Source organism: Mus caroli, unplaced genomic scaffold (genome assembly GCF_978045245.1).
Source record: "Mus caroli unplaced genomic scaffold, Mus_caroli_1 scaffold_10, whole genome shotgun sequence".
Lineage (NCBI taxonomy): Eukaryota > Metazoa > Chordata > Mammalia > Rodentia > Muridae > Mus > Mus caroli.
In genome coordinates, this window is record NW_028227265.1 from 4,708,688 (window position 1) to 4,779,221 (window position 70,534).

Genomic DNA, 70,534 nt, shown 5'->3' on the forward strand with positions numbered 1-70,534 from the left:
TGCTCACCAAAGAACCAGAGGCAGGAGCTTGGCTGCTAAGATCTCAGACAGGAAGGAGCCCATAGCTCAGTGGCTTCATCCAGAGCCAGGGCAAGCTTCTGGCCCTCCTGCTGGAGGGCTTGGTGCCTTGGGGGAGATGGCCTCTCACAGAAGTGTGGCCCCCAACCCCCTCTCTCTGTCTCCAGAGATGGCCCAGGACCCTAACAAACATTTCTGGTTCCTACAACTGTTTACGCCTGCTTAGTCCTTGAAGAGATTTTTGGATGCCTACAGGAGAAAGGGCCCATCATGACAGACTGCACTCAGTCAGCCCCTCATGAAAAGAGAAGTAGGCTCTTCTCCCATCTTCAATAGAAAGGGTTACAACTCTTATTTTATCTAGTACTTATCTTGACCTGACAGCATTCACTAGGGGTTAATGTCGCTGCCTGGAGGTGGCAGAGGGTGAGAGGACGCTCTGGTCCCCAGGCTCTGGCTTGGGTGACTTTGGATGAAAGCAGAGGTGTCAAAGGGCACAGTGGGAGGGAGGGTCCCTCAGGTCACCTTTGCTCTTCAAAACAAAACAAAACAAAAACCTAAGAATTTACTTGGTGTGTGTGTGTGTGTGTGTAGCTGCATGTGTATGAGGAAGTGCACACATATTGGAGGGGGAGATGTTGGGGGGCTGCATGTGCACACTAGGGGTCAGAAGTTCAGAAATAAACCATTGCAGTTAAGGAGCCCCAGCAAACAGTTTCCTGGCAGTCCTCCAGTGATGGCCTTTGCCCTCTCCTCCTCCCCCTCCCCTTCCCTTCTCCTCCCCTCCCCCTTCCCTCCTCCTCCTCCTCCTCCTCCTCCTTCTTGTTTACAGAGTTATACTCTGTGGCCCAGGGTGGCCTTGAACTTGAGGTGACTCCCGGCTCTCTCTCCCTAGGACTGAAGTTGCAGCCTGCTCCACCATACCCTGCATCCACTCTGCCTCGCCCCTTCTCTTCCTCAGCTGCAGTAGAAAGACACTACTATTTGTGTTTCCAAATTTCTTTGCTATGTTTTCCATAGAAGGACTGATCATTGAGTAAATATTATTTCTAGAGCACAGCTTTCGCAAGAGACAGCCTGCTAGACCCACAGGACAGCTCTTTGACCATTGCTTGGAGCTCTGCTGGCAAGAGGGTGATGACATTTTTCCATAGGAAGGGCCATGGCTTATCTAAACTCACACTGGGGCAGAAGCACCCTTCCGTAGATTTTCTTAGTACCTGTGCCAAGGCAAACATGGAGCTTGGACCAGCAGCATGTGCTGTGTCTGTGGCTGCGTGAATGCTAATGAGCTAGAGTGGAGAAAGGGTTAGGAAACCAAATTCTGTCTGCTCTGTGGCCTCATTTGGCTCTGATGGAAACAGTACTTTGTGTGCCAGAAGACCCACAAGGCACCCTGAGGACATCCCCAGCATCTGTCACTTTAAATATGGGACTCAGTTTGAATGTTATGTGGCTGTCAAGGGATTTTTATTGACAAATAGTTTCTGGAATAGACTCCATTAAGCTGCCTAAGAGTAGTTCAGTGGGTAGAGCACTTCCTGGCATGGCCGAAGCCCTGTGTTCATTCTCAATAAACCAGGCATGGACGTGCATGTCTGTAACCCCAGCACTTGGAGATCAGGAGTTCGAGTCATCTTCGGCTACGTTGTGAGTCTGAGGTCAGCCTGGGCTACATGAGATGCTGCCTTAAAAATAAGAAAGCCACGAAAGTGATTTTCCTTAACTACTTTATATATTTTAACAATATTTTTTTCTAAATTGACAAAGCATCCTTTGTTTTTATTTCGATCTGGACATCAGGTCTATGGTGGGAGCTGTGAGGCTGGCATAGTCCTATGGTGCCTACCCAAATCCACCCTCAACACCATAAAGAAAAAGCCTAAACACGCAGCAGAAACAAAAGACAATACAGCCCTGACTTCCAAGCCCCTGGTAGCATCTATCCTTGTCATACACAAACATACATATGCATGCATAAACAACACACACATGCAAGACACATGGATATGCATACACACATAAACTAAGCAAGGCATGCAGGTATGCACAGCCACACAGACAAGAGACTATCAGAAGGGCATGCAAGCACCAATCATACATAAATGCTTGTGGGTACAAGCCACATCCATGCACACAAACAGCACACACATACATGCACAGCTTTTCTTTTTAAATATATATATATATTTAAAAATATATATTATATATATATATTTAAAAATATATATTATATATATATTTAAAATATATATTATATATATATATGGTATTTTCCTCATTTACATTTCCAATGCTATCCCAAAAGTCCCCCATATCCTCCCCTCCCACTCCCCTACCCACCCGCTCCCACTTTTGGCCCTGGCGTTCCCCTGTACTGGGGCATATAAAGTTTGCATGTCCAATGGACCTCTCTTTCCAGTGATGGCCGACTAGGCCATCTTTTGATACATATGCAGCTAGAGTCAAGAGCTCTGGGGTACTGGTTAGTTCATAATGTTGTTCCACCTATAGGGTTGCAGATCCCTTTAACTCCGTGCACAGCTTTTCTTAAAGACAAAAAAGATATATGCCCACTTAGTTCCCATCTAGTGCAAGTCTCTCAACTGTACATGCACTGACCTTGGGATTCAGGAAGCTCCAACAGTTGAGCGCAGGAAGGCGTGTGAGCCCATGTGTTCGGAGCATGGGCTTGTGGTTTCATATACATAGTAAACTGCAGTGAGACCCTGGAGCTAGGAAAGCTGTGGTACCTGGCAGGCATGGTGTGGGGCAGGTGGCTGGCAGCTGTGAGGGGGCCACTGGGAACACAAGCCAAGGGATAATCCTACCCATGGATGGATGCAAGGCTTAGAGAAACTCCTGGTCATAAAGAGGTCGGGAAGACACCATGGAGGAATGGGAGAGACTTGGTGTGAGCTAGCACATGCTTGTGTGGCGGGGGAAGCCAGCCATGGAGACCCTTGGATGCAGACGGAGGAAGCTCTGCATCTCTCTCACACTCTTTCCTAGCGAGTGAAGGAGCAGGGGGGCTGTGGGGGACTTCAGGCCAGTCAGCTAACCCCCTCAGAGCAGGCGGAGTCCATACAGCCAGCCTGGCCCAAGAGCCCTGCTGTCTGACTTGCCGCTGCATGGGTACTTGCTCCAGGTGGAGTAAATGAGCCTGTTCTCCGTGTGGACTGGGATGGACTGATGACCAGCTAGTAAAGACTGCCACAGAGGAGGCTTGTGCTCAGACAGCTTTAGTAGCAAGGGTTAACCACGCTCAGTAGCCTTCATCTACTGAACATCTCACAGAGGACAAAAAAGATGTTCAGTGAGCTGAAGAATCCAGTCTCAGAGCCCGAGAGGAAAGATCTTTCTATCACTATATTCATGAGCTCTACTCTTGTGTCCTCAGCACAGGGCTCCCTGCTGAACCCCAAAGCTACTAAGGCATCCACACACTCCTCAGGGAAATCTGTGCACCACTGGCCTTTCCTGAGCTCTTACTCCCTGCATACCCCTTGGACTGCTGGCATCGTCTTCCTTAGTCCCGAGTGCAGACTGTCACGGCCACAGCAGCCCTGCCTTCTACAGCTTGTCTCCCACTGAGATCTCTGGTAGCTATTTTACGTCTGTGCCCAGAGAAGGTTGCTCTTCAGAGCCCATCTCAGACTCCATCAAGTCCTGCATGGTGCATTTGCCTTCTAAGCTAGCGACTGCTCTGCCCACTCTCCCTTTCCGCCTCTACTTTCCCATGCCACTTTTGGGTGAAGGCAGGTTGTGCCTGTGTCCACATGGCCAAGAGATTGCTTGAAGTTCTGGATTCGATGCAAGCTAGTCGCCACCCATGGTAGACTGCAGGTGGGACCGTCTGCCAGGCCTGCTCCTGCTGTCTTCTCAGATCTCACCCTTCCTTGGTGTCCACCAGTCTCATCCCCTAAACTTTCACAACCATTCTCCACCCTCAAGGGAGGCGCTCCAAAACCTCCAACCTCCAAAACTGCTGCTTTCCGTCCACGAGCCCAGAACATTTTGTTTCAATATGGCTCCACCACAGTCAGAATTTCCCAGCCTAATCAGATGTGCTAGAAGTTCCGGAAGGCGCTTCCTACTGGTGATGTGTGTCCTCAGCCTGCTGGAAGCCCCTGTACAGAACAGGCAACTAACGTAATCACAAATGTCCAAGGTTGTCCACCCTGAGAGCAGCTGATGACGTGAGGTTCAGCTCCTGAAGGTGAGCCCCCTTCCTGGCATGCCCAGAGAGGCTTACGAGTGCATCACGAGGGGGCTTTCATCCCCAGGTCTGCATGGCTGGCTTCAGGTTGTCACAACCCACTCAATCCTGTGACTGTGGTCCTGGCTCCAGGGAACTGGGGTAAATGTGTAACCCAACGCCAGCCCATTTTTGCATGAGGCTCATCTGCCAGTAGGGCTTCCTGGAAGGGGCCCAGAGGAACATCACCCTGGCCCTGATCCATCTTGGTGAAGCCTGGATTCCCATGGTCCCCCGACCTGGGTCCTCCCCCAGCCTCTGTACAGAGTAGCCCAGAAATAGATCCATCTCCACCCCTTGAGTATAAATAAGCCTGCTTGGCTCACCAGGGGATAGCTGTGCTTGTCTAGGTTGGCGCTGAAGGTAAGCAGAGCATCTTGTCTTGGTTCTTTCATGGGATCTGGCCAGGCAGGAGCTGAGCTGTGGGTGGGAAGAGGAGGCCGGGACTGGGCAGAGACACTGGGAAGGGCTGGATGGCATTTGTTCTGGAGTGAGAAGTCTGTGGTAGCAGGCGCTTCAGATGTGCGCACTGACTGCTTCTCCTATTCCGAAAGGCTAGATGTCCAGGTAAGCTGTTCCCTGCGGGTCACCAAACTGGGCTCACTGGGAACTGATGGTCTTTCATTAGGGGATGGCCAGGTTCTTTTGCCTACTGTGAGTCCAGATGGGTCCTCAAAAGCAGAGAGACTCTCCCAGGGTCAGCACTAGGGTGGCCAAGTCCACTGGACCTCCTCCAACCTGAAGGGAGAACAAGGCTTCATTGTTCAGACTGCAAGCAGCAAGAAGGGACATGTCACGTGGTCATCTCAAGTAACTTCTCTATCCAGGCTCAATGCTGAGGTCTGTGTCTTGTGGCTCCTCACCATGTCCTGTAGAGCCTCAACTTACCCTTCAGTGAACAGGCTTCCTCATGGTTCTAAGGTTCTCTAGGGCTGGGGATAAGTTAGGAGCACCCAGTAACATGGAAGTACTTTGAAAAGTTAGCTTCTTCTTTGTTCTTAGTGTGTGTGTGTGTGTGTGTGTGTGTGTGTGTGTGTGTGCCGTGTTGTGTATGTGCATATTATTTATTTATTTACTTCTGGTTTTTGAGACACGGTTTCTCTGTTGTAGCCTTTGCTGTCCTAGAACTCACTCTGTAGCTCGAGCAGGCCTCAGATTCAGAGATCTGTCTGCCTCTGCCTCCTGAGTGCTGGGATTAAAGGCCTTTTTTTTAAAAAATTTTTTATTTGGAGACAGGGTCTTACTGTGTAGCTCTGGTTGTCCTAGAACTCATAAAATTCTGTCTGCCTCAACCTCTTGATTGTATCACCATACCCAGCCCAAGGTATGTATGTATTTATGTGAATGTGACATATGTGTGTATGATGTGTGTATGTATGTATGTATGTATGTATGTATGTATGTATGTGTATATATGAAGTGTGGCGGAGGAGCATGGAGACACAGGAGCCATGAACACAGATAGAGACCAGAGGAGGATACCAGGTGTCCTGCCAGCTACTGCCCTCCTTAGTCCCTTGAGACAGGGTCCCTTCCTGAAGCTGGGGCTAGGCTGGCAGCCAGGAAGCCCTGGAGATTATCCTGTCTCCTCGCTCCACATCTCTGGAGTTAGGGGAGTGTGTGGTTATGACTGGTCTTTCCCAAGGGGTCAGGGGACGAGAACCCAGATTTTCATATTTATGCAACAAAGTGTTCTTGCGTGCTGAACCTGCCCTAGGCTTCTCAGTTCCTTATTTCTTTCAAGAGGCAATGTGCGTCATGTCTAGATGCCACTCATGGATTCAAGTGTTAGGGCTGAGTCCCAGCTGTGTGACCTGGTGCAGGTCACAAGACTTGTCTGTTGCTGTACAAATGGCATTGATGATTCTACAGCTGTCCCTGGATGACCTTAGGAAGGTGGGCTAACCTGTGGCACTCAGGTACCTGTGGGAGGCAGACCAGGGGGGCACATAGTAAATACATCGATACAGGATACAGGGTGCTTCTGGTGGCTATGAGGTAGAGAGGAGGTGAGAGAGAGGTGTGGGGAGCCTGAGATAGACTTTGAGTGGTGAAGATGAACTATAGACAGAAGACAGCACTGGAAATGCACCCTGATAATGACAGGACAGGCAACATAGCCCTGAGAAGCCACAAGACAGGGACACAGAGAGGCGGCTGGTGGGGAGGGAATGGAAGGGGGGAGATCTCCTATGTCCTCAAGATCTGCTGCAATCACACTTGGGTGAACTTGACTGACAGACAGCAGCTTACAGCTAAGAACAAACAGTCACTTGTGCCTAAGGACAGTAGTGACGCATTTCCTGGGACAGCAGCCATGGCACAACCTTCTGGACGGAGGCCGTTCATAGGAACAGCAATCTAGGAAGTATTGTGTCCACCCCCACAGCTCACCCGGCCGCCTGGGCACCTGAGGCAGGTCCTGACCCTACTGTGTCTTGGTTTATAAAGCAAGGAAAGGCCAGTGAGTACAGGCAGAGCTCTCTATTCTGCTTTCCCAAACCTCTAAACTTTCTTTAGGAATGATGGGTGGAGCCAGATGTGTGTGTCAAAAGGATGAAGCACTAGACAGTCAGAAGCCAAAGGTTCTCAGACCAGTGGGATGACCAGAGCAGAGCAAAGAGTACCTTGCCTGTCTGTGGAGGATATTCTATGTGCAGCCTAGGCAAGCACGGGAATATGGGAGACCAGGGTGACCTCAGAGCTTCGCAACACCATAGTGACATTCTGAGATCACTAACTTATGAAGAGAAAGGTTTGTCTTGGCTCATGGTACTGGAAATTCAGGTCAAATTCAGGTGGACTTGTTGCTCAGGACTTCTGGGGTGTTGGCTGACAATGGCAATGACATCTGGCTAAACGAACTGTTTCCAATGTAGCTAGGAAGCAAAAGCAACGAAGAAGGAAAGACACAGGTCCTGCGACCCCTCTTAATGGCATGCCCCCAGTGGCCTTGAGCCCCCACTAGAACCTACACCTTAAATGTCTACAGCACCTTCAACAGAACAATACGGACATTAAGATCCTCACCTAGGGACCTTGCGGGTGGTTTGGTGGAGGGTTGTACGTGGAAAGGTGAAGCAGCACAAAGGAAGGGTCAAGGTGACCTCCAGTCAGGGTTGAGGTGCCAAGGCTCAGCAGTGGTGGCCACAGTGAGGTAAGGGGTTGGAAGCTACATGTCAGGTTGGTTCCTTCTATAGAAGCAAGCGCACGTGGTCTACTTGGTCAGAACTGAAGGATGGATAGAACTCACCTTCCCACACTCGGATCAGAGGAGTAAGAGGTAGGTTTTGCAGCGTCAGCTCAGGAGCCTTCCTCTGGGATCCCAGGCTAAGTCTATATACTGTGGGTGGTAGCTGAGGCTGGAGCTAACTCTGTACTGTAGGTGGTAGCTGAGGCTGGAGCTAAGGTTCAAGGGAAAAGGCTATCCAGCTAAATGGACCACCCCATCCCCTGGTCCATGACTGGCCAGAACCCCAAGCCCTTCCTGTGCCTCATAGCCATCTGGGTGAATCAATCCCTCGCCTTACCATAGACCACTGAAACCAATCACCAGTGGGTGAGCAGGCTGGGCAGATGAACCAATTATAGTCTTCTTTAGCTGCTGTGTGGGATCCAGCCTGCCTGGAGCATGTAACAGGTCTGAAGGACCTGGGCTTGGGCAAGGCCTTTGGCTCCCAATTCTGGCTGCAGGCTAGGATCTCATGGACACTAAAATCAACCCTAGGGCACACCCACATGGGTACAGAGGCTCCACAAAACCCAGTGGGCCATCCACATGTCCTCCAGGAATAAACTCTTAGCCTTTGTCACTTTGTCTACCAGGACTGTGCCACAGCCTAGTGTGATAGATAACAAGAGAACCTCCAGAAACCCAAAGCAAGGCATGGTAAGAGCCAAGTTCTTCTGGGGCCTCTCTCTGCCTTTGGCTTGCAAATTCCCTCCTCTCCCTGTGACTCTAATAGATTTCTCTTCCTGTATCCTGATATCCTTGTGTGTGTGTGTGTGTGTGTGTGTGTGTGCGAATGTGTGTGCATATGTGTGTTCTCATGTGTATAGCGACTGGATGACAACCTTTCATGTCGTGTCAAAATGGTGTTCATCTCCTTTGAGACAGGCTAGAGAGAACCCTAGGGAGTCAAGCCCCAGGAATCTATCTGTCTCCAGTGCCTGAGCTCTGAGGCTATATGCATATGCTATCGCACCTAGTATTTTTTTTTAAGATTTATTTATTTATTTATTTATTTATTATATAAGTACACTGCTGCTGTCCTCAGACACACCAGAAGAGAGCATCAGATCTCATTACAGATGGTTGTGAACTACCATGTGATTGCTGGGATTTGAACTCAGGACCTCTGGAAGAGCAGTCAGTGCTCTTAATCACTGAGCCATCTCTCCAGCCCCCACACCTAGTGTTTTTACATGGGTTCTGAGGATCCAGGTCAGGTCCTCAAGCTTGCAATAGATACACTTCACCAACTGATCTGTAGCCCTGTCCCTTGCTGCTCTCTATGTATAAGAATGCCAGCCAATTTGCATCCGAGCCCACTGGGGAGGGCTCGTTTTACCTTGTCTTTAAAGATGCTATCGCCAAATACAGTCACATTCTGATGAATGTGGTGGAGCAGGCCTGGATTCCAGCTATGGCAGAGGCTGAAGCAGGAGGGTTACAAGCTCATAGCTGCCTATAATATAGAGTGATTTCAAGGTTAAGCAGGGCGACTTACTGGACCTGTCTTACAATAAAAAGTCAAAAGAGGACTAGAGATGTAACTCATTGGTAGAATGCCTTCCAAGCATGCACGAGAGCCTGGGTCAATCCCTAGCCCACTTAGAAACTACAAGTGGTGGGGTGCACCTGTAATGGGGGAGGTGGAGGCAGGAGGATTAGAACTCCAAGCCATCCTACTCTATACATGGTGAGTTCAAGACCAGCTGGGGCTGCATGAACCTTGTCTGGAGTGGGCTGTAATGGTACAGCACCTACATAGCAACTCAAGAAGCCTCGGACTCCATCGTCAGACATTCACACCCCAGGGCCCTGGAGGTGGGAATGTTAGCATGGAGATCTGGGAGCAGTTCAGTGGATGAGTGTGCTTTCCACCTGGATCATCCTGGGTTCCCACGGATCTCTGACTGCTCTCCTTCACCTGACTGGCTCCCGCTGTAGACGCCGTCTCCTGGGCTATCTACAGCAGCCGCGCTTTTGGCTTTGAGTGAGTTCTTAAGTACATCGCAAACAAAAGCAGAAACAGACAGCAAGGGATGGATAGAAGCGCCAGACACATGGCAAACATCAGATCAGGCTCTGAAGACACCCAGCAGAGACCGACTGTACAAACACACTTGCACACCCTGGAATGGGATGAAGAAAAGTCAGCCTGACTCCCAAAGCCAGTAGCTCAGAGAGTGGGAACAGCACATGGCTGTTTAACCACAGGATGTACATTATAGCCACTGGGAATACCAGGGTAACTAAAGGTTTGGCTTCAGGGCTCTAAATAATCTCTTGTCACTCTCGAAAAAATGTTTTTCCAGGACACACAGAAGCAAATGCACAGATCAGAGATGACTCCCACGGGGGCAGGCCTGAAGGCCACCATCTTCTGCATCTTGACCTGGGTCAGCCTGACGGCTGGGGACCGCGTATACATCCACCCCTTCCATCTCCTCTACCACAACAAGAGCACCTGCGCCCAGCTGGAGAACCCCAGTGTGGAGACACTCCCAGAGTCAACCTTTGAGCCTGTGCCCATTCAGGCCAAGACCTCCCCTGTGGATGAGAAGACCCTGCGTGATCAGATCGTGCTGGCCGCCGAGAAGCTAGAGGATGAGGACCGGCAGCGGGCTGCCCAGGTCGCAATGATCGCCAACTTCGTGGGCTTCCGCATGTACAAGATGCTGAATGAAGCAGGAAGTGGGGCCGGTGGGGCCATCCTCTCACCACCAGCTCTCTTTGGCACCCTGGTCTCTTTCTACCTTGGATCCTTAGATCCCACGGCCAGCCAGCTGCAGACGCTGCTGGGTGTCCCTGTGAAGGAGGGAGAATGCACCTCCCGACTAGATGGACACAAGGTCCTCACTGCCCTGCGGGCCGTTCAGGGCTTGCTGGTCACCCAGGGTGGGAGCAGCAGCCAGACACCCCTGCTACAGTCCACCGTGGTGGGGCTATTCACTGCCCCAGGCTTGCGTCTAAAGCACTCATTTGTTCAGAGTCTGGCTCTCTTTACCCCTGCCCTCTTCCCACGCTCTCTGGATTTATCCACTGACCCAGTTCTTGCCACTGAGAAAATCAACAGGTTCATAAAGGCTGTGACAGGGTGGAAGATGAACTTGCCACTGGAGGGGGTCAGCACAGACAGCACCCTACTTTTCAACACCTACGTTCACTTCCAAGGTGAGGCAAACACTTGGGTCACTGGTCCTGGCTGGGACCAGAGGCAGCACTGGGTTTCCATGACATCCCCATGGGTCATGTGTGAGATGGACAGAGGTGACTGGTTTCTGCCTCTGTGTTACTGGTGAAGCCCTGGAGGCTTAAAAAAAAAGCAAACTTGGCTCAAGATGGCACAGCCTCTGCCTCCCTACCCAACTGCCTCTCTGGGCTGTGTCATACTCCTGAGACTAGGGTGGTTGACCCCCACAGGAACACCCAGCTCACCCGCTCACAGGGGGAGCTGCCCATATATCCCTGTCCAGGAAGATGCTCATCCATTCGATGCTCATCTCTTACTACTTGTAAGACCAGGCAGGGGTCTTTGAGGGGCAGGAGATCCTGACCCTCCAGGTTTCTTATTAAACATCAGCAAGTATGGAGACCCCCAAGGGCGAATGCCTGAGGCAGCAACTGCAGGGAACAGCACTAACTGTGAGGTGGAAGGGAGTGAGCTGGAACAGGCTGGAGGAGGCCAAGGGCAAACATCCTTGCAAAGCCTTGGGAGGTCAGGGTGGGAGTGAGGGTGGAGGGGCTCGAGGTGGCACACCCTGTGAGGATGCTCTTTCTCCAGTGGGCTGAGCAGGGCAGTTTTATTTCTAGAAGGTCAGACTTTGGCCCCTGACAGCACTGCAGGTGTGTGTGTGTGGGGGGGGGGTCGATATACCACCCAAAGATGTGCAGTGGTCCAGGGACACTGTTCTGGGAACATATGCTAGGGTCCTAGATTTTCAAATTGAGGTTATTGGAGGAGGGGTGCATTGGTGGGGCCAGCAGGAAGACAACCCGGCATGGGGTAGAGGGATCAGGGATGACTGGCCACTGTGTCAATATCTTTGCAGTTTATAAATTCACATGGGGAAAGACCTTGGCCTGCCTTGAGACTGGGAAAGGGGGAGGCCAGAATGTCGAGGGAAAGAGACAGCCCTGAGACTGGTGAAGGGTGGCTACACCTGTGTAAGTTGGCGAGGAGCCTGGAACTGAGCCACAGTCCTCTTGAGAAACCCTGGGAAGACGATCGCTGAGAAAGGAGAACTTCTAAAGGGCAGCAGTGTCGGTGATGGCTTGCGTAGAGGATGCCTGTCTTCACCCAGACTGCAGAACCAGCCGGGAGGGAATAGAGAGAGGTGAAGGGAAGGGATGGAGGAGGAATGGGAGGAGGGAGGTAAGGAGGGAAGAGGAGAAGGGTGGGAGGAGGAATGGGAAGGAGGAGGAAAAAGGGGAGGAATGGTAGAATGGAGGAGGAGGAGGAAGGGGAGGAGGAAGAGAAGGAGAAAAGGGGGAGGAATGGGAAGGAGGAAAAAAAGAGGAGGAATGGGAGGAAGAAAGGAGGAGGAAGGGGAGGAGGAATTGGAGGAGGAATGGGAAGGAGGAGGAAAAGGGGGAGTGGGAGGAGGGAGGAGGAGGAAGGGGTGGTGGAAGATGAGGAGGAATGGGAGAGGAATGGGAAGGAGGAGAAAAAGGAGAGGAAGGGGAGGAATGGGAGGAGGAGGAAGGGGTGGTGGAAGATGAGGAGGAATGGGAGAGGAATGGGAAGGAGGAGAAAAAGGAGAGGAAGGGGAGGAATGGGAGGAGGAGGAAGGAGAGGAGGAAGAATGGGGGAAGGAATGGGAAGGAGGAGAAAAAAGAGGAGGAATGGGAGGAGGAAAGGGGGAGGAAGGGGAGGAGAAAAGAGGAGGAAGAGGAGGAGGAAAGGGAGGAGGAAGGGGAGGAGAAAAGAGGAGGAAGGGGAGGAGGAGGAAAAAGGTCGAGGAAAAGAGGAGGGGGAAATGGAGGAAGAGAGAGAGAGAGAGGGGGAAGAAAAGGAAGGAGATGAGGAGGGGGAAGAGGGGAAGCAAGGAAGAAGGAGAAAAATGGGTTGTGCCAGCGCTCAGAGACCTGGATGCTCACCCATGCTCTGTCCTGACCTCACTGCTGCCTGGCCTTTTCTGCCTATCTCCAACTGCCAGAGGCCTGCCCTCTTCCTCACCCCCATGAGGTTGCACATGTGCCTCAGAAACTCCAGGTCCCCTTAGCAACAGCCTTGGGGACAGTTAAGTATTTGTATCTAGTGAGGCCTCGAGGCCTTGGGCTTGTGGTCTCTCCAGTGTTCTTTGCCCAGTACTTGATGTCCCCAGAGCTTGAATGGCCCTGGCAGGTTCCATGACACTAGGGGACATGACTGGGAGAAGTTTACGCAGCCCAGAGTAGGGCTGGTGAGCAGAGAGGAGTCTGGGGAGCACGGGAGCACGGGAGCTCAGGGAGAACGGGGAACAGACAGCTTCGGGTCGCTCTCGAAGCCATGCCCCATTTCTCATTTCTCTTTTATGCTAGAGACAAAAATTCAGTGTTTTCCCCCTAAACTGCAGATTCCTGGGGTCCCTGAAGTGATTGTCAGCGTCTCTCTCATGTGAGCTGCGTGTGTGACAGGGTCTCACTGAGTACCTTGGACTGGCTTGGACTCTGAAATACTTCTTACCTCAGTGTTCTGAGTGCTGGGATCACAAGTGTGAGCCGCTCTAGTGGCCTTCAGGGAAGGGCTCTTTTTTTTTTTTTTTTTTTTTTTTTTTTCAAGACAGGGTTTCTCTGTCAACCCTGGCTGTCCTGGAACTCACTCTGTAGACCAGGCTGGCCTCGAACTAGGAAATCCACCTGCCTCTGCCTCCCAAGTGCTGGGATTAAAGCAGGTGCACCACCACTGCCTGGCTTAGGGAAGGGCTCTTATCACTCACCAGAGAGGGCTCTGAGGTCAAGACCATTCTACTTCCATGCAGTCGGAGCCCAGCAACCCCTTCTTGCTGGAGTCACACTGGGGACCCCTGACTTCACACAGCAGGACCAATCAGAGCTGGCGCAACGTGAGCCAAGCAAGCCGGCACCTCAGTCTCAGCCCTATCTCCTTGAACTCCTAAATGTCCCTTTCGTGGTAAACGGGAGGGCTGGGGGCATGTGTGAGCCGGAATTCAGCGCTGGGTAGGGCAATCATAAGGAGAATCCAACAGTGTCTGAGTGCAGTGCTGGCTGAGCTGGTGGCATCAGGCTGGGGTGGCTCAGCTTGGAGCGTGCTTCCTTCCTGTCCTGTCCCTAGTTCACTCCTGCCCTCAGCAGCTGGAGTGGGGGTGGTGGGGCTTCATCCCTGCCCCAAGGCCCTGTGTTCACTGCATTGGTCACTGTAGAGTTACACCTGTCTCCAGGGCAAGGGATGCTGGACAGTGGAGTCTTGCTTGGTCCAGGAGCCTGGGCAGCTGCAATCAAATATGCTGTGTGTGAGGCGGGGCCAAAGTCTCTAGCAACCGGTTGTGGGTAGGCAGAGAGAAATGGCTCTGGTGATGCCACCGAGTTGGGACAGGTCATGGCAGGTTTGTCTAATCCTGTTGAGTGTCCAATCAGAGCAGGCCTCATGTGATCCAAGGGCTCTGGGCACAGTTGGGGTGTCTGTGTCAGCCCACTGATGGCCTCAAAGGACTCCATGGTGACACAGAGAGAGCAGGACTCCGGAAGCCGAACCAGGGGCTCAGTGTTGCTGAGAATCGAATGCTGCTCTAAAAATATCTACTTTTTTTTTTTTTTTTGTATATGTGTGTGGTGTACGTGTATGTATGCTGTGTGCATAGAGGAACAGGTTGAGTGTCTTCTACTGTTTTTTTTTCCTTATTTATTTATTTATTTATTTATTTATTTATAGACAGCATTTCTTACCAAGCCTGGGGCTTACCATTTCTTCTAGGCTGTCCAGTGAGCTCCAAGGGTCCTTCTATCTCCTCATCCCCAGTGCTGGCATTATGGACCTGCATAACCATGTCTCACTGATACAAGGGGCTGGGGCTCTAGGCTCAGGTCATCAGGTGCATAGAGCAAGTAGTTATCTATGGAGCCATCTCTCCAGACCATAATGTCTAAGGTTTGAAAAAGTGAGTTTGCAAACCAGAACGGGTCTCCGTTGAGCTTGCTTGGACAGAGAGGAACAGACCGAGTTCTCCAGGTGTCAGATGTGAGATCTCAGACTCCATACCATTATGGGCTGTGTCTCCTGCTGCTCTTGGGGATCGCTGTGGGGGGATCACCCAAGTGGCTGCAATTTGCAAAAGTATCAGAGAACACCTAAGGGTGAAGTCTCCAGGGAAGTGCAGGCAAGGGAGGAAGCTGAGGCAGGAGCCAGGGTGGAGGAGTCCCATCCCTGCTTCCCCACCCCTGTTGAGCTTCTCTTTGGTCTCTGCTGCTTTCAGGAACGATGAGAGGTTTCTCTCAGCTGCCTGGAGTCCATGAATTCTGGGTGGACAACAGCATCTCAGTGTCTGTGCCCATGATCTCCGGCACTGGCAACTTCCAGCACTGGAGTGACGCCCAGAACAACTTCTCCATGACATGCGTGCCCCTAGGTGAGAGTGCTACCCTGCTGCTGATCCAGCCCCACTGCATCTCAGATCTCGACAGGATGGAGGCCCTCATCTTCGGGAACGACCTCCTGACTTGGATAGAGAACCCGCCTCCTCGGTAGGAAGTGTGCGGGGAACCTTGGGGAGTAGAGTTGCACGAATGGCATCTGCTGCATGCTCACGCATCAGTCTGTCCAGGTCTGTCCACGTAAACAGCATGTCCTGTTACCACCCCCTCCCTCCCTCCTGCCATCATGTGCAGTGTGGTTGTGGGTATGGCTGTTATCTGTGAGGCTACGGATACTCCCTTCCTCCACAGGGAGGCAGTGAACCAACTGGGGCTGGTTTAGGGTTTCTACTGCTGCAATGAAGCATCATGACCAAAAAGCAAGATGGGGAGGAAAGGATTATTCAGCTTACATTTCCAGATCATAGTCCATCACTGAAGGAAGACAGGCCAGGAACTCAAACAGGACAGGAACCTGGGGACGGGAGCTGATGCAGAGGCCATGGAGGGATGCTGCTTACTGGCTTGCTTCCCCTGGCTTGCCCAGCCTGCTTTCTTATAGAACCAGGACCACCACCCCAGGGATGGCACCACCCACAATGGGCAGGGCCCTTCTCCATCAATCACTAATTAAGAAAATGCCCTACAGGCTTGCCTGATCTTCTGGAGGCATTCTCTTAGCTGAGACTCTTAGTTTGTGTCAAGTTGACATAAAACTATCCAGCACAGATAGGGGCCATTATCTTATTAGCGTTTTGGTTTTAGAGAGGGTCTAGCACGTGTGGTAATCCCCCTGCCTCCACTTCTCAAGTGCCAGGGTGATAGGGATGAGGTGCTCTGTCTGGCTAATGGCCTGTTAGTCAAAGGCATCTTTGGCTTTTCCAGGGAAGGTGTTCCTTATGCAGCCAGGCTGAGAGCACAGGGCACACAGCTGCCCACCACCAGCAAGCTCTCCACAGTCGATGTTCCTGGTCCTCCTCCTGTTTCAGGAGGTTTTTGTTGTTTGTTTCTGAGAAGTTCCTTGGGGTGACAATGTCCTGTATTGTTGTGTGATCCTTCCTGGGGAGACACAAGCAAATATATATTCACTCCAGATAGGGCACCAACTTCAGACCCAAGAATCAATCTCTTCCAAGTAGAATTCGGTCATTCAGAGCATTCATTGCAGTTACTTCATTGGGCAGCATGGGCGACCACTCACGGAAGCTGCACCCCTGCAGCTCCCTGCACAACCTGGAGGCACCTCTACCATTCCTCTTTCCCCAGCAGTCATTTCCTGATTATACCACGCTGGGAGGAGCCTGTGCAGCTTCCAGAGCATCTTTCTCCAGCTGTGTCTTATGCACCTCCTTCCCGCAGGGACTGTTTCAACTCAGGACACTGACTGAGCATTTAGTCTCTTTTTTTCAGTGGGTGGGAGCTTCCCAGCCCCCTAAAGGCTTTATCTCCACAGGGCCATCCGCCTGACTCTGCCCCAGTTGGAAATTCGAGGATCCTTCAATCTGCAGGACCTGCTGGCCGAGGACAAGCTGTCCACCCTTTTGGGTGCAGAGGCAAATCTGAGCAACATTGGTGACACCAACCCCCGAGTGGGAGAGGTGAGTGCTGCTCTGGCTGTGTAGCAGGGGAGGGAGGGTGGATGGCCACACGGAGGAAGCTGTGCCCAAGGCCAGCAGGGCAGGAAGGAAAGAGCAGCAGGCACTGCCAGGGCTCTCTGGCTCCCAGTGACATGGGGAACAGCGGTCTCCCTTGGCTCTCTTGGTATCTCTAATTCCAGGCCTATCTCTGTTCCTGCTTAGTCCAGCCTTGCGTCCTCCATGAAGCTGTAGTAGATGGGGAATGCCCCATGCCCTGGTCTGCAGTTTCTTTGGGGAGCATCTCAACCATAGACAGAGAGCTATGTAAAACAGAGGATGTGCCTGGATACTGTTGGCATTGCCAAGGATGCTGGGAAACAGGGGAGTCACTGTAGAAAACATGACCCCACTGTGCTGTTTAGTCAAATATGGGAGAGTACCAATATGGCAGGTGAAGAAGAGGACAGGGACATGTTGAGCAGCAGCCTCTATGGGAGCTGGGTGTTGGTGCCCAGCCCCCACTTAGAGGACAGGTGTGTCCACACTTCCTTCTGGCAGGCTGGACAGTGTCCCCCTTTGGGGTGGTTGAGCCAGTCCCTGGCCTATAATCCCTCCTTAAGGAGAGATCTCTCTGCTTTGCAGGTTCTCAACAGCATCCTCCTTGAACTCAAAGCAGGAGAGGAAGAACAGCCGACCAAGTCTGTCCAGCAGCCTGACTCGCCGGAGGCACTGGATGTGACCCTGAGCAGCCCCTTCCTGTTCGCCATCTATGAGCAGGACTCAGGCACGCTGCACTTTCTGGGTAGAGTGAATAACCCCCAGAGTGTGGTGTGAGGCCTTGTGTCTAGCCATGGAGACAAGGCCGGTGTCGGAGAACCATTCTGGGCAAAACTCAGTGCTGTCACCCCTGGCTCTCCATCACTCCTTGTAGCGCGGCAGAGGCCGTCTCCTTGGAGACCGTGCTGACAGAGAATAAATGATGAGCAGCAGAGCCTCCTGGGATGTGGGTTTGTTTGGATACTGGGGTGACAGCCAGAAGCTGGCACTCTGCACAGGACTGCCACTCTGGAAGAAATTTGGACCAAACAACTGTTTGTGACACCAAAAAGCACCCCCCCCTTTTTTTTTATCTGAGAACAGAAATTGGGCTTTAACATTAAAATGCACATTATCCCCTTATTTTGGGTCTGTAATTAGCTCACTGACGTCCAGAGTTCTACAATGTCTTAAGATTTCTTATCACTGGCACCATGATTTGAAAACATATTCCTCACTGTGCTGAGAGTTGTCTTTCAGTGATAAGCTAAACACAGTGTTATGGGCAGAGCAGACATGCTTAGTTTAGCTGACAGGCTGAGCAATGTTCCCGAGGCTCTTGACAAGGAGGCCAATGTGTGCCGGCCAGGTGGGAGAGGAGAGGGCTGGCACCAAGAGACACTGAGAAAGGACCTGGGCGGAGGGGCCTTCCTTTACTGCTACCACCTCTCTGCCTGTCCCCTTGAGATGAAATCTGCAGCTTCCAGGCCGAGGTAGTGGTGTGTGTGTGTGCGTGCGTGTGTGCGTACGTGTGAGCATGTGCGTGTGTGCATGTGCGTGTGTGTGCATGTGAGCATGTGCGTGTGTGTGGCAGGCTGCCTCCTCCCTGTATAGACTGGGAAGCAGGTGAGCAATGTAGTATGCTAGCCTCAGGAGAAGGCCAGAGAGTACAGTAAAGCCCACAGGGCACAAACAGTGGGGAATCCTGTGTTAGAACATGGAGTCGCCTCTCTGGCCTAAGCTGGAGTTTGACTCTGTGTGAGCATAGCCTAACCTCACAGACAGCTTCTCTGGAGCTTGGAGCTGAGACCACAGGGTCCTGTAAGTACAGGTGGGGCATAAAGCGTGTTCCTGTGACCAGGGTCGACTCTGAGGCTCGGCTTCTCTCATCCTCCTCCTGTTGCCTCCTGAAAACTCCTCTCTGGCTTCCTGTACCTCGAAGGCACTTTACCCTGTGAGTGTGGCAATCTAGCTAGTCCATCCCCTGCTTGTGCCAGGTAACATAGTGTGAGACCTGTGTACCGTGGTTAACTAGAGGCCAACTCCTCACTCTCCCTGGCCTATGGGTTTACAGGGATGCTAAGAAAGGCCCTGGTCCAGAGGGAGGTGGTGTGAACTTCTCATGGCTGTGACAAAATAGCAGACAAAGCAATGTAAGGGTTTATTCTGGGTCATGCCTGAGTGGTGGGGAGAGTGTAGGCGGGGCACAAGACAGCTGGCCATTTATAGTGAAGACACACCCATGAACTACACACACACACACACACACACACTATACCACAGCCACACATGGGGAAGGGGAGGGGCCGAGGCTGGTGTTCAGCTCATATTCTTAGCCCATGGGATGCTGCTGTCAAGTCTTACGAGGTGTCTCCCACATCACTTAACCCTACCTAGAAACTGCCTCACAGGCAAACCCAGGGGCTTGTTCCTTGGATGACCCTAAATTCCATCAGGCTGATAAGATGAACCATCCTAGGAGTCCATGGGTGTCTTAGTCAGGGTTTCTATTCCTGCACAAACATCATGACCAAGAAGCAAGTTGGGGAGGAAAGGGTTTATTCGGCTTACACTTCTATACTGCTGTTCATCACCAAGGAAGTCTGGACTGGAACTCAAGCAGGTCAGGAAGCAGGAGCTGATGCAGAGGCCATGGAGGGATGTTCCTTACTGGCTTGCTTCACCTGGCTCACAAAGCCTGCTCTCTTATAGAACCCAAGACTACCAGCCCAGAGATGGTCCCACCCACAAGGGGCCTTTCCCCCTTGATCACTAGTTGAGAAAATGCCTTACAGTTGGATCTCATGGAGCCATTTCCTCAACTGAAGCTCCTTTCTCTGTGATAACTTCAGCTGTGTCAAGTTGACACAAAACTAGCCAGTACAATGGGAGACAATAGTAGTGAACGGATATCCAGGCTCTGAGGTTGGCCCCTTAGGGTTAGTCCTTACTGAAGACCACCGGTCCCTACAGCAGCCAGGCTCGTCATGAGTAGATTTGGTTGTTCCCCACTCTTTATAGGGCTTGAGCCTGCACCATCCTGCTAATCCACCTGGTGTCAGTGTCCTGGTGGGACACAGCCCAGCTGAGGTCTGCCTTGTGACTAAGCTAGAGGCCAGCACAAGTCCTGCTGCTCACAGAGACCTGCAATGCTTAGCATGGATGGCTCTCCCCAGCTTTGCTGGCTTGGCCCCTCAGTGCTCCATGGGTCCTCCCAACAGAGCACAGCTTGAGCCACAGGTGGTAACACGCATGGAGTTTGAACTTCTGCCTCCACAACAGAATCACTTCTTCGCAATCAGCTGCCATATTCGTGGTCAATGAGAGCAGCTTGAGGTTAATAGGAGGGAGCTGGTGGGATGGGGGCCCCTGAATGACAGACTGGCCTCCTCCTTACAGCTCTCTTATACCAGGAAGCAGTGAACTGCATGGGAGACGGGTTTTGAGTGTGTATGTTGAAGCTGGGAAAATGTATAACCAACTTTAAATCTGTCTGAATAAAACTGACTCTCAACAGGGAAACTATGGAAAAGGAGCTGTTTTGGGGAGCGAGACCCAAGTCTGGGACTGCTAGCTTTTGCCTAAACCTCCTGCTCTCAAGGACAGAAACATCCTAGGGAGGCTGGAATGTAATGGTCTGGAGTCAGAGCCAACAGGGTAAGAGATTAGGCCTTTAGGGCTGAGGCCATTGTGTCCATTGAGTACACGGGCTGGCAGTTTGGGTTTGGAGCTATTTTGCTTGGGCTTAAATCCCACCTGCCGGCCACCTACCCATAGATGGGAAATCACAATGCCAGAGTTGGGCTGGGCACTTTCTGGGAGCAAGTGACAAAGCCATTGGACAAGGATAGGCAGGGCTCCTTGGGTATGAAACCGTGTGTGTTCAAGATGCAGCTATGACCTCCCACGACTACCAACAGCACAGCTCCTTGGTAGAGTACCATTCTACCCACCTGAAGCAGCTAGAGGGAGACCTACAGAGACAGCATCCTCCCATCTGTGCCACAGGGAGTGTGTGTCACTGAAGGCAGGCAAGAGGGCCACTGAGACTGGATACATAACTCACACATCTGCAGTAGCTACTTCTTTTATTTAGGAAATGAATCTTTACTGCCGGCTCTGGCTCTGACAGAGGTGCAGACTGGCAAGATTGGAAGTGCTATTCTTCTGTGCCCAGATGGACAGACCACTTTGTAGTCTCTAAGGAGGCATAGGGCTGACAGTATCTCCCAGGTCGGAGGGTTGGGGACAATCAATGTTCTACTCCATTGGTGCATCCTGCCCTGTGCTTGCCCTGCAGGGCCAGGATAGCCCGCCAACCACACTTGTCGATTTACTTTTACCATATTGTAGACATCAGCTGGTCTACACTAAGATTTACAATAAAAATAAAACAATTTGTTCTGTAAACTAGAGCAAAAAGCTTCGAATGTCATAAAAACGATCTTCCATACAATGGAAAGGCTTTTGGTTCTTTCTTGGTGAAAGATGGCCCACATAAGTGGGCGGAGGTACAGGCTGTTGCTGGGTGACCTGGAGGACAAGGGTTGCTTTCTTCCCCACTCCAGGTCCTGCCAGGATGCCTAGGGCTGTTCTGCAGCCGCCTGGTCCCTGGCAGCAAGGACGAGCTCCGTGAGGGCTGGGAAGCTCTTGATGTCGCTGGTCTGCAAGCCCATCCTTTGTATCTGCAAAGGCCATGAGAATGAGTTGTCACTGTGATGAAATCTGACTGGGAAAGGAGGCTGCCATTAAAGCCAGGACAAACTGACCCTGCCCCACTAAGGCACAAAGTGTTCCCAAAGGAAGGAGGGAAAGGCTTTCCATTAGCACAAAGAGCTGGCTCGGTGCAAGCCCACGTAGCACGGGCCGCGCACTTCATATTCTAAGGAGCTAGCCCATCATGCTGGACTCTAGCCAGGGCAGAAGGCTCTTCATATTCTAAGGAGCTAGCCCATCATGCTGGACTCTAGCCAGGGCAGGAGGCTCTTCATATTCTAAGGAGCTAGCCCATCATGCTGGACTCTAGCCAGGGCAGGAGGCTCTTCATATTCTAAGGAGCTAGCCCATCATGCTGGACTCTAGCCAGGGCAGGAGGCTCTTCTGTGGGCTTCAGAAAATGCTGGGAGAGAAAACCCACGTGCAGAGAATAGAAAAGAAAATTCTTCTTTAGTTAGAGTTTCCCACAAAGCACAGTGAGCTCTCCTTTTTCTCCGCGCCGTCTCGAGAGCAAGGGACTAAGACACACAGCATGGCAGCACTCTGTGCTACCGGGTGTCCCGCCTGAGCAGCAGCAGGGACGGCATATCCCTACTTGCTCTGCCCTTGTCTTGCTTGGGAAAGACTTCGGATTCCTTATGGAATAAACATGGTGGCAGGTATCTGCAGGCTGTCTATTTCACTATCGTTTTTTGAGACTGGGTTTTACAATTCCACTTGTGGCAATCCCCCTGCCTAGGTATCCTGAATGCAGGGATAACAGGCTATATAGAGACCTGACTGTCAAGAAAGGCAGTTGCCTACATTTGTAAATGGTGGTATTGTGGATGTCACTGCACCCTCGTGGGAGGTTTACCAGCTGCCATCAGCCATCTACCATGATGTCAAAATCGGTGCTCTATATGGCACAGGGCAGGAAGCTGCAGGCCCTGCCGCTGGCTCAGGATTTCAGGCAGTAAGGGCAGCTCTGCGGACAGCCTGAGCAAGTGCTGAAGCACCCAGGGCACCTGCTGTTGGGAGGGAGGGGACACTCGGGATCCCTCTGCCTTTTCTATTGTCTACTTCCTGGCACACACCCTTCTTCACAGCAAGCAGGGCCTGACTCTTTTCTATCGATGGCCCTAGGGAGGTGACACCTCAGCCTTGCAAGCCTGGTCCTCAGAGCAGGCGCACGCTCCCAGTACCTGTTCTCCCAGGTGCTCCACGTCCAGGGCCAGCTGCAGTCGGATCTTGTCGTCATCACTCATACCGCCACCGCTGGAGCTGACAGGGTTGGTGGCTGGGGATCTCCTGGCTTGTTTGAGGCGCTTCAGGCTTTCCTCCATCTTCTTCACTGAGTTCAGCACGTCCGACACAGTCTCAAAGTACCTTGGACACAAGATGGTAATGGCAGGTTGGTAACAGACACTGGTGACACCATGTAGGAACTTGCTTTGTAAATAAGAGATTCTTTTTTGTTTTGTTTTGTTTTGTTTTGTTTGTTTTTTTTGAGACAGGGTTTCTCTGTGTAGCCCTGGCTGTCCTGGAACTCACTTTGTAGACCAGGCTGTCCTCGAACTCAGAAATCCGCCTGCCTCTACCTCCCAAGTGCTGGGATTAAAGGCATGCACCACCACTGCCCGGCGTAAATAAGAGATTCTTAAGATGACGGTCACATACAAAACAGCTCAACTGGAAAACGGGCTGTCATGTTTCCTAAGTCTCTAGCATGATGCTCCCCGAGAGTGCATGGTGTCTGTTTAAAGCCCTAGTCCTGGGGCTGGGGAGAAGGCTCAATGGGTGAGGAGTTTGCTGTGCACACACGAGGACCTGGGTTCGGATCCCCAGCACCTCTGATGCCTGCCTGTAATCCTAGCACTGGGGTGCAGATAGGACAGTCACTGGGGTTTCTCCAGATGGCCAGCACAGTTGAATTCATGAGTTCGGGGCTCAGTGAGACCCTGTCTCAACTAGGTGGAGAATAATGGAAGAAGCCACCTTCGGCCTTCCACGTACATACAAATAAAAAACGCTAGCTCTAAGTACGGGAACTGAGGGCCAGTGTCCTTTCCAGGTGCAGGACTCTCTACAGCACATCAAGGCCAGTCAAGCATTCTGCCTCTTAAAGTACAAACATATCTCAGGATTTTCAACAAAGCTCACTTATTCCCAAACTTTCACATAACATTACAAATCAGTCACTTTCTTGCCTGGTTGACAAACTGACTGTGTGGCACTGGGAACTTATTTGCCTACAAAACCACGGGATTAGGTACTGTTGTTTCTAAACTGACCCACACAGCAAGGTGGGGGCTCGGGGGTGAACTCAAAGTGAAAACAAACCCTACTGTAAGATGGTGAGTAATAAACCACTAGTAAAACAGAGCCACAGGCCGCTTCCCTCTCTCCTGTGCTGCAGACGGAACCCAGGGCTGTGAGAATGCTAGACAAACTCCACCAGGAGCCAAGAGGCGATTCCACCAGCCAAGAGGTGGCTAGGAAGTCATCCAGTTAACTGCTCCTGCTGGGCCTTCTGCCGATCTCACTTTACACGCACAGTCAGTCCTTCCCGTCCATCATCTAAGGGACCCGCTGGAGGATACTCTGTTACTGTGGTAATTCTACTGCACATCTGAATCTGCTGAGGAGAGGAAGGACCTGGCTGTGCTGAGCGGGGAGGGCAGTAAAGGTGCCCTCGGGGTTCAGGTTGGGGACTCACTGAGCCCAGGTCAGCCTGACTGTACTGCAGGTGGAGGGGGGGGGGGGAGGGAGGGAGGGATTGGATCAAGTGCCTGCCCACACCTTGCCCATTCACAGCTGCAGTTTCTACAGGCAACCCAATGCTCCAGGAGCCCTTGCCCAGGGTGCAGATGGGCAGCTCTCTAGAGGTCACACTAGCTTACCTGTGTGTGCTGTCTGACAGAGCTTCCTGCAGCCAGCTTTGCATCACTGCTGGCTGCACCTTGTCCCCATGTCCACTCTGAAGCTGGTACAGTGGCTTCAGCGCACTGTCCACATATGAAGAGGCTGTGCTGGGGACCTCCTGGAATGCCATTGTAAGCAGGAGTTAGGGACAGAAGGAAATAAATAGTCACCATACCATTAATGTTCAGCAAATAGCTCCATCCCTCCCAGAAAGCAGCCAGGGGGCCACAGAACCACCTAGGGGCAGCAGTGTGCCAAGGAGACACCCCCCTGCCTCTGCTGCAGATTATGCTTGATTCTGAGGCAGGATGCACGGGGCTAAGCCCTGACTCTTCCCACTAGACAGATGCCCAGGGCTGGTTCTACATCTTGTTTAAGTAGCAGGATGGCACAGAGGACTTGGTTCCTTGCCCTGCAGGTGAAGACTGCCCCAGGGCTCAGTGGGGGCTGATGTGCTGTGCATATTAACACAGACACAACAGAAGGAAGGAAGGCAGCTGGGAATGTGCCCAGGCCCCTAAGGGGGCTTCAGGTCCAACAAGAAACAGCAAAGCAGGATACTTTGTTACAAGTTAATGGTATTCTATTAATGGTGTTCTATTGCATATCTAGATCTGCTTGGTTGGCTTATTGGAGTCAGAGCCTGACTTTGTAGCTCTGGACGGCATCAAATTTGTGATTCTCCTCTTAGCCTGCCAAGTGCGGGGACAGCGAGCGGTGTGACTACCACATAGGCTTTGCCAGTCCAAACTTTAACATGAAAGGGGACAGCTGGACATGGTGGCTCACACTTGTAAGCCCAGCACTTAGAAGGCTCAGGCACAGGACTGCCATGAGCTTGAGGGTAACCTTAGCTACACAAACAATTCTAAGCTAGTCTGGGATACAGAGTAAAGCTCTGTTCTCAAGGTGACAGTAACAATGGTGATAGTAATGGTGATGGTGATGATGACGATGACGATAAATGAACAAGAGGAAAGCAACCTCACACAAACTGTGGTCAATGTAAGTCCAGCAGCAAGGAATTCCCTCCTGTACTCCAAAATTCTTGCAACAAATGGGTAATGCTAACGGGAGCTGCTTAGCACCTAAGCAAAGGCAAGGTCATAGATCACTGCTACAGTTCCTGAGTCTCAGGTAAACAAAAGGGCAGTAAACTAAGTCTAGCACTTCACCATGACCGTGAAAGACAAGCAGAGGAAGAACCAATCACGAGAGAGCAGGAACGAGGAGAGAACGCATGGAGATGAGTGGAAAAGACCCCCGGTAGCTCTGCAAAGTCTCTGCAGCGCCAGCGAGCCTGTGCTCTTGGCAACATGCACCCTGCCCACTGGGCTACCTCACTGGCCGCTAACATATTCCTAATGCATGCTTTCTAATGTGCTCACTAAAACAACAAGGAAACCCAGGTATTTCCAATAAAGATTTGCAGGAGTAAGGTTAATTAAAACTTGGGGGGACTATATGGAGACAAAATAAAGTTTAAATGAATAAACCGTTTAACTATTAAACCGTTTCTTGGTGCTGGAAAGAAGACTCAGCAGTTAAGGATACTTGTTGCTCTGGCAGAGGACCCAGATTCCCAGTATTCACATGGTGGCTCACAACCATCTGTAACCCCAGTTTCAGGGGATCCAGCAGGCAGGCACACGGTGCTTATACATGCATGTAGGAGACAGTCATATATATCAAGGAAGCACTTATGGCTGACAAGGCAGTTAACATTCAAACAGAGTCGCTCCCAATAATTACTTCCTTCCTTTATTTATTTTTTAAAAAGAAAGTACTTTTCCAGACAGGTGTGGCCCTGCACATCTTTAATGGCAGCATTCTGAGGCAGAGAGAAAGGCAAGCAATGTCTGTGCAACTGAGGCCACCCTGGCTTACAGAGTGAGTTCCACATCAGTCAGGACTCACACACACACACAAAACGTAGTTTTCCTTACAATCTAAAGCCCACAGGGCCAAGCACACACTGTGAGTTGAACTGGCTCCTGACCCTCCTGAGTCCTGTACCTCAGTCCACCCTGTGATCTGACTGTGGTCCACATCTCCCTGGCCCTGCACACCACAGAGCTTTCTCCACAAGTGACACTGACCTTATTGGTCCTGCGGTAAAGCCTGGGGACCTCTAGGGCACTCTTGAGATAACTGAAGCAAGCCTCGCTCAGGTCCTGGGCAATCCTGCTGCTCAGAGCCGGCACATGGGCAGACAAGGCGCTCTGGGAGTCTTCCAGGGCCGCTGTGACACAGGGCAGTGGAATGAGTCACTGGTCAGCTAGGGTGAGCTTCATTAAAATGTGACCGTGGCGTTTAGAGTGTGCTAGCAAATCAGTTCATTAGTACAAAACAGCATCTCGCTTACAGACGTGAAATCAAAGAGCAAAACACTGAGACAGCTAAGGATTTACACTGGAGTCGAGGTGTTAGTCTAAACGTCCCCGAGTCTACAGCCTCGCACTTTACGTTATTTCTTATTCAGAGTCTGCGTCTAAGTTCACTTCTTACCTGAGATAGATGAAAAATTCTTAAAGCCAATCATTTCGAGTTTCTGCTTGACTGTCTCCAGGAGGTCTGGAAGCTGAAACACATTTTGGACATTAGTTCCTTCTTTGAATCAGAACGAGCAGTCCTGCATCCACAACCTCAGACTTGAGTAACAAGTGTGGAAACCTAGGGCAGCGCCCGTAGGTAAAGTCCCCACCAGGCGGGCCAGGCTCTCACTACAGCAGCCACTGGGCACAGTGTGGGGCTGCTGGCTGCACAGCCACTGAAGGCAGAAAAGCAAAACCTCATTTTACAGCTCTCCATGACACCAGAACTGCTCACAGTAACTAGGCCATGTTCTCTCAGAACACACAATATATTTATTCAATCATACAAAATATAAACCGTGAAAAGCAAAATCTATTTGGAGATGTAAACTTTGTGTGTCCATAAAGTTCTCTAAATGCTGGGAGCAAAACAGGGGCCCAACAGAGAAAGTGGTGGGGACTTTGATTGCATCAGCACTCTCAGACATCTGGGGCCGTGAAGTGAAGATGATTACAGGCCAGCCCACTGTGCCCAAGCAGAGCTGAGCTGAGGAGGAAGAGCGGAGCCTGCTTATGCTGAGGGTCAGCTTTCTCCTGACCCTCAGTGGAGCAGTGGGCACAGCGCATCACAGCAGGGACCAAGACCCAAAGTGTGGCCCACTCAGAGGCCACTGTGGAGGGAAACATCCCATAGGACAGAATGTCCTCGTCGGCTGCATGGGGCCCACCCACAGTTCACAGATCCAGTGTCCAGTGCAGCGAAGCTCACCCATTCCTGTAGCCTGCCCAGGTCTGAGACCACATACACCAGCTGAGTGCTAGAAATGGACGTGGCGCCTGCTTCTGAAGGATGGCTTCCTTGGTCTTCTGAAGGGTCTTTGCTGCCAGTCAAAGGCTTTTTAGTCTCCTTGGCACTCTCATTAGAAATGGGCCTGACAGAAAGCTGAAAAGGGATTTCAACGATCAAACACTCCCTCGGAGACATAGGGCGTTTGTACATGCTCAGCAGCTCTGCACACACATAGGCTGCAGGGTACAGCATGTCTATCTCAGGTGGGTTTGAGCCCTGCTGTTCTTAGAACTGTGTCTTCTGGGACAGCCAGTGGGGTAGGAAAGACTGAGGAAGTCTGTGAGCAGAGGGGGGAGGAGAGACACACCCCACCTTCCACAGAGCTCCCCCTCCTCCTGGCACCTCAGCTCACAGGTATATTTTCATCACAGTCACACGCAGAGGCCATTTTGCCAATTTACAGAGAACCAGAGACTCAAGTCCACAGGGCAAGGGGCGGCAGAGCTACGCCGGACTGCAGCTGCCCTAAGCCTGCACTCTGCTCCGGAAAGTGGATGGGCCTGCACTGCACTGCTCTCCGTGGTGTGCTTCTTTTTAAAGACTGTCTCCCTGTTTCTAGACTTCTGCACTGTGAGGACTGGCTTGTGCGTCTGTCTCTGAGGGTGTCCCTGAGGTGGCTCTGAACACTGATGTCTGCAAGGACCTAAAGCTGTCGCTCAGCTCCTAGAGGCACCAACCTCCTGGGGACAAGAGCCATGGGCTTCATGGTGTGCAGAGAGCTAAGGCACTGGCTGAGAGGGTCAGGAGAGCCTAGCATGCAGGTGACCACTTCTGCTTGGATGATCACCTCACTGTTTAAAACTTAAACCTAATATTTCTCATTAAAACGAACATCTTATTTTCAGGGTGCTTTAGGAATCTGATTTTGAGGAAGTCACTAGGATGGGAATTCTCAGTAATTAACCCTGAGCATGTGGCCAGGTGCCCACCGCTGGATCTGACCCCACAGGACACTCTGGACGCCCTGTGGGTATTTAGCCACAGCCCCTCCTGGTCCTCCCAGTGCTAGCTGGGTAGAGGAGGCTGCATGGTACCCACTCACCTCACTGACAAACACAGAGAATCTGGCCAGAATCTGCAGCGTGAGCCTCCACAGACGGTGTGCCAACAAAGGTAGGAACATCTCATCGGACCAGCATTTGCCCAGGCTGATCCATGTTCTGTGAGAAGCCAAAAGGCAATACGGACTTCCAGCTGGAGAAAAAGTGTGGACTCAGGGCACACTGTCCCGTTACAGCTGCCGTCTAACTCTAGGCATTGGCACACAACTCAAAGTAAAGAACAGGGCATGCTGTGGACCTGCGGCCAACAGAGATGCTAGAACAGCCCCAGACCACGGGTCTTCACTGTGCTGTTTGGTAACTCACCTGACAGGTTCCAGGCATGGGAGTTAGCATCAAACACGATGCTCACCTGTCTTAACGGTGCTGTCTACCACACAGCACACGCAATGGCAATGGTGTGTGACAGCATGCAAGCTTGCATTTCAGTTTTTACTTTTCCCGACCTCAGTTTGGCTCCTACGCACACAGAGGAGGTCAATCCTTACAGATGGACAGAAGAGGCAGCTCCATGACTCAATGAGGGGTTTCAGGATAGACCTGGCTGTGTCAGAGCCGGAGAACCTGGAACCTTTGTGCCTCAGAAATATTATGTATCTCAATGGCTACCAAGAATGGTGTCACGAGTCTCAACACCTGCAGCTGCCATCTGCCCAGAGCCCCAAGAAGCCTGAGCTGTGTTCCAACCGAGTTGTTCTTAGGAGGGGACAGGAGCATGCAGACCATGTGCTGCCTTCCCATAGCTGGGTTGGGGGCAGGAAGGAAGGTGAACTGCAGACGTCTACAGATAGCTGATTGAATGTACAGCCATTCCACACAAACGTGCGCAATCTCGAGAGCTGATCACAGAGTCTGGAGGGCACAGCGGCCGCACGCACCAGGAGGAAAAGGCCTGCTTGGAACTTTATAAAGCATCCTCTGCCACCATCTCTCTGAAGCAAGAAATTCAATGAACCAAGACTGCTTTCTATTGGTTGCATAAAAAAGTAAAATGTCTGAGAACTTAGCTTACTAGCAGAGTGCTTGCCTAGCATGTTATGGGGTCATGGTTTTTTTGTTTCTTTAAGATGTTAAGCCAGTGTCCTTACTGCACAAATCCCTGTGTGGTGGGAAGAGGCAGGAGCCCGCTCAGACCTGGGACACCTGCTGTCTCCTGCCGAGCTTACCTGGGGCGTCCTCGAGCCCGTCTGTGAGGGCTGCTTCCAGGGATCCTGCCACTTCTCGGAACCTGAGGAAGAGGGAAATGGGTCAGTGTCAGGTGGGAGGGGCCTGCAGGATGCTTCTGCCTGCACAGCCTCCTCTCCTGCCCACTGACCCAGTGTTCTCAGGATATCCGGACGCTCTTCTCCCTTTTACTGTATAAGAAATAAACTCCAGATGAAGCCACTGTCCTGCAGGGTTCTCTGCTATCTGCAGCTAGTCTCAAATACATGCCATCCATGCCTCGCTGAGAGGATCCCCTGAGTTCCACTGTGTAGTAGCAGCTCAAGGCTACACAGCGTTATCTCCAAACACCCTCCCCCCCCCATGCCAGCAATACCACAGTGAAGAAACGGCCCAAACTAAGACACAGAAAGCCGGCTTGACACCTGCCTTTGTCACCTGAAGAATACCCCAAGTCCCCAGTCAACCATGGGCTCACTGCACACGCCCTTCATCTCTGCCGACCTTCCTGCTGCAGCCTACACTCTGATGGCAGCCAGTCCCTGCAGCCAGCCACCCATCACACCTGGGTTTCACTAACAGAGGCAACATGTTTGACAACTGCCTGCTTTCGTGGGCACTGTTTCTAAGCTGCAACCTCTGCACACTCTTGCCAGTTGCTAACCCCATTCCACGCAGACACAGGGACCCAGAGGGTCTGCGGCACTAACTCCCTCAGTAATGGGGAATCCTGACTAACGTTCAGGATGAGTTCATCTCAGCGACACCTGAGAGCCATCTGTGGCAATGAGCTGAGCAGGTGCCGGGGAAGCCTACAACAGGCTGGCCTTGGCAACAGCAGAGGGAAGACACAGAAGGAACATGAAGCAGAGAGAGAGAGGTGGTGAGAGCCTGAGGGAGCCGCCCAGGAAGCAGCATCCAAGTGCAAGGACAAGAGGAAGGGCTACGGGTGGTGGAGGTGCACGCCAGCCTCGAGGGCTCTGCTTCAGCCCACAGCATCTTTCAAAATCTACACAAAACACAGGAAAGCAGACTGATGCAGAGGCTGAGGTCCTGGTTGCCCTGTCCACAATGGGAAGGTGGAGCCATGTAAGAAGCCCAAGAGAGGACGTGTCATTGCTGTGGTCTTCAGTGGCCTAGAACATAGAACCCAACAGAAAGCATGAAGCTGGACAGGAAACCAGGTTTAGTTAGCAGACTTGGTAAAGGCACGAGACCCCAAGTTATGTGAATGCTTATGCCAGGTCACAGAAACCATGGGAACAGAGCCCTGACAGCTCGCACTCCACAGAGCAGAGAGACATCTGCTGCTGAGCCAAGGAACACAGCTCAGAGGGAAAGGTCCAGGCATAATGGCCTTATGGAGGCTAAGGTGATCACCATGCAAAGCTGCTGATCACCATGGTGAGCCCCGATCGGCCATGCTGTACCCTTCAGATGCACTGGAGTGTCACCGTCGTCTGTGGTGTCACCGTCTGTGGAGCTCAGGAGAGGAAATGTCCAGCTTTAGCGTTTGGGTTTGGGGAAGGACTCTACTCACATCTTTCCTTAAGCACCATGGTCTAAGGGGAAGCAGAAGCACTCTTACAAAATGGCCCCTGGGGCAGCCCAGCGTGGAGGGTGCTGCTTTCCTCTGCTCTAAGTACCAGACAGCAAGAAGCACATATGTGCTGTGGACGTGGAGCTCTGAGGAGGGACAGGGAGTAAAGATACCTAAGCCTCCACATCACGGAGTCCATGTCGCAGAAGGAACTGCAAACTGTACACTCACACGAATGCTCTAGCATGTTCCAAAAACTTCAGCTCTCCTGTACAACCTGAAGCCGTCTGGGCCATGTGGGCATTTACTTTCCCCACCAGGGACTGAACACCTATTTTCCAACATCTGTGGAGGGGTAGAATTGGGTGAGTGACTGACCTTATCTGAAAGTAAACAGGCAGGTTCCACTTATTGCTGAAGCTGTGATAGGCAGGGTGTGCTCGCAGTCGCTTTACACTGGCCTGGGATCCACACTGCCGCTCAAACCTCTGCACAAAGTCCATGCTCACAGTGTATTTCTAGAACAAGAACAAACGGTGGGATTTTCTCCATCAGCCAGGTAGACAGACAGTCAGGAGCACATGCTCAGACTGCAGCTGAGACTGCAAGGCCACCACAGAACCAGGCAGGAGCGACTGTCCTCAGGGCAGCCTCCTGATAACTCCAACTTCCCCGTCCTTAGAGCTTCAGCCCTGACCACAGCGATGTGTGCTGCTGTGAGGGTGAGGTGTGAGGGAAAAGCCCATCTGAAGCCAGGTGTTCCTCTACAAGTCCAGTGCTTTCTAATAACACACACTGCTTCCGGGGCAGCCATGACCCTCACACGGGATCACAGACAGATGACGTAGGAGGAGTCATCTCTCCTAGCAGAAGTCTTTTAAAAGGAAATGAGGAAAGAAAACCTACCGGAGGAGACACTGTGTGATTCCTGTGGACGAAAGACGACAGGACAGACGGACACACTAAACATATGCACCGTCACCATGATAACCTCCCTTCCCCCCCAGGCACTGCTAGGAAACACAGCAAGCTGCGCTTGGCTTCTGAGGGGTCTCCATTCTCTAAGTCCCAGGCTCCCTGTAAACTCTGCTGGACGTTCTCAGTTAGACAGGGCTCAATCCCATGTCACCAAATTCCTAAACTCTCTTATTCTCTGGGGGTGGTCAAGATGTAAGGAGCGGAGACAAAGGCACCTGAACTGTCTCTGGAGATAGCAAGGCTGAAGGAGTACAGAGGACCACGCTTTCAGAAGAACAGTGGTGTGGACTTCAAGCCAGAGGCATTTCTTCAAGTGATAGAGACCCACAGAAAATGCAGCCACTAGCCCTGGGCCAGAGGCCTGCTAAGAATTTGGAGTTCAGGTTCTCTCAGAAAGGTTCTCTTCTGAGTCCAAACCTCTGCTGAGCCACCATGGTCCTTAAGAGTCTCTGAAGAACACAGCAAGATAGAAAGACCCCTGATCGGCTCACATCCACTGCTCCTTCACCCCACGCACAGTATCCAATCTAAAACACACCATTTCTAAAATCACAAAACCTGCTTACACAACTTACGGAAAACACAAGTCACCATATCATTCAATATTCTAAATGCAGGACAAACAGCACAGTGGACAGACGGGTTTCTCTGGTACAAGCTCCATACTTGTCTAAGCCAAAGTTCCCACTAAGTCTCCTGTGCCTCTCCAGATGGTGGGAAGCGCTAACATTAAACAGCAGATTAGCAAACCAACAGTACTGGAAACGACCATGGAGGTCATTAACAGCGAGCACTCAACACTCAGGAGAGGCCGTTCAGACACTGAAGAGGCAGTCACTGCCCGGAAGGAAGGTGCCAAGCATCATGTGGAGTGAAGCAGCAGCCAAGGGGCCGAGGAGGAAACCAAAGCCTGGGGAGACGACACACGTGACCACCCCAGCATGGATGGAAATACTTGTCTTCACTCAAACTTCAGAGTTTGACCTCTTAGCAAACTTTCTTCCCCAAGGAAAAGCAAGGTCATTATGTGCAGACAGACAGACTGACTTTATTATCAAGACATGGCATGTGCTGTCAGTAAGCCTTACTATGAAGCAGTGCTTCTGAGTCTCCCTAATGCTGTGACCCTTTAATGGGGTCCCTCATGTTGTGGTGACCCCAGCCCTCAAATTATTTTGTTGCTACTTCATAAGTGCAATTTTGCTACTATTATGAACCACAGTGTAAATATCTGAGATGCAGGTTGTCTGATATGTGACCTCTGTGAAAGGGTCACGACTCCCACAAACAGGTTGTGACCCCCAGGTCAAGAACTGCTGCTGTAGAGCTTTCAAAGGACTGCAATCAGGAAGAAGACAAAGAATGTGCCGGTCCCCAGGGAGCAACAGTCAGCAGCAGGAGGGGAGATCTGCAGCGTGAAGACTCCAAACACCAGGAAATGCCTAGTTTTAAACATCACACAGAAGTGGCAGAGCGTGACTTCCCCTGTAAGTTTATTGAGTGAGGAGGGAGGACACACCTGCCTCTGTAGAAGGAAAAATCAGTACACAGGAGAAAATCCTCCAAAGCCTAGATTACTAAAGGGCAGGAAAAGAGGGAGAAAGAAAGGGGAGGGGGAGGTGAAGCTGAGCAGAGAGGAGCAGAGTTTACCCCACCACACCTTTAAAGCCACACAACTAAAATAAATACTGCTTATGGGGAAAGAGCCCGCCAAACCAGGCTCCAGAACAAGTGCTAGGGCAGGGCTCGCAGGCACTGCCATGCCCAGACACCTGTGGTGCAGCAAGACACCTGTGGCTCCTGCGATCTTCACTGCTTGCTCTTTTCCCCCATGGTCCACGCCTCACATGTGGGAGACGCTGGGAATCAGAACTCAGGTTTGCAAGCTTTCCCACACCAGGAGCTCTTACCAGGCCCACAGCTGAATTCTCGTGTAAAACAACGGCACGGATACTGGGCTTTGTGAAGTCTTGGCCTCTAGACTGAATTATGACCACAATCTAAGATGGGAACGTGGCTTGGAAGGACAGCTCAGCAGTTAACTGTGCATACAGCTCTCTTCTTTCTTTTTTAATGGGCATGGGTGTTTTGCCTGTATGTGTTCTGTGCCACTTGCATGTCTACTGCCTGAGGAAGGCAGAAGAGGCTTCAGATGCCCTGGCACTGGAGCTATAAGCGGTTGTGAGCCACTATGTGGGTGCTGGGAACCTAATCCTGGTCTCTGGAAGAGCAGCCAGTGTTCCTAACCACTGAGCCACCTCTCCATTTCCCTGCATATGGTTCCTGTAGAGGGTCTGAGTTTGGTTCCCAGCACACACAACATGAGGCTGGCAATCTACTGTAAACCCCAGCTCCAGGGGACCTGACACTTTCTTCTGTGGACTGCACTCAAGCACATAGACCCATCTCCTCACACATACACATAGATAGAAATACAATCCTAAGATAAAATGAGAGCACTCTCAGTCCTCCAAGTATCATATCCACACTTGAGAGAAGCAGTGTGTGTCCAATAAAAACACTCTGTCAACAATCACAGTTTTGCATTTCTGTAGCCTGAAACTACGTCAATCAAACTGTGACTTTCCTGAGGCACGGGGTATCTTCCAAATCACAAGCCATTACCTGGTGAAAGGTGTCTGGGTCCCCAGGATTGAAGAGCGAGGGTAGCTTTTCCTCTAGGCCTCGAACTATTTCTGGCCACACAGAATTCACCAAGAAATCATAGCCAGGAACGATAGTGCCTTTCTCACTGTGGGACAAGGAGACAGGATTGGTTAGTGCCACCCCACCTCCAGTAGGATCTGTGTGACAAGTTCCACAGACTGAGGCAACTGACCTCATGGAACCGGTTGTGGAACTCTTTGCTGGAGAAAAAATATCGAGCCTTAGTTCTCATGGCAATCTATCTGTTTTGTTTTCTCTTATTCCTTTTCTTATTTACAAGTTCCTGGTAGCCTAGGCCAAGATCTTAAGCGAGAATAATGGGTAAGAAACCATCCCTAGAGAAGGGGCCACTAACATGACCTTATCCCCAGAAAAAACTATGCTTTACTTTCTAAATCATTTACAAAACTATTATGATAAAAACTTTCCCAACAATAAAATTTCATATGGCTACACGTGTGTCATCTGAAGTGGATTTTGGTATATGGTCAAGAAAGCCTTAATTAGAAAGAATTAAAATAGTTTAAATTGATACATTGAAGATTTATAAAAAAATCAGGCACTAGATGTTAAGTAATAATTGACCATGGGGCTGGAAAGTTAGTTCAGTGGTTGAGAGCACTGACCGTTAAAGATTTATTAACCTGCTCCTGGGAATATGCCACTAGCCTTGGATGACTGTCCCCACTGACTACATCCTTTTAGAATTGTTATATTTTGATGATTTACAATGATGTTACCTGTTCTGTTGTGATCCACTGAACACATAGTTTCAGAGTTGTAACGCTTGGATGATTTTTGTGCTTTACTGTGTCAAATGATTTTTATTGGTATTTGTGATTGTCTCACTGGATATAGTTTCTAAGAGATGTAATGTTTGTTTTTTTTTTAGTGTATAAACCCCCTGTTTGAGTGCTGCAGAATACACTCAGATTCAAACTGCCTCTGTTTGTTTCTGTTGTCACTGCCGAATCCTTACCCACCTAGCTTCAAGGACCCTCATTCCAGGGGCCCCCATACTGGACTGGGGTGGTCTGTGGCAGGTTAGTTCACCCAACTTCTACTTTCTGCACTGTTTACTAAAAGAGCCTCAGCCTCATCTTATTTTAACTTTTTTTAAGACCATATTTTCTGTCTGGATTATTTCGATTTCACTCTGGGTCTCAGTGTTACACTGACCCTGACACCCCCACCCACCCTTCCCAACCCTGTCAGATACAACTCTCCTACTCACAGGCCACCACCCAGACTCTTAGCTTGGGAAACAGCAGCTGTAAGCTAATCGTGCCACAGGTCAGCTCTCTCAGCACTCAGGGGACAGAGATAGAAGAGTTACACACTCAAGGCCAGCCTGGGCCACAAAACAAGACTGGGTATTAAAACCAGAAGCCTTAGACTACAGGAAGTAACATCTGCATTCAAGTAGTTTCCTGCAAGGCATAGAGGAAGGGTCACTAACTTATCTGTGCTTGGGAGGACTCAGCTCTGAAATTCTGTTACCTTTCATGTCAAATCTCGGTCCCAACCCTGGTGTGAGAAGACACTAAGCCAGTCTGTGCGCTTTGCTCTGTGGTGTCCTACAGAGCTGCTGGTTTTCTAGTTTGAAAACTCAGAACCAAGTTCAGAGCACACACTCAAGCTCACAAAGAGGGTTCTATAAGATGTAAGTCAGAGGGACCAAACAGCTAAGGCCTCCTCAACTGTGCCAAGGAGGCTGCCCCATCCCCATGAGCACTTTGAAGTCCTGAGAACCAGGAGAAGGCTCAGTATGCTGGTCTGAGAAAGTCTACAGCTGAAACCAAGAGGCCTGGAGCCTAGAGCCTGCTCAAGGTCCTCCTGAGTCAGACCACAGAGCCGTCAGCTGGCAATGGTTAAAGCGAACCAGTATTTATTGAAGAACAGAAACTGACCAAAGGGAGAACTGAGGGCAACCTGAGGTGAACTGTGGCAGCTGGGACAGCTGGATGGTAGCTAGGAGTGATGCCTGCCATGGACATGGCCCTGGGTTTAAGCTCAGCACACAAAACCAGAAAACTGTTCTGTATACAGAATGGGATGTGGGCCATGAAAGAACGCACTCTCAGTTTAAACTGGACTTGGGAGGAAGGCAGCTGAGAAAAGGAATGTGGAGGGGCATGGATGGAGGGGTGTGGAGACTCCATCCAGAGACAGCCGGAGCCCTGGCTTTGTCCTGCACTTGAGCTCAGACCTGCTTTCCAGCCAGCAGGGCAGGAGCAGCAACACACAGGACCTGCTCACTGAGGGTGCAGCTCAGGCTGAGGCCTTTAGCTCACCTTGACACAGCTCCTCCTGTGACTTCCCGGAGAAGGCGGCAGTGGTGAGGGACGAATTCCAGAAGCTTGTTGTACATGAGCTGAAGGCCACTGGGATGAGACTCAACGAACTGCTCGACAATCACCTACAGACAGACAAACAGGAACTGCTCAACATCACCTACAGACAGACAAACAGGAACTGCTCAACATCACCTACAGACAGACAAACAGGAACTGCTCAACATCACCTACAGACAAACGGGAACTGCTCAACATCACCTACAGACAGACAAACGGGAACTGCTCAACATCACCTACAGACAGACAAACGGGAACTGCTCGACATCACCTACAGACAGACAGACAAATGGGAACTGCTCAACAATGGCATTTAAAAGGGAACCAGGAGCCAGGCACTATAGAAGTGAGAAGGACACTCAGGCGCTCTCTGTTTAGATGTTATTGTTTGCTTGTTTTCTATTTATGTATTTATTTATTTTCTTTATGTATGTGAGTACACTGTTGCTCTCTTCAGACACACCAGAAGAGGCATCAGATCCTATTACAGATGGCTGTGAGCCACCATGTGGTTGCTGGGAGTTGAACTCTGGAACTCAGTCAGTGCTCTTAACGGCTGAGCTTTGTGTCTCTCCAGCCCTTGTTTTTGTTTTTTAAGCCTCTCACTGTATAGCTAAACTGAAATCAGGCTGGCCTCAACCTCACAGAGATCTGCCTGCCCAGAGCTGGTAGATTAGAGGTATGGATCCTCACATGCAGGTCAGCTGTATATTTTCTAAACAGAAACACTATACTGGTCACATTCAGAACCAGTTGCTATGTTTACCCATAGCTCTGACTTGAAGTAGCGAAGGAGGAGGCAGAGACTGGCCTGAAGTTGGAAAATCTGCTTCCCCCAGAACAGGCCTAGGTCAGAGCAAGGGCCCATTTCAGTTCCTCACAGGCTGACCCTGGCCTCTCCTGTCAATACTGGGCTTAGGACAGGGTCTGAGGCAGACAAATAAAATATATTTCATGTATTATTTTATTTTTGGTTATAAGATTGAAACTCATAACAAAAATCCATTAAGTTTTAAAAGATAGGTTGTAAGTTACTCAGTGGTATCTGTAAATGAGAAATGTTGCCCACAGTTCATGTCTGAGTGCTCGGTTCTCAGAGGCAGAGCCTTATAGAGAACATACTTCACTGTGGGCATCCTGTGAGGGTTACAGCCTTACACTACCTCCTGATCCTGCTCTTTGCCTCCTGTCTGGATAAAAATTCGAGCAGCCATCTTCCCACTCTTGTCAGCATGCCTTGCCCTCTCTGCCTTTACCAACTCTGTCCTCCCTGGAAATGTACGTTAAAACAGTTCCTTATTCCTAAGTTAATTCTGATCATGGTGTTTTACCATAGCAACAGAAAGCAAACGAGTGTACTCGGTATGCCACACACTCTGAGTGCTGCTTTATGCCAGCACTCAGCTTGTATCTGTAGCTGAGAGGTCCCACTTACTGACAAACACCAGCACAGTTTGTTCTCTTCCCTCCACAGACAGCTACAGAGTGTAACCAGGTAAGAACATGGGAAACTGAAAACTCGTTCTAGCAGTTCTAAGGTTGCCCAGGATTAAAATGAATCTCTGTACTTACTGACAAATGTGTACAGTGTCAGGCTGGAGATGCTGACAGATGCTGACAGTCCCCAGCAGGACACACAATCCCCACCAAAAGCTGGTCCAACAGGCCACGTCCTTTACCTCTGATCAACCCCACCTTCCCAGCCCCACAATTCCTCCCCGTTTCTCAAGCCTTGACCAATGTCTTCTGTTCCCTGAAGAGCGGTGGGCAATTATCCTACTCATCCCTCGTATGCCTCACTTCTCTGGACCCTGCCAGTGCTATATCAGCCGTTAGTAGTTAGTTAGTAGCACTTAGTCTAGTCCACCAATAGGACTGATGGTTAAATTGTTTTCTAGTGACTTAACTGGGTATCTAGCTCACCATGTTAACAGAGCTAACATGTCCTGACCCTGGCCTTCTTTCTGGGTGGAACTAACAGCAGAGCTGAAGGCATCTCCAGGCTGTAGCAGGGACAGCCATCAGAGTGCATTCAGTCCCAGCTGTAACTGGGAGCAGGACCCTCTCCTACACGCATGCAGACACGCGCTCCTTGCATCTCTGGTGTATCCAGCTCTGCCCCTTACACCAGCAACACAGACCTCATTGACATATGGCTTCACCAGGACTTGGCCAACCAGAGCTTCTGCATCCCGTGTCTTATCAATGGTGGCATAGGTACGCAGGCAGTGCCGGATGATGTCCACATCTGAGGTCTGCAAACCTTCCAGCAGGAGGCCTTCCAGAGACTGCTGCAACATGGCTGTGATGCCAGCTATACGCTGTGGGAACATCAGAAAGCTCACACTCATGGCTCCCAAACTCCAAAGGGCTGTACACACCCTGATGCGTAACCTCACAGAAGGCAGCATGTGGACAATTAAGAGGGAACCCTGCCTGGGGTACCAGCCAATCTCCTCCCATGACCTGTTCTCCAAGTAGATCACTCGCTGGAAGAATTTATGGAGAGACTGTCAGAATGAGAAATGTCACTTTTCTCTGAAGTTATGAAAAGAGTTCGGCTCAGTGCCCTCACTGCGTGACTTACACCCACCTCTAACTCTAGTTCCAGGAGTCTTAAAACCTTCTTCTGGCCTCCATGGACATCTGCAGACATGCAAACACACCCACACCCACACCCACACCCAGGCTAAATGGTTAAAAACAAAGCTCAGTCTAGGTCTTTGGGAAAACTCAGCATTAACTGTGCCACATGGTGTCAGATTTAGAGTGCTACCCTGCAACCTGGAGCGTGAGACCTAGAGTTTTCACAAAACCTGTAGGCATTGACCCTTGGAAAACAGAAGTCTCAAAGCCAACCCCAAGCCTGGGGTCACCATCCATAACTCAGAGTCAGTGCCAGGCGCCAGGCGCGCTTCGAGACAAGACCAGGCTGAGATTCTCTGCAACCCACAGCCCAGCCCCCACCCCACCCCACCCGCACTTACGGGTCTCACTTTGTCCAAAAGGGGCATGCCCTTGCTCTGCACAGCATGAAACTGAAGCTGGTTAAACTCTGTGGCAATTCTCTCCAAAACCTGTCCAGTCAGGAGTGGGCTGGGAGAAACAAGCAGAGAATATAGCTGCAAAGGTGTTGACTGCCATGAGTTCAAACCACAGTGCTCAGCTTTGAGACAGTGGTGATCAGCTTTGAGACAGTGGTGATCAGCTCTGAGACAGTGGCCACCTTGCCACAAGGTCAAAATCAATCCTTATGCCATCTCTGTTTCCTCCCAATGGACATGCCCCGACCACTCCAGTTGCAGCGGGCCAGTGCTAGCGTGCACGTGACTGGTGCTGCTGGGGTTTGTGCCTCAGGGCTGCCAGCTAAGTTCACAGGGTGCCATGTCCCATCACCTCTCTCCAGAGCCACCCCCTCCAAGGCCCTCCCATCTGCCCTCATTGCCTCTGTTCTGAATGCATGTCTCTGCTTCTGTGACCCCTCAACCTTCTCTTCTTGTTACCCACATAATTCCCTTCTTCTAAACTCCCTCTGATACTTCTTAAACCCCTAATACTTTTGTCATTTTAGTGAAGGTGGCCTTCTAGTAGCAATAAATAAAGCCTCTGAAATACCTTCCAATGTAAATAACTGCTTAAAGTCATGTGACCACAGCTAAAGGAGCACTCTGCATGCTGTAGGCCCTAGAGAAGGCATTTAGTCTGCGTCTAGCACAACATACATATGAGCACCAGCCCCCTGACACATGCTATAAGCACCAATGCCATCCATCTGAGGAGAGGGAAAGCAGTGAGGGACAGTGTGGTTTATTGGAGGAGCTGAGCTAGGAAAAACGTCCCTAGCATAAGGACATGGGAAACAGCACAGTGAGGCCATTGGACAGCCTGACCCTGGACTGGGCCATGGATGCTAGTTCAGCATGAGGAGAAAGGCTGCCCGAAGATGCTCCTGTCTTTAGTGTCTGAGAAGATGCTCCTGTCCTCAATGTCTCAGAAGATGCTCCTGTCTTCAGTGTCTGCAGCTCTTCTCTCTCTGAGGGAGCCTGGATTGCTCCTGTCTAGTGTCTAAATACTAACTGTTCACTAACATGACCTTGCTTTCCCTCTGTGACAATGATAAGTGATGATCTGAGCTAAGCAAACTTCCAAAGGTGACACAGAGTAAGGCAGGCACAATGTCACAGGTATAGTTACCAGGAAACCTACTCTTCCCTAGGGGCACTGCCTGGCACCTTTATTGGGAACCTGCCAGCAACTGGCACTGGCCATGAGGACCAGACCCTGATGCCAGGGATCTAACAATCTGGCAGGAAAGGACTCAAGTCAACAGCTTCTGTTCCTGCTGGGGGTCTGCAGCAGGAAGGTGGAGCCAGGGGAGGCCTTCTGTGGTGACTTCTGTGTGTCTGTCTGTCTGTACATTCCCATTCAGAACTGCATGAAGCTTTCCAGAGCAGGAGAGACCAACAGGCTCTCAGAGACAGAGGGAATGTCACCAAGCCCCACACTTTAAGCTTTTCCTTCCCCGTGCACAGAGTCACAGCAGCTTGCCTTGCCTTGTGCATCTCCAGTGAACTGGGCAGTCATGGGGAGGTGAGAATGAAAGAGGCCCCAAGGAAGGACGGGCCTGGACACTGGGCTCAAGGCCAGACCTGCTGCTGTCACGGAGCCACAGCAGGGTCCAGGAACTCTGGAGAACTGTGTCATGAAGGGAGGCCTAGGGGGTTTGAATTTACAGACTGACAGGGTGGGAGGCCAGGCCTAAATCTGGCATGGAGGAGAAAGTAAGAGAAGGCAGATGCAGCCGTGACACAGCATCAGCCCGCAGTGCCAGCCTCGTGCACAGTGGGAGTCTGCTCCTCCAAGACTGCAAGCTGGCACCAGGGTGGAGCAGGCAGTTCTAGAGATGAGAGACAGAAGGAAAGGGGAAAGAGCTGTTTCACCCTGGAGAACAGCGCACTCGCTTCCTGGGATGAGGGAGGAAGGCACGGGTGGAGTTCTTCTGCCTTGGGCACATCGAGGAGAAACACAGCGTCCATGTCTCCTCCACGAGTGCACTGTCTGAGAAGCCACTGCAGCCTCTCGGTGGGTCACGCTCATCCCAGTCTGAGGCTGGAAGAGCAGCAGACAGTTCAGTGTCCCTTGAAGGTCACAGAGGCCTCCCAGGGTGTGTGCTTCGGGCAGAGTTCCAAGACTGTGCCGTGGACTCAGCAGGGATGTCAGGAAGGGCAGGAGAACAGGTGTCCAGGAAGGAGGCTGGGGGATGGGGTCAGTGCCGACCAAGGGCAGCCTGGGAAGGCCTGTCCCTGTGCTGCAGTGCAGGCAGAGCAAAGTCAACACCACTGCCCCCTCAGCCTGGCATCCACAAATGCTGGCCTCACAGGCACGTGCCACTACACCTGGCTAAGCCGCTTTTAAACTAGACTCAGATTTTCTCTATTTTCCAGCAACAAGTCCCACTCAAATAAGTTTTAGACTGGATGTGAAGTTCTCAGCAAAGACACTTACCTGCTTGCTTCTTGGGAAGATACATCTTTAGAACTTTGAGAGTTTAAGATTTTCTCAATTTTCTCAACCGATCGAATAACTTGTATAAGTCTCAACACACTCATCTATAAAAGGACGTTAAGCAAAAAACAAACCAAAATGGAACACTTATCAGGCTGCCGAGTCTTAATTAGCTCCTTTCCTCATTTTAACAAGGGAGAGGCAAAGGTCGGTCGATATTATACATTTTAAATATTCTTACCTAATCCTCAATTCCCAAGGATGTAAATTCTGACTTTCCTACAGTGAATTTCAAAATTCTATCATAGTTAAATGGCACAAAATAAGATGGCAAGCTGTCTTGCCAGCTCTTATATTTATTTTCTTAAAATGCATTTCCACATTTTAGTTTCCAATAAACACATCTCTCTTTAACCACATGAGTAACCACATGAGCACAGTAACCTACATCCTCAGGTGTTGGGCCAATAAACACACTACTGACAAAACAACATCCATAGCGGTACAGAGGGGACACAGGGCTCACCATAGCAGGGCAGAGGGGACACAGGGCTCACCATAGCGGGGCAGAGGGGACACAGGGCTCACCATAGCGGTACAGAGGGGACACAGGGTTCACCATAGCGGGGCAGAGGGGACACAGGGCTCACCATAGCGGGACAGAGGGGACACAGGGCTCACCATAGCGGGGCAGAGGGAACACAGGGTTCACCATAGCGGGGCAGAGGGGACACAGGGCTCACCACAGGGGGACAGAGGGGACACAGGGTACACGAGGTGACACCCAGAAGGATGAGCTGCTGGCAGACCTGAGCTCCCACCTCTCACAGTGCACAGGGACCCCCTCCGTGCTGGGGACACACGGCATGCTGAGAGGAGCTTCACTATTACTACCTAACTTACTTAAGCTATGTCTGCGATGCTGTCTTACTTCACTAAGTCCCGACTGATGAGCATGAACAGCCTGGGGTGGGGTGTTTGAAGCATGTAACATACTGCCTTAAAACATTAACATTATCCTCTCTCCTTAGTGAGGCCAGGGATGAGAAGACACGATATCTGCGCAAGCACTGATGTCAGCAGAGTGCCCAGGGAGAGGGAACCGCAGGCCCCACAGTGCTGATAAGCCACGACACTGAACCAAGGTTTAGGATAGACACCATAACGTACCTTTTTCTTCCTAATGTCTTCTTGCTTAGACATTCGTTCATCTACTGCCAGAATTCCTTCACTGACAGAGGACCTAAGACTCTTGAAAATAATAAAAACAATAGTTGGCAAATATTAAATGTAACATTATAAATCTGACACATTCAATTCTATTGCATAAGACTACTACACCCAGGCCAGTACTCAGACATCAACAAAGTCAAAAAGCATGGGGTAAATGAACCCCTGTAAGGCACCTAGGACATGGAGGCACAGTGAAACGCAAACATACACGAGAGACCACAGTCAGCTGCAGTGGAGGAAGGACAATCAAAGCCTGTGTTCGGGAGCATCTGGGATTTAAAGAGGGTGCGATATGGGGAGACCTTGCAAATCTGCACACACGCATGGGGGGATTCTTAGTAGGTCAGAGAGAATGGGGACAGCCCACTCCTGGTGGGAGAGGCACAGTCTGGCATCTGCAGGCTTCTCTTTGAAGAGAAGGAGAACTTGGGGGGCAGGGGGCGGGTGTTGGCTTCTGCAGACTAGAATCTACTCAAGCAATAGGGGAAAAGCACGGTAAGAATGGAGAAGCTCAGGACAAGAGGCCAGAAGACCAGAAACACCAGCATATCCAGGAGCTACTAAGTTAGGCCAACTGGGAGATAGTCATGAATGAAGGCGATGAAAACTAGGGTAAGTGGGGAAATCACAAACATTCTATCGAGAAGTAACTTCTCTAATGTTACAAAGCACTGTAATACTGGCTACTAACCAGGCAAACAACAACTCCCCATCTCAGGATCTCAAAGGCCAGCTTCAGGGTTGAGGATCAAACCAGCCGAGTCTGGCTGATGTGTCTAGGATGCGGTGGCAAGGTGGACAGTGGGACAAAGGGAAGGGCCGAGGAAAGGAAGAACAGAGAATCAGCCAGCATGAGAGCTGGCTGCTGGCAGAGTCTACAGAAAGCAAAGATGGGGCTGTGGAAGCTCCAGGAAGTCACAGGGACGTGGAACCCAGCAGTGGACCACAGAGTCGCTCACTTTGATTCTTTGGAGAGTAACTCAGAAGAGCTTCAGAAAAGCCACGCAGTACCTCAGCAGCCAGAGCTCCTCTTGAGCTCAAAGCCAAGCTCAGGTGGCCCTGCAGGCCACCTTCCTTTCTCCCCTCTCGATGACGCCTGACATGGGCACTATTTCCCCCAAACCAGATGCATGTCACATGTTCAGACATGGTCTAAGGCTTTTCACAATCAAGGTGACATGCACAGGTCTCCTTGGGACAGAACACCAAGCATGTGAAAACCTCACAGTACCAAAGGGCCTGGCAGTCAGGGGACCTGAGACTGTGGGATGAACCAGCAGACAAAGGACAGGGTGACACCAACCTACACTGTAATGCTCACCTAGAAGTCCACCCCTTGGTGGTTTTCTTGTGCCGTACAATACATCAGAGAAACATTTAAATTCTTGTGCGTTGGGTATTCTGTTAAATTGGTGTTTTCCTTCAGTTGCTTGGGGTTTAAAGAACTTTGTGGGTTAGGACTCTAACTACACACCATTTGTCACCTGGGAAAATACCTATAAAATAACAAATACTTAGGATATAAGCCAGTCCCAGCCAGGTGGCTGGTCACTAACAGGCTGAGGCTTTAGCCTTCCTTCCTCCAGCCACTTTAAAGCCATGGACTTGAAGACTGTCCTCAGTCATGCTGCCAACGGCAGTATCACATGCTAAACAGAGAATCAGTTATCTGCAATGTCTGAGATGAAAACTCTAACTACTGACCACTAAAACCAACAGACAGACTAGAACCCTGGATCCCTAAGCAGACAGGAGCATTGTGCTTTATAACAGATCACTTAGTAACAGCTGGGGAACTTACCAGAACCTCTTCTCGTAACTGTCCCAAAGGCACAGAAAGTTGGTTGAGGGCTCTGTCCATGCCAACCTGGAGGCAAAATCATGACAGCTCAAAATCCTCAGTCCTAACCCAGTGTAACAGTCTAAGTGCCGGTGGCCGCTGCTGGCAGAGTGTGGCTACCCGGGAAGACCATGAGAAGAAGGAAGTCACACACAGGCCTCCTTAAAGACGAGTGAGTATCTCTGGAGGATTTGGGGTGAGCTGAGGACAAGTGCTAAGTCCTGGCGGCCACAGCAAGTGTAGTGACTGTCACCTGAGCATGCTGGTGCCACAGTCTAATAAAGAGCATCTCACCTAATCTGATAACTCTTGGGGGGAAAATCCAAATTATATACAGGGAAATAATCTTTGAGTTCCTAAGTCTATTGGAACAGTCGCCTTAATAACTACAGTACATTCACAAAGCAAACACAGTTCGTTCATTTTCCTGTTTCTTAAGATTTTCAGAGGCTGTGCTTTCTATACTTCTTAGGACTAACACTTAAAAGCAAAATAAGATATGAATAAGACTTAAAAAAAAAAAAGAAAGAAAGAACTCTTTGAGAGTATTAAAATCAAGCATTCCACGCTGCTCTGACCAGCCCCTGGCATGTCCTCCCCATTCATGAAGGCCAGCCTCCTGCGGATCACTGCTGCCACTCCCTGCTGGCATGTGCACGTGTGTCATGCCAGAAAGTAGGCTCTCCGCAAGAGTGGCTGTCACGTGCTCTGGCACAGTAGCCTAACCCATGGGACTTCCTGCAAACCCGTCAGCACCCAACAAAGATGGCCTCTCGCTGCCCCTCCCTTTACTGCGCTCACAGCTAGCACCCAACACCAACTCAAGAATAATCAAGCCACGCGGAGCATGGGAATGCACACCCATAACCCAGCACTCTAGAGAAAGAGGCAAGAGGCAACTTTGTGGCAGTCTGTGACCAGCCTAGGCTACACATAAGTCCCAGGACAGCCAGGACAACAGATAAAGATCCTGTTCCAAAAGTCAGGTTTGGTAACACACACCTTATTCCAGACCTTGGGAGGCAGAAGCAGGTGGATCTCTGAGTTTCAGACGAGCATGGTGTATACACCAGGGCAGTCAGGGCTACAGAGAGACTCTGCCTCAACAACAGCGCCCACCAAGCCCATCTCGGGAAAGCCAAAAGTACAAAGAGAATCCTACAACTACACAGTTTTATGTGAGCAGGAACTAAAATCAAAAACGTGGTTCAAGCTCAGTTCTCCTGGGACTGACGGACTTTACTGAGTGCTTGAACCCTGAAACTATATGGTTTCTACAATGCTGCACTGTTAGGAACCAGCCCATGGGACAGAGCACCTGCCTGAGGCATCACCGGCAGGCGCAGTGGAGGACGCTCACCAGGTTTGTTGAGAGGTTGACAAAGTCGGCGTAGTCCTTGTTAATGAGCTCCACCATGGCCGTCTTCAGCAGCTTGTAATACAGCTCGAGGTCGTCTCTCAGCTCCTCCAGCTGCACCCGCTTCCTGCAGTCAGACACAAAGTGGTCCACGTCGAAATCCTCCTGGAATGAGCAGGAGAGCCAAGTTAGTCACACACACACACACACACACACACACACACACACACACACGAGGACAGGAGGCGGGGACAGGCCTGTCACTCACTCAGGTGCCTACAAGGGCCAAGCGCGGCCTCCTTGTGATCGCATTCTACAGGGAACTTAAGTTTCTCAATGGACACAATTCAGTTAAGGCTCTTCTAAAATCAGAAACCGCTTTCTTCCCTCAATTTTAAAAGTATTAAGGGTTCAGTGTAAAGATTTCAAGCCAATAGACTATGAAACTCACTATAGAAAGAAAAAAGAAAATGAAATCTTTTTTTAAAAAGATTTATTTATTTATTATATGGAAGTACAGTGTAGCTGTCTTTAGACACCCCAGGAGGAGGCATCAGATCCTGTTACGAATGGTTGTGAGCCACCATGTGGTTGCTGGGATTAGAACTTAGGACCTTCGGAAGAGCAGTCAGTGCTCTTAACCACTGAGCCGTCTATCCAGTCCAGAAAATGAAATCTTTGTGCTTTACAAGATATACACTGGTCTGTTTCACACCACTCGACATTGTGGCTCACATGCACACCTGCACACGCACACCTAATGCTTCTCCCAGAAAACAACTCACCTCTGGTGTATTTGGTAATGTTGAGTGTGTACTCAGGAGTCCACAGCATGGGCTTCCATGGTACAGGCATGGAGCCCAGCCCTTACCATTGTGGACTCTCAGGCCACCCGGGCTCTCAGCTCCTTCCCCCAGCATCAGAAGCTCCTGGTAGGCGGATGCACCTACAGCTAGCAGGTTACTGCTTATCTCACCTCTGACTGAGCCTCTTCCTAGTGGACCTGCTCCATCTAGTGTCACAGCACAAGTGTAATGGTTCCCAAACTTGTTAAGGCCCAGAACGCATTGCTATGATCACATAATTCCATTAACAGTGTGTAAAGCAAGAGTGTGACTCAAAAGCCGTGATCATTTTCCTGAGACATAAAGTAGGCGTTGGAAAGACTGGAAACAGGCAGTTTGCTAAGGCCGATTTTACTGAATAACGAAGGGGTGATGTAAACCCAGCAGGACAGGGGTGGGGAAATCACAAAGCCAGAAGACCCCGCAGCAGACCCTTTGCAAATGTCCACGGGTCCTCCCACCACTGTGAGAAACAAAGTGAACACAGAAGTATTTCCATACTGAGAAATGGAGCCAGCAGTGACTTTAGAGTCATGGCAGCAAAGAACAAATGGAGACTCATCCATCTTAGACTGAAATCCTAAGGTCTGCACACACCACTTCTTCAGGTACCAGTTAACACTTCAGTTAGCCAGCCAAATACCCACCATGATCATCTAGGCAAAAAGACTTCCTCCAAACCAAAGCATCGCAGCCACCTACAGAAAAGCCGTCAGCTTCTCCTTCTGCAGCCATAGCCAGAGGCTGTGGGAGAGCACGGCCCACAGCCCCAGCTGAGTATAAGCAGGTCTATGACCTTGGACAAGACCCTGACTGATGAACTAGGCGTCTTATTCCAAGTGACTTTTACTTAGGGTGGCTCGTTGTTATGGCAGAGCTACTTGATGCAGAATCAAAGATATCCTAAGTAGCTTGGTTCTAGCCTTGTCTGTAGCCCAAAAGGTTAAAAGTCAGTAGTAACTTCGTTTACTAAGGTAGCAAGATCAAGAGTTCAAGGCCAGCTTGGGCAAGACCACTAATTACTGTTTAAAGGGAAAAGAAAAAGAACAAAGGAAAAGAGTGTCCGGTGTGCACGGTCACAAAGGAGTGTAGGTGACTGCATAGCTGTGAGGAGACAGAGGAGGGATGCCCTGCTATGATGTCACCAGGGAAGATGAGCCTGACAGTTGATCCTGTCAGCTCAACAGGATGAGTCACTCTGGAGACAAATCTCGGGGCATCTCTGTGAGGGGGTCTCTACAACAGAGTGAACTCAGCATTAGCACCCATCACTTTCCACCCCTAGCTGCAGGTGCGAAGTGACAAACTAGTGACCTTAAGCTCTGCCACCATTCCTTCCTGCCATGATGGTCTGGCTGCAACCCCTTAAACAAGCTGAAACAAACACTTTTCTGAGTTTCTTTCTGTCATGTATTTGGTCCTAGGACTGAGAACAGAACACAGCGAGACAGCAGTAACAACTCTCCAGCCGGAAACTGTGAGCGATAGGGATTAACACAGAGAGAAGGGAGGAAAAGGCTAGAACCAGGCAAGGCAGAAAGCCAGCGGGAAGGTGGAAAGCCAGCGGGAAGGTGTAGCAGAGAGAACAGAGTGGGACTTGGGCATGTGTGCCGTGGAAAGAGACGATCATCAAGCTTGTGAGCCTGCGAATGTAGAGGCTCAGAGTCTCAGGGCAGCTGACGGCACAGGAGAGGGTCAGGCCACAGCAGCCACAAGGAGGGGACGCACAGATGCAGGACTGAGGCTGTCATCAGCAAGGTGAGGATGTTCTGTGTTTCCTGAACAGGAATGACGTCACATGCTGGCTGCAGACGGGAAGGATGTGATGCCGGTGTGCTCAAGCACTCGGTCTGACCTCTGTCAGCAATACCACCTTCTACTGCCAACACCTTCTATCCTACTTCATTGGCTGGACAGCAATCTCCTTCACCAGCTTCTTCTCATACAATGATATAATCCTGTAAGCTCCCGATCAAAGGTGACCCCAGCTTCAGGATGAACACTGGGTGGAACACAGATCCCTCCTATGACACTCGGGCACATCAGTTCTCATCCGGTCCCACCTCTATTTCCGGTCTGGATTCTGGCATTCCTCCATACTCTAACCACCACAGACCAAGCGCAGTTTCTGAACCCGCATGTGCTTTCTCATGTTCAACAGCCAAGCCACACCTTTCTGCCCTTGTCTCTTCGAATCTAGACTTGGAGTTGGCACACAGTAGGGTGGTCCATGAATGAGCAAACATCTGCTACCACTGCCCAGCAGGCTGTCAACATCTTGGCAAGACAGCACATTTGTAATCAAATGACTGCAATCCACGGAGCCTCAACTCTCCTAATGTGTATCTGATATCCCATCCTTGTTAAAAAACAAAAAACAAAAAACAAAAAACAAATCTATGCCACTGAAAATTATGTTGAATACAATACAAATGTACACATACAATTTGGATAACAGGCACTCCTCCTGCCCTTTCTGCCACGAAACTAACTCATAAAACGCTTCTTTGAAGGAAGCACAAATAATAAAGGGCCTTAATTTCTGGCTCCACCTAGAAAAACCAACATCACACACAATGGCTGTTCCATGTCGTTTCCTCTTCAATGGAACTGGCCACATCAGCAGAACTACAAACTGCGTGGCACACTCAAGAGAGCTGACTGCATCAAAGAGCGTGGAGCAGCCTGGCCATTCCGTCCCCGTTTGCTGATGTTGTCTCACTAACTACTTACATTGTGTGCCAACTCCTTGCAGGCACTTATCACCTCGGTGTGAGCGAGGGAGACACAGGCAATGCCCAACCCTGAGGCAATGGGCCAGAACGGCTGCTGGCACGAGGCCTCGGCCGAGTTAAATGGTGAACACAGTAAGTTTTCTCACCTAAAGTCAAAACAGGCCATGATCCCTGGGCAAGCTTTCTTCCTCCAGACTCTTGTCCCTGTCATGTACCTTTGGCTCTTTTTTTACCCTCTTTCCAAGGTATCCATAAGTCACGGGATGGACCAGGGGCTTTCTGAATCATTCTTTCAAGCGTCCCACTTGGACCTCGCTTATTGGAGATGGCTCAGCAGTTAAGAGTGCTTACTACTTTTACAGAGGGCCAGAGTTTGGCTCCCGGCACCCACATGGCAGCTCACAAGCTCCTGTAACTCCAGTTCTAGGGAATCCCACAGTCTTCTGGCCTCTGAGGGCTTCTGCACACACTGTGCACATAAACTCAGGAAGGCAGACACATACACACAAAAAAGCCTCTCACACATGGAAGCCTACGTGGGCACAGGACAGAAGACATATAAATTAAAACCAAACACCAAAACCTCAGCTCTTTCTTTGGCCATGTCAACTAAATGCAAATACCAGAACGGAGATAGGCCAGTTAAGTCAGAGGGAAAAATTCGAATGTGAAAAGGGAGCAGGGTGCACATGCAAACACAACACACACACATACACACACACTCTATACAGTAAGACGTAGACTCATTTGCTTAGTATTTTATGTGCCAAAGAGACAGAATTTCTAACTTCCTAACCTCGGAACCAGCTTTGAAATGGTCCCTCAAATCGCAACTATTAAATGGCACAAACTTTTAGCTCACATTTGCCATCTCATCCTTTGAGACAGGAGGATCGAGACCTGTCCGGGCTACAACTCAAAACCCTCCCTGTCTCGAGAAAGAAAGCGGGTGTAAATATGTTTGAGGTTGTTTTAAGTGACAACAGCGGAGAGGTACAACTAACAGGCTCAAAGCCTGCGCCGTTCGGAGGCTGTGCCCGCTCGGTGAAATGCTACCAGCCAAGTGTTTTCGGTTTGGATTTGTAAGCAGGGCCGCTGCTAGGTTGCAGGGTGGCGAGGCTGTCAGGTTCCCACTTCCTAATGTCAGAGCGATTTCAGCCTGGACACCCCTGCCACCTTCCATCCCGCGTCCCTGACACCCGCCGGAGCCTCTGGGAACCACCGGGCCTCAGCATCCGGCCAACTCAGCGGCGATCTGCCGGGTGCCCTCACCTTCATGAACTCGTCCTTATCGAAGCACAGCGTGTCCGGCCCCGTGGGCAGGTTCATCCTGCGTTTCTCCATCACGCCGGCCGCCGCCCCTCAAGGCCAAGACTGCAGGGGACGCGGCAGCCCAGCCCACCCCCACCGTCCCAGCTCCACTTCCGCTTCCGCCAGTATCAGCTGCGAGCGACAGCCAATAGACGAACGTCGCGGGCGGCTGCGCACTGTTGGTGATAAGAGCGGCGCCCTCGAGCCCTAAACTCGCAGCCTGGCGCTACTGCCTCCGAGAGTCGAGCGTGGTACTGCAGCCTCACGCAAGCACCGAGGCAGCTGGCCCGGGAGAAAAGTCAAGAACCAGGACAGCCTTGTTCTTTTCTCCTGGCAAGAGTCTCAGAGCGGCCGCCTCCGAGGAGAGAAACGTCACTGCCCTTAAAGATGGTCAGAGGAAAGTGATCCCTTTGCATTTCAGTTTAGTCCAAACAGGACACCATCCCTCTAACTTAATGTTGGGGTAAAATTCAGAGACCCTATCGCCAGAGCCTGTGCTGGATAGGCTGGACTGCTGCTGATGTTCCTAGCATGTTGGTTTGTGTGTAGCAAAGAAATCTTGTTTTCTTGTTAATATTTTATTCTTATTACCAAATCTTTCACCCTCACAAGTTTAGGCAACGTGAACTCGCCATACCCTGACCATGCTCTAGTAACCGCCAGCCTGTCTCTAGGTCCTCTTTACCCAGGCTACCACCACCATCATAGCTGTCATGGGAAGATATTGTTAGAACACTTCACCAACACCTTATTTAGCGATTCCTCCTGTAAAAGATCAAACAAAGCCCTTCTTGCCAACTCAAAGTATTATCCTCGAACCTAACAAAGCAAACAGTTCTCTGCTGTTATTATTAGTCTGAGAGATGTGGCATTCAGCCTCTCGCTATAATTTCAGAGTGGCAAATTGGAAGTACCAAGGGAGGGACCCAAGGTGCTCGCCAAGAGAGAAACAAAGACTCCTGGGAAACCTGCCGGATTCCTAGAAGCTTGGGGCTAGAACTTGCTGTTCCCTTCTGATATTTTCCTCCATCCTTTATCAAAGAAAGTAACCTGAACGTGTACAGCCTAGTGTGCTAACCCTGGAATTGCTGCAAAGATTCAGTGGTGTACTGGCTGGCTTTGCGTGTCAAATTGACACAAGCTAGAGTCATCAGAGAGAAGAGAGTCTCAGCTGAGGAAATGCCTCCATGAGATCCAGCTGTAAGGCATTTTCTCAATTAGTGCTCAGTGAGGGAGGACCCAGCCCACTGTGGGTGGGGCCATCCCTGAGCTGGTGGTCCTGGGTTCTATAAGAAATCAGGCTGAGCAAGCCATGGGAAGCAAGCCAACAAGCAGCACCCTCCATAGTCTCTGTATCAGCTCCTGTTCTAGGTTTCTGCCCTGCTTGAGTTGCTGTCCTGACTTCCTCCAATGATGAACTGTGATCTGAAAGTGTAAGCCAGAGAAACCTTTTCCTCCTCAACTTGCTTTTTGGTCATGGTGTTTTGTTGAAGCCATAGAAACCCTAACTAAGACATGGTGTTTTGTAGCAGCCATAGTTAGCCTGGTACCCTAACTGAGACAAATTGGTACCAGGAATGGGGTATTGCTGTGACAGACCCAACTTCAGTGATGTTTTGGGGAGGACTGTGGGAGGACTTTGGAACTTTGTGCTAGAAGAATCATTGAACATTAAGAGCTCAGTGGAATGTTCTGTAGACGCTTGGAAGATAAGAACATTGAAAGCAGACAGAAGATGGAGGGGTCTGGCTGGTGAAGTTTCAGAAGGAAGTTTAAAAACTATTAGGGCTGTTGGCTATTTTGATGTAAGTCTATGGTTCTGGTTAGCTGGGGCTGAAGAATCAGCTGTGATTAATAAGATACAAGAACTACCGAAGTGAAACCTTTCTGACTGGTTATCTGGACTATTGATGCTGGTTATCTGGACTATTGATGCTGGTTATCTGGACTATTGATGCTGGTTATCTGGACTATTGATGCTGGTTATCTGGAGTTAAGAAATCAGTGATGATTAAGAAGAGACCAGTATCCCTGAGGTGAAAGCTTTTGGGAAGCATTTTCTGAGAGCACAGAGAAGCTGTGTTCCAGAGGTGGCCAAGGTCGTACCGTACCTCATGCTGGCAGTTGGATTTGGTAATGTATAGGAGTCACTCAGGTGGTACTGGTTTTAAAGACATGAAGGGGTCATGGAGAGCAGCTGAGGCTTAGCATTGTGAGAGGCCATTATTGAAGGTGTAGCATAAGTGGCAGTTGAAGTTGAGACTTGGAACCATGAGGTGCCAACAGGTTATTGGTCAAAATACAGCCCAGTTATAGCAGAGACCCCAGCATTTTGGAGATGCCAGTGCCATGGAAGGACAACCTAGAACAGCAGCAGCAGTGGGGAGGAGCCAGCCAAAACCTACAAGACACTGTGTGTGTGTGTGTGTGTGTGTGTTACAGAGGACAGAGCTGGAGGAGTTAACCAAGCCACTTAGGGGAGTCCAGAAAATCGTCATTGGATCCCAGACATGGTACAATTGGAGTTTAATTTTGCTTTGCTTTGATTATGACTGTGCCCTGATTTTTTCCCCCTTGAAGTAAGAAAGTATTTTACTGGAGACCACAGTGGAGAGACTTGGAATTTTAGAAGACTTTGAACTTTAAAAGAGATCAGATATTTTAAAGGGACTGAGGTCTTAATGTTGGAATTTGTGAAGACTGCAGGACATTTAAAGTTATTTATGTTTTCAATGTGAGATCCTGGGGATGAATAATAAATGAAGGGTCGTGGCTTAGTGATGTGTATCAAGTTGGAAAGGGGTCAGCTAGACTGGCTGGTTTTGTGTCAACCTGACCCAAGCTAGAGTCACCAGTGAGAAAAGAGCCTCATCTGAGGAAATGCCTCCATGAGATCCAGCTCTAAGGCATTGTCTCAATTAGTGATCAGTGGGGCCCAGCCCATTATGAACAGTGCCATCCCTGGGCTGGTGGTCCTGGGTTCTAAAAGAAAGCAGGCTGAGCAAACCATGAGAAACAAGCCAGGAAGCAGCACCCTCCATGGTCTCTGCATCAGCTCCTGTCTCCAGGTTTCTGTCCTGTCTGAGTTCCTACCCTGACTTTCTTTGATGATAAACTGTTATACCGAGCTGTGAGTGACATACACCATTTTCTCCCCAAGATGTTTTTTTGGTCATGGTGTTTCATCGCAGCAATAGAAACCCTAACTAAAACAAATGGCAGAGGAGAGTGGACCAGGGTCCTGGCGTCTGTTCTCTCCCCAGAATTTGGTAGGGAGCAGCCTAGAACCCATCACATGGACTGCCATTCTGTCTCAACACAACATCCCAGCAGGAGCAGCAGATCAACTTTGGTGTTAAGAATCCTGATGGCAGTGGGAGAGGGTGGAGACAAGACCTGCCCAAGAGCACGGTCTTGACATCCACTCAGCCGACGACTGGCATGACCATTCTCTGCCGTGTTACACAGTGCATACCGCACCTCCTCAGAGGTTGGTGGACAGCCTCTCTCCAGAGCTGCCTGCATCTCTGCTGTTTGTCCTTATTCCTCTTGCCTGTGAGCAGCTATGAGGTGGCCATGCCAGCCTCCCACTTCCTGGTGCCTACTCTTTACATCTCTTTCTTCATATTTAAGTACATGGTTAATTCTGGATTTGCAATCTCCTACCAGACCCGCCTCCAGGCCTGTCTGTGGCAGTTTCCAGAGACATTTAACTGAGGTTCAGCCACCCTGCGGGAATAGTGAGTGGCACCATTCGTCTCTCTCTGCTTCCTGACTCTGGATGTCGTGTGACCAGCTGCTCTAGGCTCCTGCCGCCCTACCTTCCCTGTCAAGATGGGCTGAACACTCAAAGCTCCTCCTTTAGTTATTTATTATTTCATATTTGACCACAGCAACGAGAAGATTAATGAACACAACATAATCTCTAGTAATAGTGAGGCCTCTCTCACTGCACTTGAAGAAAGAGTAATTAGGACACAAATAGGAAGTTAACTGAGCAGTGGCAACCCAGTAAGTGGCTGACATTTCTCTCATATCACCTGTCCCATCTCTGATCTACATCGTTCCTCGGGAGACTTTATGCTGACCCATTTCCTGTCTTGTTAGGTCTCCTCTGCTCCTCGGTCTCTTCCTCTCTTACGAAGCACGCACCTGCTACTTGATTTCTACATAAAGAGCCACCCTGTTTCGATTTGCCATCTCTGGAAAATTCTTGGTTCCCTACTTCCAGTGGCATTGTGACAAGTCCCATTTCTTTCTTCCCACTCTGCCCTATTTATAGGCTTCCCATTTTTGGCAGGTTTGCAACTGAACACTCAAAAACTGCAAAGTGAAATATCACACTCAGGAAACTCATGTGGGCATTTTCTTTGGCCATGACCACACAGAACTAACTCAGAGGCCGGCTCACTGCTGATGACAAAGGATTTTCCAATTTTAAAGGAATTGTTTACCTACCCCCAAAGACTGAGTATGTAGCCTGACCTCAATGTCCTTAGAGGAAATCAGGGAAAGTGGGGTGTCATAGTTAGGGTTTTACTGCTGTGAACAGACACCATGACCAAGGTGAGTTTTATAAGGACAACATTTAATTGGGGCTGGCTTACAGGTTCAGAAGTTCAGTCCATTATCGTTATGGTGGGAAGCATGGTAGCATGCAGGCAGACATGGTGCTGGAGGAGCTGAGAGTTCTACATCTTGATATGAAGGCAGTTGGAAGGAGACTGGATGTGTTTCACATTGAGCACATGTTGAGCATTTAAAACCTCAAAGCCCAACCTCCAGAGACACTCTTTATCTAACAAGGCCACATCTCCTCCAAGAAGGCCACACCTCCTAATAGTGCCACTCCCTATGGCCAAGAGTTTAAACACATGAATCTATGGGGTCCATACCTATTCAAACCACCACATGGGGTTATTATGGGGAGGAAGATCACTCTCAGCTCCCATGTCTACAAAGTCTTGGGGAGCTTGTGAGGATGCATCCAATTCCTATGTTAAAAGTCTTTCTTGGATCTTACCAGGTCTTCATCCAATTTAAGCACTGGGGATTAAATGAAGGCTCCCATGAACTTATGTGCTGTATCACGAAACTATCTATAGCCTCAGTCTTTTTTTAAAGTAGTTTATTTTTAATTGTGACTGTATGTGTGTACACATGAGTACAGGTATCCTCTGACTGAGGCCAGAGGCATCAGATCTACATGGAGCTGGAATTACAGAGTCATGAGTTGTCTGACTTGGCCCCTGGAACGGAGCTTGGGTCCTCTGCAAGAGAAGTATACATTCTTAGTTACTGGTCTAGTCTCCAACTCCTCCAAAAACCTTTTTAGTTTTTTATTTTGAAACAAAGTTGCACTAACTTCCCCAGGGCAACCATGAACTCACTATGTAGCAAATGTATCCTTGAACTTGTGATCTTCCTGCCCCAGCCTTTTGCAAGTAGCTGGGGTTGCAAGCTGTTCTCGTTAGACTTGGCTTGACCCTGTATGTTTCCCCAGTAACTCCTGTGTCTCTCTGCCCTCCTTCATTCACAGGACAGCTGCTGAAATAGGCTGTAGTGGCCATGTTGAGCTATCCCTGCAAGCTCCCTGAAGAATACTGTGCAGAGATACATTTGCGTGAGTCCCACTTCAGAGCTTCTGGTTCTATGTGCGGTTGTCAGGAAAACTGGCAGAGATGAGGCTGGGTGCTTGTGTGGTAGTACACACTTGTTAGTTTCAGTACTCAGGAGTTTGAGGCAGGAAAATTGGGAGTCAGAGTTACATTGTGAATTCGAGTTCAGCCTGGATTTTCAGAGAAAAACCTTGAAACAAAAATAAATAAATCATAAACTAACAAAACAAGTCTCTGCCCAGAGAACAAGCAGAGTGAGGGTCTCCTCAGCTCGTGCCTTGGGCTGATACCAAAAGATGAATTGAGGCCACACTTTAGGTAAACGCCCTCTAGAGGACAATGTCAGTACTGGCAGTCCTTAATTCTGCATCTCTTTTCATGTGCTAAAGATTTTTTTCTCTCTCCTTATTATTATTATTATCTTTAATCTTTTTTTTCACAGTTCAGTTGTTATCCCCCTCTCGTTCTGCCCTCTGACAGTTCCTCATCCCATCCCTTCTCCCCTATCTCCAAGAGGATGTCCCCGCCCCTCCCAACCTCTACCCCTCCTACTCCTTCACCCCACCAGCCCCCTCCATTCCCTGGGGCCTCAAGTCTCTCAAGGGTTAGGTGTGTCTTCTCTCACTGAAGCCACACCAGGCCGTCCTCTGCTGTATATGTGTCAGGGCCTCATATCAGCTGGTGTATGCTGCCTGGTTGGTGGCTCAGTGTCTGAGAGATCTCAGGGGTCCAGGTTAGTTGAGACTGCTGGTCTTCCTATGGGATCGCCCTCCTCCTCAGCTTCTTCCAGCCTTTCCCTATTTCAACCACAGGGGCCCTGGACTTCAGACCATTGGTTGGGTGGAAGCATCTGTGTCTGTCTCAGTCAGATGCTTGTTGGGCCTCTCGGAAGGCCACCATGTCTGTAAGCACACCATAGCATCAGTAATAGTGTCAGGCCTTGGAGCCCCCCCCCCCTTGAGCAGGACCCCAACTTGGACCAGTCACAGGACTTCCTTTCCTTCAGTCTCTTCTCCATTTTTGTCCCTCAAGTTCTTTTAGACAGGGGCAATTTTGAGTCAGTTTTTGACTGTGGGATGGAAATCCCATCCCTCCACTTGATGCCCTGTCTTTCTACTGGAGGCGGATTATACAAGTTCCCTCTCCCCACTATTATGCATTTCATCAAAGGTCCCTCCCTTTGAGTCCTGAGAGTCTCTCACCTCCTGGGTCTCTGGTACATTCTAGAGGGCCCCCCTACCTCCCACCTCCCAAGGTTGTATATTTCCATTCATTCTGCTGGCCCTTCCCCCCCCTGCCCCTCCTTCTCCACTGTCCCACTCAGTTCCCTCCCTCCCTCCCTGATGGGATCCAAGCATCCTCACTTGGTCCCTATGACTTGTTAAACTTTTTGAGTTCTGTGGATTTTATCTTGGGTGTTCTAAGCTCTTTTGGCTAATATCCACTTACTAGGGAGTACATACCATGCATATCTTTTGGGGTCTGAGATACCTCACTCAGGATGATATTTTCTAGTTCCATCCACTTGCCTGAAAAAATTCATGATGTCCTTGTTCTTTTTTTTTTAATTTTTAATATTTTTATTACATATTTTCCTCAATTACATTTCCAATGCTATCCCAAAAGTCCCCCATAGCACCCCCCACTTCCCTACCCACCCATTCCCATTCTTTTGGCCCTGGCATTCCCCTATATTGGGGCATATAAAGTTTGCAAGTCCAATGGGCCTCTCTTTCCATTGATGGCCGACTAGGCCATCTTTCGATACATATGCAGCTAGAGACAAGAGCTCCGGGGTTCTGGTTAGTACATCATGTTGTTCCAACAATAGGGTTGCAGATCCCTTTAGCTCCTTGGGTACTTTCTCTAGCTTCTCCATTGGGAGCCCTGTGATACATCCAATAGCTGACTGTGAACATCCACTCCTGTGTTTGCTAGGCCCCAGCATCGTCGCACAAGAGACAGCTATATTTGGGTCCTTTCAGCAAAATCTTGCTAGTGTATGCAATGGTGTCAGCGTTTAGAAGCTGCTTATGGGATGGATCCCTGGATACGGCAGTCTCTAAATGGTCCATCCTTTCATCACAGCTACGAACTTTGTCTCTGTAACTCCTTCCCTGGGTGTTTTGTTCCCAATTCTAAGAAGGGGCACAGTGTCCACACTTTGGTCTTCATTCTTCTTGAGTTTCATGCGTTTAGGAAATTGTATCTTATATCTTGGGTATCCTAAGTTTTGGGCTAATATCCACTTATCAGTGAATACATATTGTGTGAGTTCTTTTGTGATTGTGTTACTTCACTCAAGATGATGCCCTCCAGGTCCATCCATTTGGCTAGGAATTTCATAAATTCATTCTTTTTAATAGCTGAGTAGTACTCCATTGTGTAAATGTACCATAATTTCTGTATCCATTCCTCTGTTGAGGGACATCTGGGTTCTTTCCAGCTTCTGGCTATTATAAATAGGGCTGCTATGAACATAGTGGAGCATGTGTCCTTTTTACCGGTTGGGACATCTTCTGGATATATGCCCAGGAGAGGTATTTCTGGATCCTCCGGTAGTACTATGTCCAATTTTCTGAGGAACCGCCAGACTGATTTCCAGAGTGGTTGTACAAGCTTGCAATCCCACCAACAATGGAGGAGTGTTCCTCTTTCTCCACATCCTCGCCAGCATCTGCTGTCACCTGAACTTTTGATCTTAGCCATTCTGACTGGTGTGAGGTGGAATCTCAGGGTTGTTTTGATTTGCATTTCCCTGATGATTAAGGATGTTGAACATTTTTTCAGGTGCTTCTCTGCCATTCAGTATTCCTCAGGTGAGAATTCTTTGTTCAGTTCTGAGCCCCATTTTTAATGGGGTTATTTGACTTTCTGGAGTCCACCTTCTTGAGTTCTTTATATATATTGGATATTAGTCCCTTATCTGATTTAGGATAGGTGAAGATCCTTTCCCAATCTGTTGGTGGTTTTTTTGTCTTATTGATGGTGTCTTTAGCCTTGCAGGAGCTTTGCAGTTTCATGAGGTCCCACTTGTCAATTCTTGATCTTACAGCACAAGCTATTACTGTTCTATTCAGGAATTTTTCCCCTGTGCCCATATCTTCAAGGCTTTTCCCCACTTTCTCCTCTATAAGTTTCAGTGTCTCTGGTTTTATGTGAAGTTCCTTGATCCACTTAGACTTGACCTTAGTACAAGGAGATAGGAATGGATCGATTTGCATTCTTCTACATGTTAACAACCAGTTGTGCCAGCACCATTTGTTGAAAATGCTGTCTTTCTTCCACTGGATGTTTTTAGCTCCCTTGTCGAAGATCAAGTGACCGTAGGTGTGTGGGTTCATTTCTGGGTCTTCAATTCTATTCCATTGGTCTACTTGTCTGTCACTATACCAGTACCATGCAGTTTTTATCACAATTGCTCTGTAGTAAAGCATTAGGTCAGGCGTGGTGATTCCACCAGAGGTTCTTTTATCCTTGAGAAGAGTTTTTGCTATCCTAGGTTTTTTGTTATTCCAGATATATTTGCAGATTGCACTTTCTAATTCGTTGAAGAATTGATTTGGAATTTTGATGGGGATTGCATTGAATCTGTAGATTGCTTTTGGCAAGATAGCCATTTTTACAATGTTGATCCTGCCAATCCATGAGCATGGGAGATCTTTCCATCTTCTGAGATCTTCTATAATTTCTTTCTTCAGAGACTTGAAGTTTTTATTATACAGATCTTTCACTTCCTTAGTTAGAGTCACGCCAAGATATTTTATATTATTTGTGACTATTGAGAAGGGTGTTGTTTCCCTAATTTCTTTCTCAGCCTGTTTATTCTTTGTGTAGAGAAAGGCCATTGATTTGTTTGAGTTAATTTTATATCCAGCTACTTCACCGAAGCTGTTTATCAGGCTTAGGAGTTCTCTGGTGGAATTTTTAGGGTCACTTATATATACTATCATATCATCTGCAAAAAGTGATATTTTGACTTCATCTTTTCCAATTTGTATCCCTTTGATCTCCTTTTGTTGTCGAATTGCTCTGGCTAGGACTTCAAGTACAATGTTGAATAGGTATGGAGAAAGTGGACAGTCTTGTCTAGTCCCTGATTTTAGAGGGATTGCTTCAAGCTTCTGACCATTTACTTTGATGTTGGCTACTGGTTTGCTGTAGATTGCTTTTATCATGTTTAGGTATGGGCCTTGAATTCCTGATCTTTCCAAGACTTTTATCATGAATGGGTGTTGGATCTTGTCAAATGCTTTTTCCGCATCTAACGAGATGACCATGTGGTTTTTGTCTTTGAGTTTGTTTATATACTGGATTACGTTGATGGATTTCCGTATATTGAACCATCCCTGCATCCCTGGGATGAAACCTACTTGGTCAGGATGGATGATTGTTTTGATGTTTTCTTGGATTCGGTTAGCAAGAACTTTATTGAGGATTTTTGCATCAATATTCATAAGGGATATTGGTCTGAAGTTTTCTATCTTTGTTGGGTCTTTTTGTGGTTTAGGTATCAGAGTAATTGTGGCTTCATAGAATGAGTTGGGTAGAGTACCTTCTGTTTCTATTTTGCGGAATAGTTTGTGAAGAAATGGGATTAGATCTTCTTTGAAGGTCTGCTAGAACTCTGCACTAAACCCATCTGGTCCTGGGCTTTTTTTAGTTGGGAGACTATTAATGACTGCTTCTATTTCTTTGGGGGATATAGGGCTGTTTAGATCATTAACCTGATCTTGATTCAACTTTGGTACCTGGTATCTGTCTAGGAACTTCTCCATTTCATCCAGGTTCTCCAGTTTTGTTGAGTATAGCCTTTGGTAGAAGGATCTGATGGTGTTTTGGATGTCTTCAGGATCTGTTGTTATGTCTCCTTTTTCATTTCTGATTTTGTTAATTAGGATGCTTTCCCTGTGCCCTCTAGTGAGTCTGGCTAAGGGTTTATCTATCTTGTTGATTTTCTCAAAGAACCAGCTCCTTGATTGGTTGATTCTTTGAATAGTTCTTCTTGTTTCCACTTGGTTGATTTCGCCCCTGAGTTTGATTATTTCCTGCCGTCTACTCATCTTGGGTGAATTTGCTTCCTTTTGTTCTAGTGCTTTTAGGTATGTTGTCAAGCTGCTAATGTGTGCTCTCTCTAGTTTCCTTTTGGAGGCACTCAGAGCTATAAGTTTTCCTCTTAGAAATGCTTTCATTGCATCCCATAAGTTTGGGTATGTTGTGGCTTCATTTTCATTGAACTCTAAAAAGTCCTTAATTTCTTTCTTTATTCCTTCCTTGACCAAGGTATCTTTGAGAAGAGTGTTGTTCAGTTTCCACGTGAAGGTTGGCTTTCTATTATTTATTTTGTTATTGAAGATCAGCCTTAGTCCATGGTGATCTGATAGGATGCATGGGACAATTTCAATATTTTTGTATCTGTTGAGGCCTGTTTTGTGACCAATTATGTGGTCAGTTTTGGAGAAGGTACCATGAGGTGCTGAGAAGAAGGTATATCCTTTTGTTTTAGGATAGAATGTTCTGTAGATATCTGCCAGATCCATTTGATTCATAATTTCTCTTAGTTTCTCTGTGTCCCTGTTTAGTTTCTGTTTCCATGATCTGTCCATTGGTGAAAGTGGTGTGTTGAAGTCTCCCACTATTATTGTATGAGGTGCAATGTGTGCTTTGAGATTTACTAAAGTTTCTTTAATGAATGTGGCTGCCTTTGTATTTGGAGCATAGATATTCAGGATTGATAGTTCCTCTTGGAGGATTTTACCTTTGATGAGTATGAAGTGTCCCTCCCTGTCTTTTTTAATGACTTTGGGTTGGAAGTCAATCTTATCAGATATTAGAATGGCTACTCCAGCTTGTTTCTTCATACCATTTGCTTGGAAATTTGTTTTCCAGCCTTTCATTCTGAGGTAGTGTCTATCTTTTTCTCTGAGATGAGTTTCCTGTAAGCAGCAAAATGTTGGGTCTTGTTTGTGTAGCCAGTTTGTTAGTCTATGTCTTTTTATCGGGGAGTTGAGTCCATTGATATTAAGAGATATTAAGGAAAAGTAATTGTTGTTTCCTGTTATTTTTGTTGTTAAAGTTGGCATTCTGTTCTTGTGGCTGTCTTCTTTTAGGTTTCTTGAGGGATTACCTTCTTGTTGTTTCTAGGGCGTGGTTCCTGTCCTTGTATTGGTTTTTTTCTGTTATTATCCTTTGAAGGGCTGGATTCGTGGAGAGATAATGTGTGAATTTGGTTTTGTCGTGGAATACTTTGGTTTCTCCATCTATGTTAATTGAGAGTTTGGCTGGGTATAGTAGCCTGGGCTGGAATTTGTGTTCTTTTAGTGTCTGTATAACATCCGTCCAGGATCTTCTGGCTTTCATAGTCTCTGGTGAAAAATCTGGTGTAATTCTGATAGGCTTGCCTTTATATGTTACTTGGCCTTTTTCTCTTACTGCTTTTAGTATTCTATCTTTATTTAGAGCATTTGTTGTTCTGATTATTATGTGTCGGGAGGTATTTCTTTTCTGGTCCAGTCTATTTGGAGTTCTGTAGGCTTCTTGTATGTTCATGGGCATCTCTTTCTTTAGATTTGGGAAGTTTTCTTCTATAATTTTGTTGAAGATGTTTGCTGGTCCTTTGAGTTGAAAATCTTCATTCTCATCCACTCCTATTATCCGTAGGTTTGGTCTTCTCATTGTGTCCTGTATTTCTTGGATGTTTTGAGTTAGGATCTTTTTGAATTTTACATTTTCCTTGATTGTTGTGCCGATGTTCTCTATGGAATCTTCTGCACCTGAGATTCTCTCTTCCATCTCTTGTATTCTGTTGCTGATGCTGGTATCTATGGTTCCAGATTTCTTTCCTAGGGTTTCTATCTCCAGTGTTGCCTCATTTTGGGTTTTCTTTATTGTGTCTACTTCCCTTTTTAGGTCTAGTATGGTTTTGTTCATTTCCATCATCTGTTTGGATGTGTTTTCCTGTTTTTCATTAAGGACTTCTACCTGTTTGATTATGTTATCCTGGTTTTCTTTAAGGATTTGTAACTCTTTAGCAGTGTTCTCCTGCAATTCTTTAAGGGATTTTTGTGCTTCCTCTTTAATGTCTTCTACCTGTTTAGCAGTGTTCTCCTGTATTTCTTTAAGTGTGTTATTAAAGTCCTTCTTGAAGTCCTCTACCATCATCAGGAGATATGCTTTTAGATCCGTGTCTAGCTTTTCCGGTGTGTTGGGGTGCCCTGGACTGGGTGAAGTGGGAGTGCTGGGTTCTGATGATGGTGAGTGGTCTTGGTTTCTGTTAGTAAGATTATTATGTTTACCTTTCGCCATCTAGTAATCTCTGGGGTTAGTTGTTGTCGTTGTCACTGTTTAAAGATTGGAGCAGAAGCTGTGTTCCACTCACCAGCAGTCTCAAAATCCTGTGGCGGGGGTCGTGTGTAGCTGGCGGGTGTCAGCCGACCCTGCGCTCTAGCTACCCCAGTGCTGGTCTGGCCGGATAAGGCCTGTGGCCCTACTCAGGCCAGTTTCTGCTTCCCTAACTAATGCAGTCTCAGGTCCCACGCGCAATTGGTTTGGAGCAGAAGCTGTGTTCCACTCACCAGAAGTCTTAAGATCCTGTGGCGGGTGTTGTGGGTAGCTGGCGAGTGTCAGCCGACCCTGCGCCCTAGCTACCCCGGTGCTTTTCTGACCGGAAGAGGATGTCCTTGTTCTTAATAGCTGAATAGTATTCCACTGTGTAAGTAAACCGCATTTTCTTATCCATTCTTTTGTTGTGGGACATTTGGGTTGTTTCCAGCTTCAGGCTATCACCAATAAGGTCGCTATGAACATAGTGGAGAATGTGCCCTTGTGGCATGGTGGGACATCTTTTAGGTATATGCCCACGAGTGCTATAGCTGGGTCTTCAGGTAGATCTATTTCCAGTTTTTTGAGGAACCTCCAGATTGATTTCCAGAGTGGTTGTACCAGTTTGCAACCCCACCAGCAATAGAGGAGTGTTCCTCTTTCTTCACATTCTCAACAGCAGCTGCTGTCACCTGAGTTTTTTTTTTTTTTTTATCGTAGTGATTCTGATTGGTGTAAGGTGGAATCCCAGGGTCATTTTGATTTGCATTTCCCTGATCACTAAGGACTTTGAACATTTCTTTAAGTGCTTCTTGGTCATTGGAGATTCCTCTGTTGTGAATTCTCTGTTAAGTTCTATATCCCATTTTTTTTTGATTGAGTTGTTTGGATTTTTTGGGGGGCGGGGAGTTAGCTTCTTGAGTTATATATTTTGGCTATTAGCCATCTATCGGATGTGGGTTTAGTGAAGGGTTCCCCCACCCCAACCCCCGATCTGTAGGTTGCTGATTTGTCACATTGACAGTGTCCTTTGCTTTACAGAAGCTTTTCAGTTTCGTGAGGTCCCATTTATCAATTCTTGATCTTGGATCCCGAGCCACTGGAGTTCTGTTTAGGAAAGTTCTCCCCATGCTCATTAGTTTGAGGATCTTTCCCATTTTCTCTTCTATTAGATTCAGTGTGCGATCCCCATCAAAATTCCAACACAGTTCTTCAAAGACATGGAAAGAACAATTCTCAATTTCATACAGAAAAACAAAAAACCCAGGATAGCAAAAACAATTCTTAACAATAAAAGAACTTCTGGGGTAATCACCAACCTGACCTCAAGCAATACAGAGCAATAATGATAAAAAAAACTGCATGGTATTGGTACAGAGACAGACAGAGTGATCGTTGGGATAGAATTGAAGATTCAGAAATAAAACCACATACTTACTGACACTTGATCTTTGACAAAGAAGCCAAAAAAAAAGTACAGTGGACAAAAGAAAGCATCTTCAATAAATGGTGCTGGTCTAACTGGTTGGCTGTATGTAGAAAAATGAAAATAGATCCATATTTGTCACCTTGCACAAAGCTCAAGTCCAAGTGGATCATGGGCCTCAACTTAAAATCTTCTGCACCTCTTATGGGTTCATATGGAAAGTTTGGGGGCAAATGTTGAAATGCTTTGATTCAGGTGATGGGATAGTGGTCTTTTAAAATTAAAATGAATTTTTGTTTGTTTTGAGGGATTACCAAGTTATCGTATTTTCATACAAAATAGAAAAAATACAAGTAGCAATTCTGATTTATATTTTTCAGAGTCTGGTTGGTATAGTAAATGAAGTCATTGGAATAGAGATTGTCCGTGTCTTTCAAAAATCCTAATTATACTAGGAACATTTTATCCCGGTGAAGTTATTTCTTTCAATATCATCTTGATAAAATAATATTTTCACTCTTGTGTTCGTTAACACTGATTGTCAACTTCTAGGAATCACCTAGGCAACAAAGCCCTGGGCATGCGAGGAGTTTCTGCATGAGGTTCGGGGAGGTGGGAAGAGCACACAACGAATGTGTGGTATCATCCTGTGGACTCGAGTCCTGCACTAAATAAAAAGAGGTAAGTGAGATGCTGAGAACCAGCATCAATGGGAAAGTAGCCAACAGCTTCTTTTAAAAGGTGGTGACTCCCCCACCTTGGGGTGAAAGGAGCCCCCTTGAAGTGATTTCTTCCTTTCTCTGTCCTTGTGTCTAGACTGCCAGAATTCAATTCCTATCTTTGCTCATTGGTGTTTGTGGCAGTGGGCATCATGACCTCTAGGATTGTGCATTGACTCAGCAATGACTCCGTTTTCCTAATTACACTCCATAGCTTCTGGCTCCACCCTGGGTGCTGGACCCCACCCCTTCAGTCCCTGCTGGGGTCCTGCCTGAAGGCTTCCTTGAGATTCACCTTCAGCTCTGGGTACTCAGACCTCTGGTTCTCATGTGCTGTTGCTGTGTAATAAATGGGGTCACCTTTAATGCATACTTGGGGTGGAAATTCCTGGTTTCTTTGGAAAGTTGGTTGTGTCATGTGATATTTCTCTTGGCACTGTCTTGGGAGAGGATGTTTTGCTGAAGCAGTCACCTGAGAGAGCATGTGATGTTTTGGTAGAATGGACGCCTGAGAGGGCACATGCTGTTTAGGAAGAGTATAAATAGAACCCCACAGACAGCAAGAGGATGCTCTAGCAGTGCTACACCTTGCAACACTTCGCTGGTCTTCCCTGGTCTTCACTTCATAGAGCTAAATGCACCAAAGAACTTCTCGTGGTATTCTGACCAATTCTTGCTGCTTCCATGGACTTGGGCTGATTCGGTGGATTGCAATCACCCCAAAGAACTAACTTCTAAACAGGCACACAAACCCACTGTCCTATTAATGGACACAAACCCACTGTCCATTCCTTTGGTTGGTGGGCTAGAAGGGAGGTTGAAGCATTTGAGAACCTTGTTAATATAGGTTTTGAGAAATCTAAGCTACACACACATCCATGTCTTGTTCCAGTTGCTGTATGTCAGGAGTCTTCATACAGCTTTAGGGCTCACTCCACTCAGGAGCTCATGAGAGACAGAAGTGACTATATCACACACTGAACTGTGCCTTCACCTGCAGGTTCTGTCAAGGAAGACTCCACTTCCACCCACCCAGGTATGTGTGGATCAGAATCTTTCTGATTGTTCACTGGGGTCCACGTGCAGCCTCTAAGATACCTGTGGTCCCTGCATTGAGTCCTCTCTGCTGTGGTGACAACTTGGCCCTGTCTTTTCTTCAAGGCTAGCTGGAGAGTTCCTCATCCAGTCAGCAGAGAGAATCCGAGTTGCCATCACATGCCCAGGTGTAAAAGCATTTTCACCTGGCTTGTTCCAGAAGCAGATGCTAGGTCCAGCCCATATTCAAAAGTTGTAACCCAGCCACCTTAGTGGATGGAGAGATGGCTCAGAGATTGAGAGAATTGTTGTGTGGTTCACACCTGCCTATAACTGCAGCTTCTGGGGGTCAGACACCCACCTCTGCCTCTGCCGATGCTGCACCTTTGTGTATACACATCTGAACAGACCCACAATTAAAAGACCATCTTAAAATGTCACCAGCACACCACTCCTACCTTCAGTATCCCAGGGTTCTGACTGTTATCTTGACAGCTGTGGTTGATACTTTGCCTGGGTATCCCCAGAACTTAGACTGGTACATTTAGCTACTGTGGTGATTTGAATATGCTTGGCCCAGGGAGTAGCACTATTTGGAGGTGTGGCCTTGTTGGAGTAAGTGTGTCCCAGCCCACTGTAGAGGTGGGCTTTAAGAACCCTGTCCTAGCTGCCTGAAAGCCAGTCTTCTGCTAGCTGCCTTCAGAACAAGAGGTGGAACTCTCAGCTCCTCCTACACCATGCCTGCCTGGATGCTGCCATGCTCCCACCATGATGATAATGGACTGAACCTCTGAACCTGTAAGCCATCCCCAATTAAATGTTGTCCTTATAAGAGTTGCTTTGGTCATGGCACCTCTTCACAGCAATGGAACCCTAACTGAGACAGCTACCCACTAATCCCTTCCATGTGGCTTCAAAACACGCCTCAGACTTAACATACTACAAGCCAGAGCCCTGGCTTCCTCTTGTTATTCCTCCTCCTTTAGGCCTTCCCGTCTCAGTAAACAACTGCATTTCTCTAGCATCTCAGGGCCCCAAACCTTAAAACCACATCAGCCCTGCTCACCCCCACGCTTGCTCCTCCTCTCACATCCCCACAGGTCCTGTGCTATTGCTTTGGCACACAGCTGAAATCTCACCCCCCTCCTCCAATCTGCTTATCTACAGCCCTCACACTGGCTCCTGTTCAATGGGAAGGGTGGTGCCCCCTTACCCCCCACCCCCACCCCACCACGCCTCAGAGTTTTGGCAAAGACTGAAGACATTTAGAATCAGTGCCGCTGGAAGTCAGAGACGAGGGATGCTGGCTCAGGCCCCCTGAGGAAAAATTGCCTGACCCATAATTCCCATAGCACAGCATATGAGTAACATCCTAATGGTTCCTGCCCTCCAAGCTGGCCCTCCACAGGTAGACAGATGACAGGGCTAGAGACAGCATTCAGAAGTACATGCTTACAGCCTTGGGGTTAATCTCCAGTACTGCAAAATAAAACAGAAAATATGATAGATAGATGATAGATAAAAGATAGATGGGTAAATAGATAGACAGATACATGGACAGATAGAGGGATGAATGGGACAGAGAGATGATGGATGGATGGGTGGATGGATGGATGGATGGATGGGTGGATGGATGGATGGGTGGATGGATGGATGGATGGATGGATGGATGGAGAGATGGATGGAGAGATGGATGGAGAGATGGATGGATGGACAGACACATAGATGGATGATTAACAGGTAGGAAGGTAAGTATTTGTTTATCAACTGTCTGACACCTCCAGAAGATAGCAGCTCTGCCAGACAGCACCTTGACTCTCTGCTAAGTTGTCCTTCTCTGTGGTCTGCGTGGCAGCTGGTGCCCAGCAGGTGCCCACAGACGTTGACCGGTGTCCAGCCTCCTTGTTTCTGCTGCACCTCCACCCCACCTACTCTCCACAAAGCAGCCAATTTGACCTTTTAAAAGGCAAAGGAAAGAGGTCCCTCCGTCTACACAGTGGAAGCAGCTTTGATGCCCTTTTCCTCTTTCTTAGCTGCCTGTCTGCCAGCCAGATCCCACCAGACTCCGTCCCAAAGCCCCCAAACTGTGCTGTCACTGCCACCAGGCATTATTGGTTTTGGTTTTTAAACATTTT

At 49.0% G+C, this 70,534-nt stretch overlaps 2 protein-coding genes across 5 annotated transcripts; one reads left to right on the plus strand and one right to left on the minus strand.

The window, feature by feature from the left end:
* The first annotated feature begins 4,470 nt into the window (after positions 1 to 4,470).
* Agt (angiotensinogen) lies at positions 4,471 to 17,830 on the plus strand. Of its 4 annotated transcripts, XM_021169328.3 has the most exons (7): positions 4,471 to 4,639; positions 7,477 to 7,559; positions 8,102 to 8,165; positions 9,818 to 10,676; positions 14,918 to 15,185; positions 16,528 to 16,672; positions 17,294 to 17,830. In XM_021169328.3, exons 3-7 carry the CDS (start codon positions 8,163 to 8,165, stop codon positions 17,483 to 17,485), a joined length of 1,467 nt encoding a protein of 488 aa, XP_021024987.1. In that variant the 5' UTR covers positions 4,471 to 4,639; positions 7,477 to 7,559; positions 8,102 to 8,162; the 3' UTR covers positions 17,486 to 17,830. The 4 variants fall into 4 exon arrangements, with proteins under 4 accessions (XP_021024987.1, XP_021024988.1, XP_021024989.1 ...); XM_021169329.3 differs by lacking the exon at positions 7,477 to 7,559; XM_021169330.3 differs by lacking the exons at positions 7,477 to 7,559; positions 8,102 to 8,165 and having other exon boundaries at positions 4,472 to 4,639.
* Positions 17,831 to 20,758: 2,928 nt separating this feature from the next.
* Positions 20,759 to 52,401, minus strand: Cog2 (component of oligomeric golgi complex 2). The gene is made up of 18 exons (XM_021170856.2): positions 52,243 to 52,401; positions 47,394 to 47,555; positions 45,995 to 46,060; positions 44,131 to 44,211; positions 42,961 to 43,064; positions 40,443 to 40,551; positions 39,597 to 39,776; positions 37,396 to 37,520; positions 35,060 to 35,186; positions 31,835 to 31,974; positions 29,919 to 29,980; positions 28,734 to 28,885; positions 27,611 to 27,784; positions 26,816 to 26,888; positions 26,407 to 26,549; positions 24,286 to 24,425; positions 22,588 to 22,771; positions 20,759 to 21,372 (listed from the first exon to the last, which is right to left on the minus strand). The coding sequence occupies exons 1-18, from the start codon at positions 52,312 to 52,314 to the stop codon at positions 21,271 to 21,273; spliced, it is 2,196 nt and encodes a 731-aa protein (XP_021026515.1). The 5' UTR covers positions 52,315 to 52,401; the 3' UTR covers positions 20,759 to 21,270.
* Positions 52,402 to 70,534: the final 18,133 nt, after the last annotated feature.

What these genes read in the sequence shown, in the direction of transcription:
- Agt (XM_021169328.3), top strand. An exon ending in CACCTACGTTCACTTCCAAG is followed by an intron (nt 10,677 to 14,917) that starts GTGAGGCAAACA and finishes TGCTGCTTTCAG; the next exon opens with GAACGATGAGAGGTTTCTCT. An exon ending in CCAACCCCCGAGTGGGAGAG is followed by an intron (nt 16,673 to 17,293) that starts GTGAGTGCTGCT and finishes TCTGCTTTGCAG; the next exon opens with GTTCTCAACAGCATCCTCCT.
- Cog2 (XM_021170856.2), bottom strand. Translation starts at nt 52,314, where the DNA reads ATGGAGAAACGCAGGATGAACCTGCCCACGGGGCCGGACACGCTGTGC. An exon ending in ACAGGAGGAGCTGTGTCAAG is followed by an intron (nt 35,187 to 37,395) that starts GTGAGCTAAAGG and finishes CTTGTCCCACAG; the next exon opens with TGAGAAAGGCACTATCGTTC. An exon ending in TGGAGCACCTGGGAGAACAG is followed by an intron (nt 21,373 to 22,587) that starts GTACTGGGAGCG and finishes TGGCCTTTGCAG; the next exon opens with ATACAAAGGATGGGCTTGCA.